The sequence below is a fragment of the Notamacropus eugenii genome, chromosome 2 (genome assembly GCF_028372415.1).
Source record: "Notamacropus eugenii isolate mMacEug1 chromosome 2, mMacEug1.pri_v2, whole genome shotgun sequence".
Taxonomy (NCBI): Eukaryota; Metazoa; Chordata; class Mammalia; order Diprotodontia; family Macropodidae; genus Notamacropus; species Notamacropus eugenii.
In genome coordinates this window covers 205,567,121-205,639,209 of record NC_092873.1, presented here as the reverse complement: position 1 = coordinate 205,639,209, position 72,089 = coordinate 205,567,121, and the positions used below count along the sequence as shown (strand labels likewise).

At 37.5% G+C, this 72,089-nt stretch overlaps 1 protein-coding gene across 1 annotated transcript; it reads right to left on the bottom strand.

Moving 5' to 3' along the window:
- Positions 1–40,854: 40,854 nt before the first annotated feature.
- Positions 40,855–70,039, bottom strand: SMPDL3A (sphingomyelin phosphodiesterase acid like 3A). The gene is made up of 8 exons (XM_072643190.1): positions 69,737–70,039; positions 61,820–62,033; positions 60,342–60,486; positions 56,030–56,126; positions 48,477–48,655; positions 47,164–47,344; positions 45,558–45,682; positions 40,855–42,697 (listed from the first exon to the last, which is right to left on the bottom strand). Exons 1-8 carry the CDS (start codon positions 69,858–69,860, stop codon positions 42,380–42,382), a joined length of 1,383 nt encoding a protein of 460 aa, XP_072499291.1. The 5' UTR covers positions 69,861–70,039; the 3' UTR covers positions 40,855–42,379.
- Between the last annotated feature and the right edge of the window lie 2,050 nt (positions 70,040–72,089).

The window sequence follows — 72,089 nt, the reverse complement described above, 5'->3', positions numbered from 1 at the left end:
AAAAACAAAACAAAACAAAACATATGTGTGTGTGTGTATTTAGACAAAGAGATAATATTTGTAAAACGCTTAGCACGATGCCTAGAACATAGTAGGTGCTTAATAAATGTTTGTTTTCTTCTTTTTCTCATTTGCTTTTATTTGTAATATATATAATTTTATATATTATATATAGAAATTTCCATATACCTTGTATCTATTTACTTTATATAAATGTAGTATTTTATTTCTATATAGGCATGTATGTGAGATATATATGGATACATATATGTATATATATATATGTATGCATGTATGTGAGATATATATGGATACATATATGTATATATATATATATATGTATGTATATACTTGTCTCCCCTTATGAGCTCCTTGTGAGTTGGGGTTGTTTCATTCTTTGTGCTTGTATCCCTAGCCTTTATCATAGGGTTTGGAACATAGTGGGCACTTAATAAATACTTGATTGATTGATTGTGTGAATGGTCCAAAGTTAAACACATAGTAAATGGTGAATCCAGGACTTAAAACCAAGTTTCCTAACAAGCGGTCTCATCATCCTTTATCTACACAGCACTGCCAAATTTCTTACAAAATGGGAGGTGGGAGGAGATCACTAGCAATGTAATCTTAAGACAGAGTTGGTCCCTAAGATGTATCTGGTCTACCATTATTTAATTTCTCTTTGCTGAAATTCAAATCTGCTGGACTGGATATGTAGGAAACTGGATCCATCACATTAGCATATAATGCAATTCTAAATCAGGTCAACCAGTCGGTCAGTCAACAAAATTTATTAAGTGTTTATTATGTGCCAGGCTCTGTGTTAAGTGCTAGGGATACAAAGAAAGGCAAAAGACAGTCATTGTCCTCAAGGAGCTCACAGTCTAATGGGAGAGACAAAATATAAAAAGAAGCCCAAAATGTGGTGTGTGTGGAAGGGAGCTGAGGGAAGGTTGGTAAGTGACTGAAATTCTGCAACCAGGTGGGAAATGATGGGGTGTCTGCCTGAGATCTCTACTTAAATAGAGGTTCTAAATGAAGTTCTACCATTTCCTGTCAGAGGAAGGGAAGAACCCAAGGAACAGTACAGGTAGGGGTGGCTGGGAAGGTATGAGTTTCAGAACTGATTTGATATTGCCAGAAGATAAGTTTCTGGAGACAATAGTGAAGTCCAGGTGAATAGCAAAAAGAGAAGCAGACAGAAAGAATTAAAAAAAAAATTAAACTCCACAAACCCATACCAAAGCAATTTCCATAACAACATATAAAATAGACTTTTCTAGTAGAATTGGTGTGGGTTTAGTTTGCTTTGTGATAGTCAAACACATTTTCAGAAGTATTAAATGTAGCTAGAAATGGAGATCCAAAAGAATCATAAGATAGACTTGTTGGAAATTGTTTGCATCATATTGATCAAGAACATATTTAAATGCTTCTGTGAATCTCTGATCTCATTGATGTGAGCACTATTTCCAATGGTGGAGACCATGATCATCCAATGCTTTTTCATCCTTTGTGACTCTTTTCTATATCCTTCCATAACCTCCCCCCCCCAACCCAAAGGGAATCTGATCAGTTTACTCAGGGTTTTCCTCTCTATCTCTTGAATGGCATGGAACCCAATAGAACCACATAAGAGCATGGAAGCATAGTGTTAGTGTTAGTGTTAGAGTCAAGAGGAACTTCACTCAATCAACCTAATGTTTATTAAGGTCTAAGTTTGTACATTGCTGCTATTCTAGATGCTGGGGTTACAAATCAATCAAGTTATAAAGATTTATTAAGTGCCTACTCTGTGCCAGGCACTGTGTTAAGCAGTGAGATACAAAGATTAAAAAAAAAAACCACTCTCTGACCTCAAGAGGCACAATACATAGATATAAAATATGCAACATAAATACTAGATCATTTGGGAGGGGAAAGTATCAGCCCTATAGAATCAGGAAAGTGTTCATGTAGGAGGTAGCAGTTAAGCTGAGCATCCAAGGAAACTTTTGAATCTATGCAGAAGCAGAAGAGAAGGAATTTCTCTTTCTCTTTCAGGTATAGGGGACAACCTTTGCAATGGCAGACAGGAGACAAAGTGTTGTATGTGAGGGACAGCAAGCTGCCCAGTTTGTTTCTGACCATTAACCTTCTCTGGAGATATCGTATGCTCATCTTCCCATGCAGTTAGTTCTTCATTGGTCATGTAATGAAGCCTACTCACATCCATAATCTACTTCACTACTGTCCTTTTGTCGTTGTTTAGTTGTTTCAGTTCTGTCTGACTCTTCAGGACCCCATTTGTGTTCTTCTGGCAGAGATACTAGAGTGTTTTGTCATTTCCTTCTCCAGCTCATTTTATGGATGAGTTAAGTAACTTGCCCAGGGTCACACAGTGAGGAAGTATCTGAGGCTGGATTTGAACTCATGAAGATAAGTCTTCCTGATTTTAAACCCAGTGCTCTATCTACTGTGCCATCTGCCTGCTCATTGTTCTTTTGGTGACACACAATTTTGATTCTTCAGAAATTGAGGTATTCCATGATTCTCAGCTGTATAGCTTCCCTGGAAAAATACTGATGTTAAAAAAAAATAGGTGTTTGTTTCAGAGAAAGGCTTGGGGTCTTTAACAGTACAGGCAAATTCCCAAAGGCAATCTCCTATTCAATTCTGGACTCAGTTCCTTCTGCATCTGCAATGTCTGTCAAGATATGTGTACCACTGAACCAGCTGCATATTTTTTGTCAACTACATATTCTGTAATAATCTATATGATACACATTGTTCAGCTGTGTGCCTTTGTTTCATTCCCCCCATGTGGATGGCTTGGCCAAATCTTTTTGAGTCATTAGCCTAAAGACCAGCAATCAGGATCTGGAATCTCCAGCCCAGGTATTTTTTGCCTCCCTTCCTACAACATATCCAAATTGAGATTGAGATCACTGACTAAGTTGCTAAGGTCACTCATATTTAAATTCCTGTCTTAAATTGAGAAGCATAACAAAGTACAGCCAATTTGACAAAGAGAAGTCAGTCTGTTACAGAACAATCAGTAAAATTAGATGCCTTTGTTGACTGAAAATACCATGTCTCCAAAATCCAAACTGATTTCAAAACATAGATAGATCCATGAGAATTTTAACTTCATAGACAGGGTTTGAAGTCCCCAAACCTAATTTAAGCATTGAAGATTTCAAAAAACCAGGAAAATAGATTTTAATTCAATTCAGCAAATATTTATTTAATGTCTATAATTCAAGACCACTTATGGTCTTTGTCCTCAAGCACTTGAGACTGTAGAAGGGATATGATGCTGTGCAGTTTTAACCCCAGAGAAAAGAGAGGGAACATGGTAACATAAATAGTTAGAATCACTAAGAGGCCTATTAAATGGAGGCACTGACACACAAAAAAAATTCTATCAGTTCTTGTGTCTATTCTGATAAGGCCTAGTATGTAATAATACACACAAAAGTTACCAGCATCTGCTTATGCTGATTTACTGTACTTGTTAAAGGCCCCAGATCCCTTCAGCTACCTCAGACCCAACTTCCTCAGGCCCAACTTCCTCAGGTCATTCAGAATTATTTTGTAGACTTCTGAACAATATGGACTGCTCCATATTCTGCTGTCTCCTAGAACCAACACTAACATTGAAATTCAGGAGAGTAGTTGGCAGGGAGCCATAGCTAATTTTTCTGGTGCCTGGGGCAAATATAGGGGAGTTGTGGTAGGAATGGAGAAGAGTTCTTGGGAAGAAATCCTGGAGGGAAACTTCTAAAGATACAAAGCTCCATGGGGGAGAGAAATTCTGGGACATTATCTCATGCAGAGAACAGAGATACTGAAACACCCCAAAGTTACCACAGGGAAGAACAGGGACAGGAAGTAAGTTGCAGCTGGATGGAAAAAGAGTTTTTGTGCAGTATGGGAAAGTCATGGATTCTGACCTCAGTCAGCATGTGGATCTGGCTTTTACTTTCATGTTGGTCCAGGCACAGAATTCCCATCTGGTGTTGTAGCATTAGAGGAGAGAGAACGTTACTGTAAGCATCACCCTCCTTGACCTTGGGATGTAAGATGATGCCTGAGATATGGTGGCCTGATCACTAGGCCCTAGGAGAAAGTAACAAAAGTGAGAGGATGGTCAGAGCTGAGGTTTGGCCTGGGGCCAATTGAGGATCATTTACTGGGAACCAGTTGGAGGAGTTGTCTGTGTCTCATCATAAAAGTGCTATCTACCTCCATAAAAAGTGCCCATCCGATAAAGATAGACACTCAGTGATCCTATCAAACTGATGTATGCCCACTACTTAATACACCCTGTCTTTGCAGATAAATGACCTGAGTGATCCATCTCTATACCTTGAAATCCAGGACCAGATTGGCGGAGAAGTAAACTACACACAAATAAGTGTGATGTGAGTTGGAATATAAGAAACGCACAGGAGAGATCAGAGTGGCCTGAGAGATTTGATGATCGAGGACACACTTCCAACGGGGCGATCTGAGGTACATCAGCCATCATAAAAAAGCAACACCTAAGCTGGGCCTTGAAGGATTTCAATGAGGCAGAGATGGGGAATCACACATGTCATATACAAAGACATTGAGGCTGGAGAAGGGAGGATAGAATATAGGACAAACAAGTAGTTGACTAGGCTTAATACAGTCAAATTTTTCTTTTAAAAAAATGTATTTCTCCTCATTGTTTAAATGGCTCAGTCATTTCCAAACAGGTAGTACTACCATCACTACTACTGTTATCACACCGATAGGCAGAATAAGGAAATGGACAGAGAGTTGGTTTCAGAGTGAGAAAGACATTGGATTAAAGTCCTACCTCTAACACATATTGGCTGCGTGACCCTAAGCAAGTTACTTAATCTTTCAGGGTTCTAAACAATTATCTGAGGGTATTAGTTGCAGAAAAGTGTCAACCTAACTATGCACATTCCCCTGGACTCTGTCCTAAACCCTCAATACACACTTTCTCTCAGTGATCTCATCAGTTCCCTTTGGTATAAAAATCATGTCTATAAAGATGATCCACAGGTCTATACATCCAAGCCATATTTCCACTGAACTTCAGCCTTACATCCCCAAATGTTTATTGAACATTTTAAATTGGATGTCCTAGAGACATACCAAGAGACTCAACCATATCCTAATCTGAACTCATCTTTCTTCCAAAACTTTCTTCCTTTTCAAACTTTCCTATTTCTGTCAAAAAATACCACCATCTTTCAAGTCTCCCATGGTTGTAACCTTGACATTATCCTTGACTACTCACTCTTTCTCACCCCACATATCTAGTTAATTGCCAAATCTCGATATTTCTTCCTCCACAATATCTCTTGCATCCTACTCCTTCTCTCTACCCACATTTGTTGTTGTTCAGTCATTTCAGTCATGTCCAACTTTTCATGATTCAATTTTGGGTTTTCTTGGCAAAATACTGGCGTGGATTGCCCTTTCCTTCTTTGGTTCATTTTGCAGATGGGAAACCAAGGCAAAAAGGGTTAGGTGACTTGGCCAGGATTACACAGGTAGTAATTGTCTGAGACTACATTTGAACTCAGGAAGATTAGCCTTCCTGACTCCTTGCCTGGCACTTTATCCATTGCACCATGTGTGCAGTGTAACTATGTGCATTGTAACTAGTCACCACCTTATTTTAGACTTTATCACTTCTCACCTAAGGTATTACATCAGTCTACTAATCAGTCTCCCTGCCCTAAGTCTCTCTCCACTTCAGCCTTTCCTCCACATAGCTGCCAAAGTAATTTTCCTTGTGTAGCTTTGACCATTTCACTCCCCTTCTCAATAAACTCTGCCAACTTCCTACTGCCTCTAAAATCAAATATAAATTGCCATGTTTAACTTTTAAAATCCTTCACTACCTTGCCCCAAATTATATTGCCCGATTTTTTGGATGTTACTTTTCCCTCCTGCATTCTGAAACCTAGTCAAACTTGTTTCTCTTTACCTTGTATACAGTGGAGGTTTCCCATCCCCATGTTTTTGTACTGTTTGTCCCCAGTGAATCCATTTTTTCCTTAAGATTCAGCTCAACCCTTTCTTATACTTTTAACTGCTAGTTTTCTCCCTCTCAAACTACCTTGCACTTAACTATTTTGTCCTTATTCTCTTTACATATATTTTTATATGTTTATGTTTGTTTCTCCCAATAAAATGTAAGCTTCTTGTGAGTAGGAATAGATTCATTCATTGTTTTTAGAAGTCCTAACACCTAGAATAGTGCCTGACACAAAATATTCACTTGGTAAATGCTTATTGATTAACTGTGCTGGTAGAAAGAGTTTTCCCAACCAGGAATTCCCTCTATCAATAAAACCATAGGTTCAATCCTTATCCTTGTCCTGTCACCATTGAATCTTTTATTATCACAAAGAAAAAACACTTAAGCAACACCAGTTGACCCAGCAACCCTGTCTGATAACATAGACAACATTTAATGTTGTCTTATTATAGTCAAATGAATCACAACTATCATTTTTGTGGGTAGGGCAGTTTGGCCTCACAACATGTAAAAGAAAAAGAGTCATTTAAGATCATGCTACAGCAGCTGTGTGCCTGCAGGCTAGAAGATCAAATGAGACCACAAAGGCAGATCTAGGCTAAAAATGTGAATTCCATATATGGGCTCTGAGAGAGGGAAAGGGCAAAGACGCCAGTGACCCCAATCCTGATTGACGCCAGAGATGATGGGCAGAAAAGGGAGCCAAATTAAATACAGCTTGATTGAATTTAATTTTTGTATTCTCATTCCTTCTCTTGTTCTCTCTCTCTCTCTCTCTCTCTCTCTCTCTCTCTCTCTCTCTCTCTCTCTCTCTCTCTCTCTCTCTCTCCCCACCCCCACCTCTGTGGATTCTTTTATAAAATTTTAATATCATTGCCATCAATAGGTATTGATGTCCTGCCTTCCAAATACAAAGCATTGGACTTGGCACTGTGGGGCACTTGCGTTAAATCCATACAAATTAGATTAACTGCTATTTTTGCCTTGTCCTCCCTTCTCCCTAATGCCTTTGTGTTACTGTCCCCCATCTTTGCCTTACTGAAATTACTTACTTCAAGGCCCAACTCAAGTTTTACCTTTTTCATAGATGTTTAATAAGGGAGCAGTGGGAGAAGGGAAAAGACAGTTATTAAGCACCTACTATGTGTCAGTTACTGTGTGCTAAGTACTGTACAGCAGTGGTGTAAAACTCAGATAGAAGCAGAAACCACTAACTCATAGAGAAGAATCCCTGTGGGCTGCATACTGGAACTTCATTTTAAAATGCGATATTATCTATGTTTAATTGTGCTTTTATTCATTTTATTAAATATTTCCCAATTAATTTTTAATCTGGGTTCAGACCATACTTGGGAGTGCTGTAGGCCAAGAATTTGATACTTCCATTTTACACATATAATCTTATTTAAGACATGGTTCCTCCCCACAGGAAACTTGTAATCTAGTAGGGAAGAAAATGATTCACTCTAGGTAATGAAAAGTGCCCTTAAAGATGTACTGTTATTTTTCATATCAAAACATACATTTTTTGCAACCAAGCTCATAATAATCTCTCAAAATACTAGATACTATGTCAATAATGCACACATACCATGGTGTCTAATGTGAGTCTAATTTTCGTATACAGAGCATATATTATAGACACCTTCAGAAGGCAAATGCATTACACAGTCTTTTGGCTAAGAGAGAATTTGTACTCATCCAAGAGTACTTTCTGGGCCAGTCTCCCTTGGGACAATTTTGTGTATTTACAGACAAATGACTTGACAAATGTTAAGTGTGTAACCTGTGATCAAGACACAAAGCAAGATTAACTATCCCACAAAGGGACTGAATTCAGGAACTTTGTCTCCTGTCACTGAATATTAATAAAGTAATCCTGACCAGTGATCTATGTGGAGGTGGTGTAAAAAATCATCTCATCACATACTGGTCAGTGTCAGAGCTGCTCATATTCACCAAAAGAAACTCAATGAAATTTCCTTATATTCTAATATCTCTGTTTGTATGTAAAACTAAAAAGATTACAAGATGCTTTATTTACTTCTTCATTCTCCCATTTGTATTGTCTCCCCCCTGCTATAATAGGACTTTCTACCTAAAGAGCAAGAAATGTCTTGTTTTTCTATTTATATTCACAACACTCAACACAGAGCTCTTCACATAGCAACAATTAACAAATATTTTGTTTTCATTCATTCAGTCATCCATTTAGATAAAGGATAGAAGAATTCAGTATAATAGAAAAAGCATTCGATTTGAAGTCAGAGGCTCTGGGTTCAAATCCTGCCTGGCACCTAAGAGATCATTGGTAATTTGAGGGACTAGTTTCAGTGGTGTGGCAAAGTCAGGAACAAGACTATAAAAGTCACGAAGAGTGAGAGGAGAGAAAGTGGAAATACCATCCGGAAAGGGCTCATTCTCCACGGCCTCTAACGAGAAGGGGATGTTTTCTTATTGTTCAGTGGTGTCCAACTTTTTGCGACCCAAACCATGGCAGCCCTTTTATCCTCCATTATCTCCCAAAGTCTATCCAAGTTTATATTTATTACTTCCATGACACTATCTATGCCGCCTTGTCTCCTTTTGCCTTCCTCTTTCCCAACATCAGGGCATATTCCAATGAGTCCTGTCTTCTTATTAGGTGGCCAAAGTATTTAAGGTTAAGTTTCAGTATTTGACATTCTAGTGAATAGCCTGAATTAATTTCTTTAAATATTGGCTGATTTGATCTCTTGTCCAAGGGACTCTCAAAAGTCTTCTCTAGCACAGTTCTTTGGCACCCTAAAAAGATCTGTAATAAATATCTCAGAATGTAAAGGTTATTTTTCTTTTTCCCTAATAATCTTTGAATGTAGACCTAGTAGTGGTATTACTGGGTCAAAGGGTATAGGCACTGATTTTGTAGTCCTCAACTTTCCTTATAGTTCAACTCTTAAAGCCACACATTGCTGCTGGAAAAAAAAAAAAACAGTTTTGACTATCTGGACCTTTGTTGGCAACGTGATGTCTCTACTTTTTAGTATGCTGTCTAGATTTGCCATAACTTTCCTTTCAGGGAGCAAGCATCTTTTAATTTCATGGCTACAGACACTGTCTATCATGATCTTTGGGCCCAAGAGTAAAGAATCTGATGCTGCTTCCATTTCTTCTCCCTGTATTTGCCAGGAAGTGATGAGACCAGTTGCCAAGAGCTTAGATATGCTGATGATACCACTCTGATGGCAGAAAGAGAAGAAGAATTAAGAAGTGGGGTACACTTCCCTTTCCCATACACCTTAGATCCTTATTCAGCACTCAGCACAGTGGGGACAAATTATTCTAACATTTGAGTAAATTTGCAGTTTCACGTACAATCATCTTTTTTTTACTGTACTATTGTATATCTACTATACTATACAATATGTAACTATTGTACTATATATGTTTATATGTACATATGCTATATGTAAATATTGTGCAGCTTTGGAAATGTTTGTTTTATTCCATAAATATGTATTACTTTATATATATATATATATCAATCTTGAATTATCTCTTTAGTCTTTGGAATCATAGAATTTGGCAGAGGTAAGGTTATAGGGAAGGAACATAGGGGATGACATTTTAATCCTTTTCACTCCCGGAAAAAAAGGACCACAACAAAATCTTTCCCAGATAAGTGCAAAGTTGGTAGACAATTTGTTAGACCCTGTGCCTTTCAAGGTTCATTTATTCTTCTTATGACGCAGAAAGGCAATCCTTAGGTCACTGAACCAACCATCCCCAGTTATCTTCTGTATTAAACAAGTATTTATTAATTATTAAGCTAAGGGAGGCAAAGTAAGGCAAGAGATAGTCCTTGCTCTCAAGAAGCTCACATTCAAACAATAAAAATAAAGAATAATTTGGAAAGAATTAATTTGCATTAAGGAGGATTTGAAAAACTGTTCTTATAGATGATAAGATTTTTAGCTAGGATTTGAAGGAGCCTGGGAAATCAGAAGGCTGAGATGAGAAGAGAGAAAATTCTAGGCATAAAAGGCAGGCACTGAAAATGAATGCAACCTGGACATGGAATGTCTTGTTCAAATAATAGCAAAGAAGAAGGAAGAGTCAAAGATAATTTGAAGTTGCAGACCTAGGCCTTCAAAGGAAATAAAGAAGTAGGGAAGCAAGGAGTCTGCAGGAGGAAGTTAATGAGTTCAGTTTGGATCATGCTGATTTTAATGTGCCTTTGGAACATTCAGTTTGAAATGTCCAACAGGAAATTGGGGGTGTGGGACTGAAGCTCAGGGGAGAGACTAGAACTAGGTATAAATGGATATGTAGTGCTGTAAGCCATTTGTAGGACTATGATAATTAAGCCCATGGGCACTGATAGGGTTACCAAAAGAGAAAGTACATTGTAGAGGGAAAAGGAAGGGAGCCTGGGACAGAACTTTAGGGAACACACATAGTTAAGGGGGATAATTGTTATGATACCAGCAAAGAAAACTGAGGAGTGGTCTTTATGTGCAAACTAAAAATAAGTTGTTGGTTCTTTTAAAACCTCTCTACTTGAAAATGTACCTGCATTCAGTAAAAGAAACTAATTAACTGCCATACCAAATGTATCAAAGAGAAATAGATCATAGAGAACCACGCTGGAACCTTGAAAGAGACACAGTGGGACCTGTAAGCCTGGCTTTTGACTTGGCATTAGAGAGCAGGTGTAACAATATTTCCTGTGGCTAAAGGACACATTTCTTTCAGTGATAATGACTTCACAGCAGTAGAAGTAGGGAGAAGATGAAAATGCTAGGTCCCTGATAATATGATGTAAACACTATTTGTGGTAATAGCATCAAACATTTTTCAATGAAACCTACAAATGTTGGGTAGGAAATTTGGAATCCATTCTACGGTGAACCTCCAAAGGGAAAGGCAAAGGAAGCTAGATCCTGCCCAGAAGTAGGAAAATGAGTGCTTGGTTTGATTTTATTTAAGAAGTTAAAGTCATTCCACTTACCCCCAACTCCTACCCTCATTTCCCTCCCCCATTTAAAAAATACTACTTTTGAACCTGCACATTTCATTTCTTCCCCTTCTCTAAGATTTCAAAACCAAGATCATTTATAGGAGTGACCAGAACCTCCTCTTCTGCAGTTAAATTCTTGTTTTCAAACTTCTTTCCGTGACACTCCTTTGCTAAATCAATGTGTGGAGGGAGGGAGAGCTTTTTTTTCTCCTGGGGAACAAAATGAGAAAGAAAGGATGGGAGGAAGTCAAGCATACTGAAGGTTATTTTAAAAAAAAAACTTGGGAAGAAATTGATCAAGACTGTGGGAAAGTATGAGGAACTATTCATACAAGTCTTACACTTGGCCTTTTTTTTTCCCAGGGTGGAGAGGTCCAACCTTGTGCTCTCAGCATCTAATCTCCCTTACCACACATACACACACACACACACACACACACACGCACGCATGCACACACGCACACACACACACCTCTAAAACAAATCCTGTAATGAAAGCCGATTACCTCATAATACACCATTAGAAAAAAAGGATCCATCTAATTCTCATTGTTTACCAAGTGACAGGGGGTTACCATAGTTCAGGCAGCCTCATTACCAGAAATGCTAAACATGAGAGGCCTGAATAGAGATTGCATAAAAGCACTGGGGATGGCTGCTCGGCTCAATCCAATTGTTAGTTTAAGCCATAGCGAAAAAGAAAAACTAATGTTGTTTCAAGATTTGAATCCATCAAGAGCAGAACAACGATGGCTTATACATGAAGATACATATTTTGGTAAAACAGATTTTTTTCAATAATTCATAAAGCAGTCTAAAACAAAAGAAATTATGAAATCAAAGGAAGATTATAGAAATTGAATTCTGCATTTTTGATGGAGCCTAAAAAAGTATGCTGTGGTGCCATGACCCTCTCCCTGGATCTTTGCCACTTGTTTCAGCTATTCTGTTATTTCCACAGTCGCTAACAAGATGCAAAACAACAGTTGTGTGAGAAACTGAGGGGAAAAACTTGATGAGAGAATTTAGAAAGACAAAGATGGGTCAGGAAATTATTTATCATGTTTATGATTTAAGGGATTAAAAGTTCCTATCTCATTTGATATAATATTCAATTGGATTTTTTTATCATCCTTAGCACATTCTTTTCCCACCCACATACTTTAAATAGAAAATTTTTCTATCTCCCTCTTTACTCTTATGTGACAGCCAGGAAGGCATTTTAGTCATATTTGCTATTTTTAAACATATTTGTTTGTGTAATAGTTATTATTCATTACTTTCCTTAAAATATACTATTTTTAAGGATATGATGTAGAGTTAGTAGGGAATTTTTCTCCGTCAGGAAAAAAGCATAATGACATGTTTAAATACCTTTAGAATAAGTTGTATAAGAAATGACAAATTCACCAAGAAGCCACATGGCATAATATTGAAATCTAGTGGGCTTTTCTGCTGTCATCCTTCTTAAACTAGAGGCAGTTTTTGATACTGTTTTTCATCCCCTCCTCTTAGATACTCTCTCTTTTCCTGACTTCTGGCTACTGTTTCCCTGAGATCTCCTCCTACCTATCTGACTATCCTTCCTTAACCTCTTTTATTGGATCATCTTGCACTTCCACCCACCAAGCACAGGTTTCTGTTCTGCATCCTCTTCTCCACATGCAAATTTTCCTTAATATTCTGTTCTGGGTGCTCTTCTCTTTTCTCTCTATACCTTCCTGCTGAGGTCATCAGCTCCTATGTATTTAATTACCATCTTTATGCAAATGATACAGCTCTAACCTTTCTCCTGAATTTTATTCACATATTACTAACTGTGTGCCAGATAGTTCTACCTAGCCTTCCAAAAAGCACCTCGAATTTAATACATATCAAATAGAACTTATATTTTCATACTTCCTCCAAATTTCCCCATTTCTTTTGTTGATGTTTCTGCAATTCTTCCATTTATTGAGGTTCATAAACCTGTAATCCTCACTGACTCTTCCTCAACCTCAATAAATATTATTGATCCTGCCTCATATCCTTCCACCTCAACATTTCTCATATCATCCCCTTCTCTTGATTATTGCACTCTACCCTGACTCAAGATCTCGTCCCCTCTTCCTGATCCACAGCAATAGTCTCTTAATTGGTCTCCCTGCCTCTAGTCTCTCTCCTCTGATGTAGAATCTCATCTTTAAAATTGTTTTTGTATAGACTCAAACATCAACAAATATGAATAAGTACTTCAATATACAATAAAGAGGATTATAGATGAAGTTGTGGACTTCTACTATGTGTCCTTTTTAAAATGTTTATTACATTTAACTTAGCTCTGCATTAACAAAATTGCCATTTGTTTCTACCTCCCTCTGAACTTTTTTCCTTTCTTCTGTGTATTTTAAAATTTTAATCCATCTACCATGCAGCTGTCAAATCGATACTCCTAAAACAGACATCATATCATTGTCCATTCAAAAATCTTCAGCAGCTCCTTATTTCTTCTCAGATAGAATACAAATTTTTAGCCTAGAATATAACATAATTCTCATGATAATCTTGTTTCCACTTGCACTTCCAGTCTGAATTAATGCCCTTCATGAAATTTCCATTCTAAACAAACTGGCCTGCTTGTACATGGCATTCCATCTCCTGTCTTCTTACTTTTGTATACATAGTCCATCCATGTCTGGAATGCACTCACTCCTTACCTGTAACTCATAGACTCTTTACATTCAGATTACAGCTCACCCTCCGCAAGAGGTCTTCGCTGATTCCAGTCTGCCTAGTTGCTAGTACTCTTTCCCTCTTGAAATTACTCAATTACTTTGCAGTTACTTTCTTGTGTGAATGTTTTATCCTCCTCTCTGCCCCCTATAGACTGTAAGTCTCTTGAAAGCAAATACAGTTTCAATTTTATGTTTTAATCAATCAAATAGGGAAGTGTGAAAAGGGACACTGGGGAAATAATAATGGGTTCAGTTTTAAAAGAGAAGTCCTAAAGATAATTTAGTTTGAAGTGTACTGTAGACACACAGATACATAGATAAACACATAGATACATAGACAGAGATAAATAGAACTGAGTCACCTAAATAGAGATGAGAGAGAAAGGGGGGGGGGGGGGCAGGACAGAGCCTTGAGGAATACCCACAGTTAGGGGTATAATATGTATAATAAGCCAGCAAAGGAGACTGAGAAGGAATAGTTAGACAAGTAGGATGCAAACTGGAAGAAATGAGTGTCTCTAAAACCAAGAAAAAAAGGTTAGCATCACACAAAAAAGCAAAACAAAACAAAAGCTCCCTTTCCAGGGGAAAGGGTGGTCAACAGGGCCAAATATACTTTAAAAAAAAAAAAGATCAAGAAGGCAGCAGACTAAAATAAAATTAAATGTGGTCATTAAGAGATCATTGGTAACTTTGAAAGAACAGTTTCAGATGAGTGATGTGGTTAGAAGTCAAATTGCAAAGGGCTATGCATAAATAAAGAGGAAGTAGAAGAAGCAAAAAATTTGACTAAGAAAAAAGAGAGATATCAGATGACAATTTGAAGAAAGGTAGGGTCTTGTGGTAAAACAGATAATAGGTGGTAGATAAGGATGAGGATGATGGTAGATAATAGACAGACAAACAGATGATAGATGGATAGATGGGTAGATGGATGGATGGATGGATGGATGGATGGATGGATGGATGGATGGATGGACAAACAGAACCTTTATTGGGTAATTATATAAGTGAGACTCTAGAATAAGCAATAAGAATAGAAACACAAATTTAAATAAAAAGATAGTCCTTGCCTTCATGGAGCTTACTTTTCAATGGGAAAAGAGAACACACATAAAAAGGAGCTGAAATCAAAAAGGGTTTGTACACACAAATCCAATGAACCTAAAATTAGGTGAAAGGTAGGTAAATGGAAAAAAATTTTTCCAGAGAGTTTCTCTGATAAGGGTCTCATCTCTAAGACATATAAGGAATTTATTCAAATGTATGAGAATAAGAATAATGTCTCAGTTGATGAATGGTCAAAGGATATGAACACGCAGTTTTCAGAAAAAGAAATCCAAGCTAACAATAGCAATATGATGGGAAATATTCTAATCCACTAATAATTAGAGAAACACAAATTAAAACAACTCTGTGGTTCCATCTCACCCAACAAATTGGAAAAAGAAAAAGAAAAATGATACATGTTAAACGGGCTGTGGAAAAACTGGTAAATTAATCCATCACTGGTGAAATTATGAACTGATCCATCCATTCAAGAAAGCAATTTGAACTATTCTCAAAAATCTACTAAGTGATACATACCTTTTTTTACCCTCTGAAACCAATACTAGGTCTATACCCCAAAGAGATCACAGAAAGGTAATAGGACTCATATGTACAAAAATATTTATAGCAGCTCTTTTTGCATTGGTAAAGAATTAGAAAGTAAGGGAAAGCCCATCAATTGAGTAATAGCTGAACAAGTTACAATATGTGAGTGCACTGGAATACTATTATGCTATAAGAAATAATGAAAGTGGTGAGAGAAACTTAGAAAGATTTGTATGAACTGATGCAAAGATCTGTGAACAGAATCAGGAAAACAATACCTACAATATTAACAATATTATAAAGCTGAATTTTGAAAGTCTAAGAAACTCTGATCAACATAATTATCAACCATGATTTCAGAGCATTCATCAGATAGGCTACTCACCTCCTGGTAAAGAAGTATGGATTCAAATTGAGTCATATTTTTGTTTATTTAGTCATGGCCAATGCAGGAATTTGTTTTGCTTGCTTGTAATAGGGAAATTTGGGGGGATTTATGTTATAAATTGGGAGAAAGCAATGGGAGGGCGGAAAGGTTGATATTTAAGAAAGATCTTTAAATTTAAAATACTTGATCTTTAAAAAACAGTTTTTAATTTTAAAAAAATATCTGGGAGGAGTAGGGGAAAAGTTGGAAAAATCTAAAGAGTAAGGAACAATATCTGAAGCAAAGAGAACGCGCGTGGCCTGGACACTTCCTGAAATAATGGTCTTGAGTAGAGAGTTGAAAGGTTTTTTATTTTTATTTTTAAGGAAGACGCAGACTTAGGAATGATTGAAGGCAATAAGAAAGGAAACAGTAGGTAGAGATTTAAGATGAGAGAGAGAAAGAATGGGATGATTGAAAATGGAATCTGCTGGGCAAGACAGCAAGGTATGGGATCAAGCACTTATGTGTACCCAGCATCTAACACTGTACCTGACACATAGTAAGTACTTACCAAATATTTGTTTAATTTAAATGAATTTACTTAGGGCCAATCCTGGAATAAGGAAAACCTATATTCAGTTCTTGTCTGTGACAGACACTAGCTGTGTGACCATGTTCAAGTCACTTTGCTCCTCAGTGACCTAAGAAAATAAGATCAACTAAGTTACTAGAAAGGAGTTGATCTTTTTTCAATGGGGAGAGTTTTCAATAACAACAATTCCCTATACTCCCGCAGCAAATGATCCAGACCCCAAATAAATAAACAAGCAAAAAACTGAATGAATGAACAAACACGTAGATTAGACAGATTGATGATAGACAGATAAAAGAATGAATGAACAAACAGAACAAGAAGAAGAAGAAATCAATTCCCCATAAGAATCTACCCACCCCACCCTAAAGGGATCAAAGACATAGTGATATGGAACCATTATATTTGCATGGAATCTATGTTCATTGTTTATCTCTTAGATGGTAATCACTCCAGAAGTGAAGATAACTTATATGACATTTGAAAGAATAAGGATCTCAGAAAAATCATGGCAGTCAGGTGTTTGACTTCTATTGGTCTTACAAATACCTGAATACATAGAAAACAAGCCTAGAATGGTTTCCTGAACTTCCTCTTCTTATATTTTACATACTCATCTACCAGCCAGAAGCCAAGACCCTACGTTTGTTGCTTCTAAATTTCTTCTTGGTCAGAAGAGAATAAAAGGATTTGAAATTTGAGGGAGAGAGACCAAAAAGTACATGGCCCAGCTTGAATATTTGTTCTTTTTGTAATTTTGCAAAAGTCCTAAGTAGAGTGACCTGAGAAGACACAAAGGATGTGTAGAGTTGGGTTAAGGAAAAGAGAGTCTTTTGAATTTCAGGGTATGAAAATTTTTGTAGGTTATGGGAAATAGCAAGATTTTTTGCTGTCCAACCATGCAGGAAATACTGAAAACAAAAATCTATTCTCAATATAGGAGGTCACACTAATGGCACATAGACTCAAGTAATATTACCTTAGGAAAAAAAGGTTGCCATCAGCCACCCTAAGGATTAGGGGAATTCACCTGTTCTGTCAAAGACATAATTCTTGATATATTGAAAATTCACATGGAAAAAAAAGAAAATTGGGGGGCGGAGACAAGATGGCGGAGTAGAAAGACGCACATACACATAGCTCCGAACCCACAACCCATAGAACATCTACAAATAAGTAACTCACGGCAAATTCTGTACCCAGAGGCCACAGAACATTGGAGCGAGGGAGGTTTCTGTTCGAGAGACCTGCAAACCTCTCGCAAAAGGTCCTTCACACCGCGGACTGGGCGCCGGGACTCGGAGCTGAGTACAGCCCTGCCACGGCCGCCGCACCAAGAGGAAAAGATCCAAGCGGGCTTCAGGGATGGGATCTCCAGCGGCCACGCGGGTCCCTCCACCCACAGGTGACAGGGGTCGGTGAGAGGGTCTCTTTGGCGGGTCGAGAGGGGAGCGGGGTGCCCCCATAACTCAGGCCCGCTCGGGAGGCAACAGCGGAGGCGGGAGCAGACAGGGGCTCCCCAAGCAGGCAGGAGCCTGGATCCATTGTTGAAGGTCTCTGCATAAACCCCCTGAGGGAACTGAGCCCGTGAGGCAGCCCTGCCCCAACCTGAGCACCTGAACTTAATCTCACACTGAATAGCAGCCCTGCCCCCGCCCAAAGCACTGAGGCTGGGAAGCAGTATTTGATTCTCAGACCCCAAGCATGGGCTGGGAGGATCCGGAGGCGAGGTGGCTGTAAGGAGAATATTCAGAGCTCAAGTCAGTGGCTGGGAAAATGCCCAGAAAAGGGAAAAAAACCAAGACTATTGAGGGTTACTTTCTTGGTGAGCAGGTTTCTCCTCCCCTCCCTTCTGATGAGGAAGAGTGGTGCTCACCATCAGGGGAAGACACAGAAGTCAGTGCTTCTACATCCCAGCCCACTCAGTGGGATCAGTTCTGGGAAAAGGTCTTAAAGAGCCCAAACAATTTTCAAAATCATGATAGAGAGGTGGAGGAAAAACTGGGAAGAGTAATAAAAGACTTGCAAGCAAAGTATGATCAACAAATCAGCACCCTGCTAAAGGTGACCCAAAAAAATACAGAAGAAAATAACACCCTGAAAAATAGGCTAACTCAATTGGCAAAGGAGGTTCAAGAAGCCAATGAGGAGAAGAATGCTTTCAAAAGCAGAATTAGCCAAATGGAAAAGGAGATTCAAAAGCTCACTGAAGAAAATAATTCTTTCGAAATTAGAATGGAACATATGGAGGCTAATGACTTTATGAGAAACCAAGAAATCACAAAACAAAACCAAAAGAATGAAAAAATGGAAGATAATGTGAAATATCTCATTGGAAAAACAACTGACCTGGAAAATAGATCCAGGAGAGACAATTTAAAAATTATGGGCCTACCTGAAAGCCAGGATCAAAAAAAGAGCCTAGACATCATCTTTCATGAAATTATCAAGGAAAACTGCCCTGAGATTCTAGAACCAGAGGGCAAAATAAGTATTCAAGGAATCCACAGATCACCGCCTGAAAGAGATCCAAAAAGAGAAACTCCTAGGAACATTGTGGCCAAATTCCAGAGTTCCCAGATCAAGGAGAAAATGTTGCAAGCAGCTAGAAAGAAACAATTCAAGTATTGTGGAAATACAATCAGGATAACACAAGATCTAGCAGCTTCCACATTAAGGGATCGAAGGGCATGGAATAGGATATTCCAGAAGTCAAAGGAACTAGGACTAAAACCAAGAATCACCTACCCAGCAAAACTGAATATAATACTTCAGGGGAAAAATTGGTCTTTCAATGAAATAGAGGACTTTCAAGCATTCTTGATGAAAAGACCAGAGCTGAAAAGAAAATTTGACTTTCAAACACAAGAATGAAGAGAAGCATGAAAAAGTAAATAGCAAAGAGAAGTCATAAGGGACTTTACTAAAGTTGAACTGTTTACATTCCTACATGGAAAGACAATATTTGTAACTCTTGAAACTTTTCAGCATCTGGGTACAGGGTGGGATAACACACACACACATGCACACGCACACACACACACACATAGAGACAGAGTGCACAGAGTGAACTGAAGAGGAGGGGATCATATCTTAAAAAATGAAATCAAGCAGTGAGAGAGAAATATATTGGGAGGAGAAAGGGAGAAATGGAATGGGGCAAATTATTGCTCATAAAAGAGGCAAGCAAAAGACTCATTAGTGGAGGGATAAAGAGGGGAGGTGAGAGAAAAACATGAAGTTTACTCTCATCACATTCCACTAAAGGAAGGAATAAAATGCACACTCATTTTGGTATCAAAACCTATCTTACAATACAGGAAAGTGGGGGATAAGCGGATAAGCAGGGTGGGGGGGATGATGGAAGGGAGGGCACGGGGAGGAGGGAGCAATTTGAGGTCAACACTCATGGGGAGGGACAGGATCAAAAGAGAGAACAGAAGTAATGGGGGACAGGATAGGATAGAGGAAAATATAATTAGTTCTTACACAACACTACTATTATGGAAGTCATCTGCAAAACTACACAGATCTGGCCTATATTGAATTGCTTGCCTTCCAAAGGGAAGGGGTGGGGAGGGAGGGAGGGCAGATTGGCAGACAGGGGCAATTAGAACGCTCGGTGTTTTGGGGTGGGGGGAGGGGACAAAAGGGGAGAAAATGTGGAACCCAAAATTTTGTGAAAATGAATGTTAAAAGTTAAATAAATTAATAAAAAAAAGAGAATATAAGAAAAAGAGAAAAAAGAAAAAAAGAAAATTGTTTTCATCAAGTGCTCAATACTTTCTCTTATTAAAAACACAAAATGGCATTTTATACTGTATAGAGAATTTAATGTTATGTAAAGCCCTTTATGTACATTATCTGATTTGAGCCTCTTGGGGTAGAAACATCTAGAACTTTACTTCTAAAGGGTGGTCTGGAAAATACTTTGAGTTCCCAAAATTCCCTTTAAGTGAACCCCATAGGCCAAAATTATTTTCACAAAAGTTTCACCATAATTTCCATGAGATACTTTAATTGCTCATATATTAATACATATACCTCTCCTAAACAAAAACAAAATATTCAACATAATTTTCATAACCTATTTTAAATTCTAATATATTGATAGATATAATCCAGAATTAACAAAAGCGTAAAAGCTCCTGAGATCAGAAAGATTGTGAACAAATGGTCTAAACAAAGTAAACCCATTTACTACATAGTAATGCAATCAAAATTAAGAGAAATATGTCTCCAATCAAATGGAGATGAACTATTCTCACTGCTAGAAGAAATATCCTTAATGTGGTCTCAGTAAAACAATAGTTCTTTAACTGGAGTACATGGACATCCCACTCCCAACCACCTGCATGTTCTGTAGATAGATTTCAGAGGGTCTCTGAAGTTGGATAGGGTAAGAAATTGCATCCTTATTTTCACTAACCTCTAATTAAAATTTAGCATTTTTTTCCTTTATGGAAGTAGACAATAAGTCAGAATAGCATTAACCTTTTCTAGACTGCCTAAAGGAGACACACACACACACACACACACACACACACACACACGTTAAGAACCTTTTCACTAAAGGGATTGTCCTTTACTGGTGTTCCTATCTCCAGAAAGACTTCACTTCCATTTGAAGAGAAATAAAGCATAAATCATAAATTCCTTAAGAATAAGTGGCATAAAAATGCTCTTGATTTATAGCATAACCTTCTTTCAAAGACTTCAAAGTTTTTTAATGTGTGATATGTTCTGTTAACAATTACGTCGATCTTTCCAAACAAAAAGACATATAATGAGAGCACACATGTTTAGTAGCAGATTCTGGCTAAGACACATGCTGGATTTCAGAGGAAAGGGTGATTAATGGAGCCTCAGCTGAACTGAAGCTGCACAGGTCTGTTGCTATGGCATTTTGACACCCCTTGACAGCAATTTGCTAGATTAACAAGAGAGAAGACAAATGAATACCAGAGAAAAGGCTTCTATGGAACACTAAGGATTGTTCCCAGAACAATTCTGGTGCAGTTTGGAATAAATTTTTTCAATGAATTTAACACATACAAAAGATTTCAAGGACAGAGCGCTACTTCAAACTTTATCTGGATAACAATGAAGGTATGGTAAGGAGACAGCATAGAGTAGTGACTAAGACAATGAACTTAGGTTCAGATTGTGTCTCTGCTATTTACTAAGCTTTGTGATCATGGGCAACTCATCTCTCTGAGTATAAGGTAATTCTCTAAGACTGTAAATCATCTATAGGTTATAATCCACGTGGCTAAAAGTATTTTCCACACTGATGAAATTACAAGTCCTTGATACATTTATGTTACTATGGCATCTGTTTCCATAGCTATGAAGCTTTATCTGATGTCAAGCTCTCAAATAGTCTTTCATCATTACTATCTCCACAGATCTTTAAGGCTCAGTGGTGTATGTCTGTAACACAGGAACAGCAATAAAAGATAATCACTTTAGTGAGACCACATTTCAATTATTTCTTCTAGCTGTGGACATTATTCACCTTAAGTCAGTTGGAGACACTAGCTTTTTTGAGCTTTGACTGGATTATAGAGCAGCAAAAATTAAGGTCCAAAATGTAGGCTTCTACGAGACTGTGGAAGACTTTATATGAAAAGCAAAAAATTAAAATGTGTTTATTTTACAATATATAGACACCGGTAATTTTTGTGCAAAAGAATGATAAATTCAAATGCATAAAGAAAATTATACTGGCATTAATATGAAAGATGGTCTGAAGAAAGGAGAAAGTATAGAAGAAAGATGACTGATCAGGAGTATGTTCCAATAATCATACAGATAATAATAAAAGTCCCTTAGAAAAGAGAGGAGGAAAGATTTAAAAGATATTGTATAGATTGAATTGGAAAGACTTGACCATTGATTATACATGAAAGCAAGAAAAATGGAAGAAAAGTACCCAAAAATTTTAAGCATGGGAAACCGATGTTGCCAAAAATATAAATGGTAAATTAAGCAACAGAATACAAAAGAAGACAAAGAAAGAAAATTAACTTAATTCTGTACTTTCAAGTGGCCTGTTTGACATCCAGATGAAGTCCTGTGTGTAGGTCTGGAGCTCAGAAAAAAAGTAAAGGTTGGATAAGTAGGTGTGGGAATTCTTACTGTAGAGATAACAATTGAAGCTATTAGGTCAAGGGACCAGAAATCTTGAAATGAGTGCACACTAGTCTGTTGGAGGGAGGGAGGGAGTGGGAGAGATGGAAGGATAAGCTGTTGTTGGAAAATAGCACTTCAAAGTTCCAGATAATTGGACATGAATAATTCTGAGATGGTGAGGGCGCCAGTTTGAACATGCCAGTGTGTGACTGAACTAAAGAACATCCTTGAAAGTGAGATGGTGGAGGAATTGTAACTGTGTGGTCAGAATGTTAGAGGGGTCAATGAAATGAATACAGTGAAGTCCCTAAGAACCATGACAGCAGATATGTTGGAGAAGAAATCATGGGCTAAGTATTAGTTATTTAGTAATTGGAAGACAAATGTGAAGGTCAGGCGATTCCAAGAGGCAAAAATAAAAAGGATTATATAATCAGATGGCAGGAACTCCAAAATTGAAAAGATTATGTGATCTGTACATACAAATTCCCTACTACTTATTGAATTAAGTTTAATTGGATAATAGGGACATGGTGGTAGAGAAACTGAAATTGGCATTGAAAAGCAGGTAATATGCAATATTTCTTGGCTCTGTAAGGCAGAGAAATTGGAAGAATGGCCTCTAATAGAACAAGATGTGGGATCCTCCAGGGAGATCAAGGTTTCAATTGAAGTGAATAGGTGGTTATAACTGAATTTTACTGATTCAATATTAGCCCAAAAGGAAAAACTTTAATGGTGTCATCATATTTATAGATGAATGTATGAGGTGGAACTTGAATTCGAATCTTCCTGATTCCAGATCTAGAACTCTATCCATTACTTCACCGGTTTCCTTCTATCATTTACCTCCCAGGGTTCTTGTGAGGATCAAATCAGATATATGAATTATGTTTATGATCACATTTATGAAGTGTTTATGTTAGTGCCTGAAACATAGAAGACACTTGATAAATGCTTCTTTCTTGCCCTCCTTCCTTCTCTCTTTCTTTCTTTCCTTCCTTCTTTCACAATACATCTCACAAAACACTTTTTTGCTGTTGTCTTTACATTTCTTTTGCAGTCTTAGTTCATTCAGAGCTTCAGCCCCCTTGAAACTAGTATTACAGATCAAAACATGCTATTTGTATTCCTTCTCCATTAACCACCCTTTCTTCTTTCACAACTTGTGTATATCTTTTAAAAATCTAAGTTAGTCACTTTTTTATATTCAGCAAGCAATAAACATGGTGGGACCTTACATTGTCTGTAATTTTCATTCAGCTATAAAGATAAGATTTTCCTTAGAAAGACATTTATGAAAGTCTAATTATTCCTTGCTCATACCTTCATCAAGGATGCACTGAATACAAGTGTGCATTATTCTCATGGATAATTTATAAAGATAGCAAAATAGGCATATCAGTTGGTGGTTATTGATATTTTCTAGATCTCTTTTTGTGTTTAGCAATAATTAGGTCTGTGATCATTACCCAACTTTTTGACATCCTTTCCTCTTTCAGATGTTTTTAAAACCAATACCTCAACACCCTTAAAATTATATTCTCTCTAAGAATGGGCTTGCTCCATGCACATCTTTGGTCTAGGGACTCTTCCAAATTTTGTTTCCTTCAATGTCATTTCTATTTAGAATTCAAACATAGTGTCTTCACTCTCATTGACAGAAAAATTTGTTACATTAAACTTGACAGATCAATTCCATTTTTCATGTTCACTATCTTCATACTAACTTCATATTAAAATGCAATTGAGGTGATCTACCTAAGTCGGATCTTTCCTAGCTTTCCTTCCATGTTTTCCCATCTTATATTTCTCACTATTTTATATTACCATTTATAACATTCCAATCATTTTGTACTATAAAATTTTTACCAAGGAGTTCATTTTCTAAACTAGACTATCCTTGGATGTCCTACATCTTTGCTTGGCATGGAGACTAAGAGTTTTCTGGTTGAGGTGGTTTCTTGTCTCTTTATCAGATCAATTTCTTCAGTTACATTTCCTTAGTAAATTGTAATCAAATGCATTGATATCTGTACTTTGAATAATTTCCCATTCCCCCTTCAAAAAGATAAAAAACCTTCTCCCTTTCCAAGTTTACTATTACTACCAAGGATACCACCATCTTTCCAGTCACCACACTGGTAACCAAAATGTCATTCAAAACTCCTCACTTTCTCTCACCCCCATATAACCAATTATTTGCCAAGACCTGTCGTTTTTACCTCTGCAATCTTTCTCCTATATGCCCCCTTTCTCTTCTCTGACTCTGCTACCATCCTGATAATCATCATGACCTCATTCCTGAACTACTGCAGAAGTCTGCTGGTTGGTCTCCGCACTTCAAGTTTCTCCCCACTCCCATTGGTTCTCACCTGTTAAATTGTTCCTACAGCATAGATTTGACCATGTTGCCCCCACTATATTATAGACTCCAGTGGCTCCCTAATATGTTTTGGATCAAGGATAAAATCCTCTGTTTAGCCTTTAAAGCACTTCACAAAATAGTCTTTTCCTAAGCCTTTCCAAACCTCTTACACCTTACCTCATTGCCAAAATACTCTGTGACTCAGTTAAACTTTATAGACACTCTGTAGTCTCTATACTTTAAGACACTCTATATCCTGATTCTAGACATTTTCACTGGCTATTCTCCATGCCTAGAACTATCTCCCCCCTCATGCCCATTCTCCTGTCTTCCCTGGCTACCTTTAGTATTCAACTATAGTCTCACCTGGGCAGCTAGGTGGTATAATGGATAGAGCACCAGTGCAGGAGTCAGGAGGACCTGAGTTCAAATCTCACCTCAGACACTTGACACTCACTACCTGTGTGACCTTGGGCAAGTCACTTAACCCCAATTGCCTCATCCTGGGTCATCTCCAGTCATCCTGAGGTATATCTGGTCACTGGATTCAGAGGGCTCTGGAGGAGAAGTGAGGCTAGTGACCTGCACAGCCCTCCCTCACTCAAAATAAAGTCAAGTGCAAGTCATGTCATTATTTCTCTGATGGCATGGTCTTCTTTGGCAATGACGGATGAACACACATAGTCTCACCTGCCAGAAGCCTTTCGTGGTCTGTATCAGTAAGCACTCCAAAATACAGAGGAGGTCCTGCTATCACAGGTTCTTAGATCTGCATTCATAAAAGGAAAGGCAGCTTTTGAGGGGTTAACAATCACTTTAATCAAGCACAGGTATTGGAGAAAATCAAAGTCAAAATTTCAGAGAAATCAAAAATCAAGACAGCGCTTCCGAATTGCCTGACTACTAACTTACACTCATCTTTACCAGAGAGGGAAGCACCAATATCTGGGTTTTCAAAAAGCCATGAGGGAGGGGGAGAGGTTGGGGAGGGCTGCTTAGTGGCTTCCCATAGTCTCATCTGGCATACAGACCTGCTTCCAAAAACTAAGACTCCAAAGTAAAACCTCACCCTCAGAGTATTTATACACATAACCCTCTGACCCAGTGACCCAACAGAAAAAAAACAAATGGTACTTGGGACCCTCCTACAAAACTACTCCCCTAATCAAGCTTCCCACTATGGGCAGGCCCATCAATGGTGGAAAAGATCTTCTTTAATCACATTATTCAATCAGAGACACTTTTAGTAAAAACAAAAACAACAAAAGATCCTAATTTGATTGTTATTACATGGTCCTCCTTAGTATTTTCCTTCTGAGTGTCATCTCACCAAGATCTCCAATCTATCCAGAATTGAGAATATCTCCAATTTATCTTTTGGGTATCTAGTTCATAAAAAGTTGTTTACATGTTTTCTCCCCCATTAGACTATGAACTCCTTGAGGGAAAAGACTTTTTTACCTTCCTCCACACAGTGGGGAAAACGGTGCTTGGCACATAATAGGTGCTTAATGAAATATTTGTTGATTTGACCTGATTTTACATGTAAATAGCCTTCTTAAACAGACCATTTTGGAATTGTTTGTTGCATGCTATGCTTCATTTTTACTCTTTATTTTTCTGATTCAATAATGATTTTTATCTTTGATCCAACAGAGTAATAATCAGACTACACAGACATAAAATTGATATGGAAATGACTTCAATACCATTTAAGAGTCATTTCCTATTTGTAAAATATAATCAATTTTATTTTCCTGAAGTTTTATCAGTATTTGGCTTGTCCAGTGCCTCCCAATTTTCTTTGTGAATATATTTCTGATAAATAGGCAGAAGTTCTCTGTACAGTCTTTGATCTCTTCTCTTTCTTATTCCTGAGACTTATTGTCCAAAATATTTTTCTTACAATTCTTCCTATAGCCAACTTCATATTAAAGTTCCTGAGTATTGAATTTGGAGGATCGAGTTCTTCATATCATTTCCTCCTCTCTTTATCCTCTGTAATAGAGGTTGGCAATTAAGCTGCAATGACATACATGGCAACATTTTTGATACTCACTCTGAGCATTGCAATGCAAAATGGTTGTGTTCCATGAACTGTTATCACAGTACTTTGGACACTTGATTAAATTGGCTCTTCTGGGTTTTGTTTTTTGGGTTTTTGGGGGGGAGGAATGTTGCAGTTAGGGGTGCTGGGGACCCCAAAATACCAACACGTCGGGTCCTGCTTGAATAAATTCAATACAAGCCTTCTTAAAGACAAAGAAAAACAAAGTTTATTAAAGATTCGCCATATTGGGTTGACTCTTATGGAGCCTAAACATTTGTAATGCTTGTATTTACAAGCAGGTCAAATAGAATCTCAGCTAGACAGAGTCTGAGGTGGATTGAATCTGAGCGCCTTTATGGAGGCAAGATGGAACTTAAATACAGAAAAGACTGTTGGAGGGATCTGGGGGTGGTCTGGTAGTCTAGGGTGATGGGAGAAGGGATTTCAGGAGGGTCTTGAGGAGAAGTACAGGGAGGATCTTAATGGGAGTGGTCAGCAGCCTGGAGAATGGGGTTTTGATAGGATCAAGGGTGGGGAGTGCCACAAAGACTTGGGCACAGCAATAAGGAAAAGCCCATGGGCTTCAGGAGACTGCTGGATCCAATGGGAAGATTAGATTTGAGTAAGAAAGGCCAGATCAAATGGGAAGATTCACGGAGGATCCAAGAGTCTGTACCTCATCAGGAAGACTTGGTTTTTCCTCTCCGAGATTAACCTGCCAGCCATCTTTCTACTTATTTGCAATTTTCTCTTTTTTTCTGATTTTATTTAAACTTGACTGTCAATATCAATATAATGAAGTAACTCTAGTACTCAATCACTGGCCAGGATCTCATAGGTAATTAATATAATTTTTAAGTCAACATTTAGGAAAAATCTAAGAATAGTATGACTCTTGCCTCTCTTTTTGCCCCTCTTCCAGGCAATGTGGTGCTGTGTGAATAGAGCACTGGACTTGGAGTCAGGAAGACCAGAGTTCATATTCTGCCTACAGTAGATGCTGAGTAACCTTAACACTAATCACTTATCCTATATAACCTCTGCTTCTTCATCTGTAAAATGAGAAAGCTGTGATCACTGTAGAAAGAGGAAAAGGCCACACAGGTCTCCAAAGGCCATTTTGTATTTTTCTCTGTTTTGTGTGTTGCCAGGGCCACATAGTATATCACCTAGTTGCCATCATCCTGATGGTGAGTTTCCCTTAGCTGGAATGAAGAAGGCAGATGCATTTTTTTATTAGCACCATACTAGGAATAAAAAACAATTTCAGACAGAATAAAATCAGTTAGAGCTTACCCTTCATTGGCTTGGGCTTCAAGAATTCAGGGTCACCTCTATGGAATGATGAATCATTAGAGTAAGAAACTATTGAAGCACAATTTCCATTAAGATAATTAAGAAGGAAAAAACAAGTTAAAAGAATAATAGATGTTATAAATCATTTATATACAAATATTTTACACTTGAGAATTTGAACTTTCACTTGAAATATGGTTCTGTCAGCTACAGACTTTTTTACTCAGGGACAATATTTGTTAATTTTTCTCTGCTGTTGACTACAAAATATCTTCTCCTTAAAATAAATGTTATGGGAATTCAAGATAAACAGAGGGTAACAACACTGACAACCAATTAAAGTTTTGTCTGGAAAGCTAGGCTACTTGTTGGTGGCTTATACTGAATGTTTTATATGAGAAATCTCCTTGAGTACATCAGAAATAAAGGTCTAAAAATATTTTAGGACAAGTGCTAACATTCCACCACCTTGGAGAACCTGAGTAGAAAAGTACCTTGGAGAGTATTTAGAACTCATCTTCTTCCTTCCCCATCCTATTCAAAAAAGGTCCCTTCTCTTATCCTATATGCCTGATATAATGTGTTCTCAGGAGTTAAGCAGCATCAGACCTTGTTAGTTTTTAGATTATAGATCATCTGAGAATACTAGGTGATAAATGTTTGAAATAGTATTCTACAGTGAAAAGAGCATAGAACATAACGTCATGGGACCTACATTCCAGCCATTGTCTCTGTGACTGTGTGGACACCCTTGATCTCATTTTCTCCATATATAAAATCAGAGGATTGAACAAGATAGTGTCTAAAGTCCCTTTGAGAACAAGTTCTATGATTCTATTTGATGTGATGACAGTCATGCACTCCCTCACCTAGATACAAAACCATGTCTCTTTGTTGTCCCTCACCCCCAATGCCCAGTTAATTCCCAAATCCCAGTGATTCTGCCTTAGTAATATTTTTTTTATCTGCCCCCTCTTTTCATCTCCTCTGCAACCACTGGAGCCTACATTCCTTCACTCATTCTCATATAATCTGTGGAATATTTCCTAATGGATCTTTCTGCTTCTAGTCTACTCCTTTGCCAATAAATCTTTCAAGTCTCTCCTTAAATAACCACTTCTATTTCAGCAAAGAGCAATGACTTCTTCTTTACTGAAAAGGACAAACTACAACAACCTTCATCTTATCTCAAAATCCCTTTATATCATATTCCATTCTTTCTTCTTTTACTCCATTCTCTGCTGAAGAAGTTACTTTTCTCTTTGCCAAGAAAAACATATCCATGTACCCTTGATGACATACCCCTTGCAATCTCTAGGCACTGCCAACTTTATTCATTCTCTCTCTTTCTCATTTTCTTTCTTTTTATTTTTTTAATTAAATTATTTTATTTGTTTTCAGTGTTTGACAATCAATTCCATATTTCTTAGATTTTTTTTTCCCTCTCTCCCTCTCATTCCTCCCTTCCTCCCCACTTCCTCCCTCAGATGGCATACAAGCTTATGTAGGTTCCACACATACTTTCCTATTAAACACATGTTACATAGAAGAATTAAAATGAAGGGGAGAAACCATAAAATAAAACAAAACAAAACATAATACAAAAGAAAATAGTCTGTTTCTGTCTGCACTCCAATTCCACAGTTCTTTCTCTGGATGTGGAAGGCATTTTGCCTCAAGAATTCATTGGAAATTATTTAAGCCCATGCATTTCAATGAAGTACTACGTCTGCCAGAAAAATTCCTCACACACTGTGGTTATTGCTGTGTACAAAGTTCTCCTGGTTCTGCTCCTTTCACTCAGCATTAGTTCATGTAAGTCTTTCCAGGCCTCTCTGAAGTCTTCCTGTTCATCATTTCTTATAGTACAATAGTATTCCACTACATTCATATACCACAACTTGTTCAGCCATTCTCCAATTGATGGGTATTCCCTTGATTTCTATGTTTTGGCCACCACAAAGAGAGCTGCTATAAATATTTGTGTACATGTGGGACCCTTTCCCATTTCTGTGATCTCTTTGGGATAGAGTCCCAGAAGCAATATTGTTGGGTCAAAAGGTATGCACATTTTTGTAGCCCTTTGGGCATAGTTCCAAATTACTCTCCAGAATGGTTGGATCAGCTCACAGCTCCACCAACAATGAATTATTGTTGCATCTTTCCCATACCTTCTCCAACATTTATCATCTTTTCTCTTTCTCATTTTCAATCTTTCTTTAGCCACTGGTTCTTTCCTCACTGACTATAAATATCACCCCATCTTTCCATAATTAAAACTTTTTCATTTGATCCTGTCATCTCTTCAAGTTATCATTCAATACTTCTTTTGCTTTTCACAGCCAAGCTCCTTTATATACTTGTCTATAGTCAGACCCCATGGTTTTATCTCTCATTCTTGTGCATATCTCATCTTCACCTCTTGGAATTCCAGTCTAAGGTTAAGGTACAGTTCAAGTACAACTTTCTAGAGTAGCTCCTTCCTAATTATCCCCTTTCCTTCAGTAAAAAAGTGGCACAGTCAGAGGCAGCAAGGTGGTGCAGTGGATAGAGCACCAGTGCAGGAGTCAGGAGGACCTGAGTTCAAATCTCACCTCAATCACTTCACACTCACTAGCTGTGTGACCTTGGGCAAGTCATTTAACCCCAACTGCCTCATCCTGGTTCATCTCCAGCCATCCTGATGAATATCTGGTCACTGGATTCAGATGACTCTGTAGGAAAAGTGAGCTGGTGACCTGCACAGCCCTCCCTCACTCAAAACAAAGTCAAGTGCAAGTCATGTCATTACTTCTCTGATGGCATGGTCCTCTTTGACAACAAAGGATGAACACACACATCTGGCACAGACAGATCTATGCCTTAAGATTATTTTGTCAGCTATGTGAAGGGTAGATTGGGTAGAAAACAGTAGAGGAAAGAAGGTAAACTTTTAGGTATAGTTCAGATCAAAGGAAATAGAATCCTCTACTAGCAATATAGCCACAAGAGTGAAGACAATAAGATGAATGTAAAACTCTTGTCAATGTATAATTATGGGACTTTTGAACTGATTGGATATGAAATGTCAAGATTATGAGGAAAGAAGGATCAAGGATGATTCTGAGGCTGTTATCCTTGGTGACACAGGGCTAGTGGGGAAGATAGTGGTAGCCTCAATAGAAATAAGAAAAGTTTTAAGTGTAGAGAGTTTGGATTCTTAAGGTTGAAGTGAAGATGTTGTCCAGCAGACAGTTCACAATGTGAGACTAAAGATCAGGATAGAAATTTGGGCTAGAAAATTGACTTGTGTGATATTTTCATAGAATGGGAGTAGTTAAGTTTTCTACAGAATGTAGGGAGGGAAGAGAGCTTTGAATTGACAACTTAAAGTTACCCACACTTAAGAGATGAGACCAATGAATATGTATTTATTAAGTTTCTAACATGTACTTGGCTCTGTGCTTGACAATGGGCATCCAGTGACAAAGACATGAATGATGATCTAGCAAAGGAGACTGAGAAGTAGTTATACTGCAAATAAAAGCAGGAGAAGGTAGTGCCAGGAAAGAATATCTTGAAAGGTAGTGTACTGATAATATCAAAGCTACAGAGAGATCAAGAAGCATGAACATGAATAAATTAGCACTTATTAAGTATTCACTATGTACCAGGCAGTGTACTAAATCCTAGGGACAGAAACATAAAAAACAAGACATTCTCCAAGAATTTGCAGTCTGATAAGAGAGGATGACTTATATAGGGTTTGGCCAGTAGATTGCATTTATGTTAGGAAGTCATAGAAATAGTAAGTGTAACAATAGAGCAATATATTGATACATCTTTTCTATGAATGGTAGTGTTTATTTTATTACCACTCCAAGACTAAAAGTAGGAAGAGTAGGAAGGTTAGGACCTCAGAACAGGAGATAGAGTGCTACATGTCACACTAAGAGTAAAATGAGGTGGCATAGCATGCAGAATCAAGTGTGGATCAGGCTAGATGCAGAAACTCTCAGCTATCAGAACCTGAAGGCTGAGAGGGGAGCAAGGGAGCATGGTAGGAAGACAGAGAAAGGGTAAATGGATTTAACAGCTAAGAAATGACTAGAAACTATAAAGTGGTAACTCTATAGAACCAGACAAAATAGTAAAATTAGCTTGGAAGAATAAAAATCCATGTTATCAAGGAAAATGTCATAATTTTGTATTGCTGTCACTTCTCGCTGATTCCCCATCACCACCAATAGCACTTTGTTTTTTATAAAAAGTTACTGTTTCACAAAACATGGTGTGTGTGTGTGTGTGTGTGTGTGTGTGTGTGTGTGTGTGTGTGTTGGGTGACAAAGAATAAGTTTGTTTTTGCAAGCAATTCTTCTTTATTGCAAAAGAAGATTTTATTGGTGGTAGGGAGAATCACTGGAAACTAACAGCAATGTAAAATAAAAAGTATTGGATTGTTTTGGTTTTTTAGGAGGTAATTGTTAACTTTTAAGAAGCAAATTTCAGTAGAATGGTAGGAATTTGCCAAACTGCAAAAATGTTGAGAAGTATGTGAGTGGTGATTAAGTGAAATATTTGTGGATGGATAATTAATTGTTGTTTTCCAATGAAAGGAAGGAGAGACAAAACATATTACTTTGAAGAAATGCCAAGGTCAAATGAAAGTTTTCTTTAGGAATCTAGAAGACTTGGGCAGGTTTATATGAAGTGAGAAACAACACAATACGTAGTCTGCCAAATACTTAAATAGTTCATAGAATAAATCACAAAACTCCCACAAAGAAAAGAAATCTTTCTCAGAAAATGTCCCCACAGGTAATAAGTACACCAGGGTAAATTAGAAGTGTGGTTCTCTAAGAGCAATCAGGACCACGGACAGAGGGGCCTGTAAATAAGCCAAAATCCTGCCAAAAGCTGCCACATCACCCCTTATTTATCTAGGAGGATGATTCATACTATTTAGAGCTCATACCCCCATACTACTGCGATGTCTCTTTATTCCTTTCCCAGCATGCTGCTTCAATCAAATCTCTACAAAGTTTCATTATCTTAGCAAACAGTTTAATTAGATTCAATAAAACTAATAGAATGCAAAGGTGCAGATGATGTATTATGGAGCTCAATATTCCATACTTATCCCAGGTCCAATACTTCCAAGGCAGTAAAAAGTCCCAGTCACTAGTTTTGCAACCACTCATAATTCTCTACCTCTTCCCCAACCCCGTCTAAGTCTGTTTTACAAGACAATTAAAAATTTGTTACGACATAACAAACTTTATACTTCCCTATGCAATAAAAACTAGATACAAGCAGTTAGTTTAGAGCCTGGGTTAGACAACACCATAGAAACTTAGATGATCCTCATAGTCACAGATGCATGTGTGATCAACAACACAGCATAGCTTTTCCAGGGGTATAAGTAAAGGTGTCCTATTACTTCATTTCAGAAGTTGCCAGTGTCTATTTTCCCATAAAATTTTAGTATTGAAACAGAATTCTGCCAAATACCTAAAGCCCATGTGGTGGCATCTGTAGCAAATCTGCCATTGGCAGGTAGATAGACAAGCCTCAGCCACCAGTCTTACTCCCAGTCCATTTCACCTTCAAAGTCTCTATACAATCCTTCATTTGTTGTTCAGGTCCCTCTGCCCCTAGTCCATGTTGGATTAGAAAGCCAAAAGGGTAAATGAAACTACCTCAGAAAGTGACAAGGAGTGAAATATACTCTACCTCCATTCTGTTTAATGTGTGTCTACATCAGAACACTTTTAGAGCTCTCTGAGAATCCACTAGATGGAGTAATTTATCTCTCTTCTTTTATTGGTTTTGGTCACAGAGTCATCTTAGATTTCCATATCCAAATTAGATTGCAAAATAAATTGTGTTGCTGAGAGTCTTACCTATTGTATATTTGACTTATAATAATTGAAAAATATTGTATTATCTATATTTAAGCCACAAGTTTTCTGTTTTAAGAATATATGTAGGGATATTAAGGTGAAACTCTTTAGTGCTCCATGAATGGGAGGTAAGTACTTCTGGTAGCTAGTAACTGCAAGTCACCCGTTGTTCATACTTATTCCCTAAATTAATACTCACTTGCCCCTGGATTATATGTACTTGATGCCCTTGTGGCAACATATCACAGATTTTTTTTTGGTGTGGGGGGAATGTTTAATACAAAATACTGCAAATGTGTCACTTTACTCTTTTTCTAAATGCCTGTGTGTATACATATATACATATAGGTAAGTATGTAGACAGACAGACAGAAAGACAGGCAGACAGACAGATGGTAGATAAATAGATAGATAGATAGATAGATAGATAGATAGATAGATAGATAGATAGATAGATAAAGCAGATATGCAACAATATATGTATAGCCTATTGTACTTTTATTATCTTAAGGCTGACCTTTCCCAGACCTCAACATACCTCATTATCCATTTGAAAAGTCTCCTCTCAAATAGGTGAGACCATGTCAAAATTTCTCCCACCTTCCTTAACGACTTTAGCATATGAGTCACAATCTTCCTTTCTACCCCAAGAAATTATCTTGGGTAACTTTGATATTCACAGTGATGACCCTTCTAATACCCTGATTTCCAGTTCATCAGCCTCTACAATTTCTGTGACCTCAGCGTTTTACTCTACCTCAAACAAGCATAAGTGGGTCACACTTTGGTGAAAAAAAATTCTGAACTCTGACTGATCACGATCTTTGCCTTTCTACCTCTTACACTGTCTCACTTCTCCTAAACTTGTTCTTTGTACTTAATCTTTAACTTGTAATCATTTTAAAAAGATACTTTCCATTCTTCTTGAATTTGTTGGGCCACTTTTCATGCCAACTGGTTGCCAGATGGGTAACACACTCACCATCTGTCTTCTAAGGTACTGCTCAAGTATCTGAAGAATCAGAAGAAATTTCAATAATCCTGCTGACTGGGTCCTCTAAAAATTCATCATCTCATTGTTGCACTATAATTCTTTTACTCATTTAACTATCACAGTCCCCATACTAGTTATTACAAGCCCCCCAACTTTACTCTATCCTATCAACTGATGATCCTAGTTTGATGAGTTTAAAGCATCCATGGTGAGTTCCACTATCTACCCCTCAAAAACTCTTTCTGTCCTTAACTCTTCTCTCCTTTCTTTCTAGTACCAGAGAATAAAGGAATGATCAGGCTTTCTAAGTTTCTCTGATAAAGGTTTCACATCCAATATATATACATATATATATATATATGTGTCTATATATAATATGTATTGTATGTATGTATGTGTGTATGTATGTATGTATGTATGTATGTATGTATGTATGTATGTGAAACTGACCCAGACTTGGCCTGGCTCTCTCCGCAACACCACTTGAATACTGTGAATTTCTCTCCTCTTATGTCACAAGCTATCCCGATGGCTTCTCCTATTTGTCTCCCTCTCTCTATAATAATTAGCAGCCATTTAAAAGAAAAATGTCCCCTTTCTCCTTCTCATGTCTGTCATCTCTGTCTCTCTCAGCCCAACCTCACCCATTCCCCAATCCAACTACATTCACCCCTTTCACTGTGCTCCCTGGAATTCCTATTGCATACAGAACAGACTCCCTTTATCCTGAAACTCTTCTCTCTCTGACAATCTTTCCAGAGCTCTCACCAAGACCTGATTGAATTCTGCTGACAATGTATACCTGGTTATTCTCTCCAACCCTAACTGTACCTTTTTTCCTCCCTCCCTCCATCCTTTCCTCTCTCTCTCTCTCTCTCTCTCTCTCTCTCTCTCTCTCTCTCTCTCTCTCACTCTCTCTCTCTCTCTCTCTCTCTCTCTCTCTCTCTCTCTCTCTCTCTCTCTCACACACACACACACACACACACACACACACACACACACACACTCACACACACACATACTCTCACATTGGTCCTCAAGTGGGAGTCAGAATACTGCTTGTTCTCTTTGGATTCTTTCTACCTGTTTTACTCAGTACCTTTTCTCTTTTGAAGTCCACACAATTCAAATTATCTATTCAATCAAAACCAGGGTGACTGTAATGTACCAACCCTCAGTTTATTCTCCCCCTTTCTCAAGCACTTCAGTAGTTGGATTACCATCTTCCTTGCCTACCCAGTTTCCAGCCTTATAATATGGTACCCACATAAGCCATGCTCATTTTTAAGTTAGCTCAGCTCCAGACACCCAAGACTACTTCTCAACCTCTGTCCTCTGCCTGGAACCTCAGTTTCAACAAATAGCTATACCTTTCATGTTCACTTCATACCAGTATCAATCCATAATTATTATTCTATCTTATAGTACTCCCCTTTCCTGATATTCAGCTCTTATGTTTCCATGTTTGTTGCCTCTTCCCTTCCTCCTCTTTTTCTCCCCCTCCTCTCCCTTCTACTCTTCTGCCTCAGCATTCCTGGACACTCTTTCCTGGGGGCGGGGGGGGGGAGGGGGGGGCGGCGGTTGAGACATTATTCTCTTCTGGTTTATCTCCTATTCATCTGAACGTTCCTTGTTTCTTTTGCTGGCTTGCAACCTCACACCTGTTACCTGTGTTCCCTAAGGTTTTGTCCTGCATCCTCTTCTCTACTTCCTCCCCTCTCTTAGTAACCTCATCTGAGTTTAGCTATCACCTCTATACAGATGACTTCCAGATCAACATATCCAGCCCATCTCTCCACTAAACTTCAACCCCAGATCAGTAATTGCCTATTAGACATTACAAACTCGGTAGACCAGAGACATTTGAAAATCATCATTTCTAAAACTGAACTCATTACTGTTATCCCTACCACATCACTACTTTACCTATTGTGGTTTCAATATATCATGAGTAGACATAAGAAATTAAATGGAAATTTGGGGGGAATTTTGTTGAAGCCACAGATGAAATATGAAGGCCAGCAGATGACACAGAAAAAGTTTAGAAACTAAAAAATGCATAAAATATATGTAAAATATTATTGATATAAATATCAACACATTTTGTCTTGTAACACTGTAATAATTCAGACTTCTGTGATATGAAGGAAGGACCAAAAATTTTATGCAAATGTTCCATATTTCCTGGTATTGTGCCCCTAAGCCTTGTGATGTGGAAGGGATAACAGTATATTTCCCTATAAACTGTCTCTTTTTTCCAAGTTTCCCTATATCTCATGAAGGTACCACAATCTTCCCAGTGTCTTAGGTTTATAACCTTGGAATTATTTTTGTCTCTTTGCTTTCTCTCACCCCCACATATCCACATATCCAATCCCTGTCTTTCCATTTCTACTTTCACATCACTTGAATTCCCTTCTTCCACTCATACAACTACCATTTTTTGTTCAACCTTTCACATTTCTCCTAGATTATGACAATAACGTCCTCATTCACTTTCTCAAGTTTCTCCCCAATCCAGTCCATCCTACATATTGTTGACAAAAATAGTTTTTCTTAAGTATAGATCTGACCATGTTACTCTTCTGCTCAACCTACTCTAGTTTCTTCCTTGTACCCCTAGGTTAAACTATAAACCCTTCTATTTATTTAGCTTTTATAACCTTACACAACTGACCTCAGCCTACTTTTCTAGTCTCACTGGACATTACCCTTTTTCCCCAATTCTGATATCTCCAAACTGGTCTTCTCTCTATTACTCTCACAATACTCTAGTCTTGGTGCCTTTATATTGGCCATCTGTCTCCTCTGCCAGGAATATACTCCTTATTTCTGCCTCAGAGACAGTCTCTTCCTTTAAGAAGCAACTTGCGTACTATCTCATGCATGAATCCTTTCTTGATATTCACCACCACCACCTCCATCATTAATGCCTTGCCTCCCCAAACTATCTTGTATTTAATTACTTTGTGTATATTTGCATTTGCTAATTTTATATTTCATACATATTTTATATGTACTTGTCTCCTCCATTAGAAAGTTCATTGAGAATAGAGATTGTTTCATTATTTGTACCTATATACTCAGAAACTCACAGTGCCTGATTCATAGAAAGCCTTTAATAAATGTCTGTTGGTTATTGATAAATGGGTCAAAATTTAGAAGAAGCATTTCTAAATTGATGTCATTAAAGGATATGAACAGTTTTCAAAGCAATCTAAGCTATCAATATCCTTATTTTTTTTTTTAAATGTTCCAGTTACTAATAATTAGGGAAATGCAGATGAAAGAACCCCTGAGGACCTACTTCACACTCATCAGATTGGCAAAATTAATAGTAAAGAAAAATGGTAAATGTAGCCATGGGAAAGTCACATTAATTCTCTGTTAGTTCAACTGTGAATTGATCTAGCCATTCTGGAAGGCAGTATTATAAAAAAAAAAAAATCACTAAACTGTGCATATATTTTGACTCTAGTATACCATTACAAAGTCTATACCCCGCAAATCAACAGAATCAAAGGATATTGAAGTAAGAGGTCCATAGACACAGAATATTTCATTATTTTCAGAGTTTTTTTTCAATGCCTTCATCAGTTTTGCTGACTTTTTCTTTTTTAAAAAAATTATTTCCTATATAGGATGTCTCTTAGAGGGCAATTTGGGGAGAAATAGAGAGCATAATAACAAAATATAATAACATTAAACAAATTAAAATTTTTTTACAAAAAAGGGAGAGAACCTTTATATACAAAAATATAGCCACTTTTTTTTAGTAATAAATAACTAAGAATTAAGACAATGCCCATTTATTGTTAAATAACTAAAAAAACTTATTATATGGATATAATGGAATTTTATTGCACCTTAACAAATGACAAAATAGATAGTTTCAGTCAAATGTAGGAAGGCCTATATAAACTGACATAGTACAAAGTAAACAGAACCAGTGAACAGTGTTAACAAAGAAAAACAACTTTAAAAGACTTAACTTTGATTGGTGCAGTGACCACTATAATTCCAGAGGACTGGTGATAAAATAAGCTACCCATCTCTTTAAGAGAGATGAGGGATTTAAGATGGGAAATAAGACATACATTTTCAGACAGAGTCAGTGGGAATCTCTTTTGTTTTTTTCAACACATTTGTCATTTTTTACAAGGGTTTTTTTTCCCTTTTTTCCAATATGAAAGTAGAGAAGGGGAAGAAAGAAAAAAAGGAATGAACAACCAATGGAAGGAAGGTTGTTCTTTGTCCTTCTCTCTTGAAGAGGACCAATGACATCAGGAAGGTGATGACTTGATTTGCAAATGAATTGCATATTAAGTGAGGTAAGACTGTGCAAAGTCACCAGTCTTACTCTCTCCTCCAGGGCCATCTGGGTCCAGTGACAAGACACAGATCAGGACAACTGGAGATAGTCCCAGATATAATGAGAAACCTTGGCCTTTTTAAACTAAGATCTTTTCCAGGTCTGAGGCAACACCCATTCAGTGATTAAGGCTAGGTAAGAAATGAGGCAAAGAAAGACCTCTTTTATCTACTCAAAAAAATCAGTCTGGGAGGGGAAGACCCTCAGTTTCTGGCTAGAACAGAAACAATTGCTATTTATATTTACTCTCAGCCATCAAAAACCAAACAATGATCAAATGAGGCTTGGGCTGGGATTTGTTGTTGGCCAAGAAGTGAGAGCCAGACTGATTTGGGTTTAAGGCATGGTCAGGTAGCTCCATTTGAATTCCAATGGGCTTTATCAAAGCCTAGTTTTCCAGTGCTGTATTTCAAGAAATCATAAATGAAACTACATGGGGAAAAAGAGTTTACTGCCACTTTAAAAAAAAATAATAGAATAAATAAGGAAGAGAGGAAAAAAAAAATCTAGCCTGTAAACTCCAAAATATCTTGTGCGGTTTCAGAGATCAAAATTTATATTCTTTGGGCAGAGCACCCACAAATAAGGGTATAATTCTCCAAGTGAATAGAAGGAGAGGAATAAGAAAGAGGAGAAAAGGAAGAAAGGAAGGAAAAAAGGAAGGAAAGAAGGGTGGGTCTTTGAGACATTTGTTTTAATGCATAGAAGAGAACAGAAGGAAAACCATAAAAAAACACAAACAAGCAGGATAATTTTGAATCTATTTTATATTTAAAAACAAAAGCAGTCTCTACATAAGAAATATACATTTTTCATATATAGTTCACTTTTTCTGTTCTATTATGTATATGAAAATGTCTGTTTTATTTAGTGTTTAAGTTCAGAATAAAAATAAATTATTATTTTTAAAACTTAGGCTGGTCCTCAGACAATGTACATATAGTTCATTACTTTGCCCCATAACTGAAGTTATGTGACAGTTTGATTAGTCCTTTTGCTCTACTGCTTCAACTTTCAAGAAACATGGGTCGTCCCTATGCTATGATGCAGCATCACTGTGGTACTTTAGAAGAGTAACTAACAACCCTATCAAAATGAAATCTCCATTGTACCCCCCTGGGCTCAACATTTATGCAAGTGAGTGATTGTACTCACTGAATACTTACATCTATAACATGTCAAAATAGCTTTAATCAATTTTTTTTTAAATTGCACAATGACATTAGTATTGTATATTTATAGCCAGCGATACTATGACAAGGATACTTATCTCTACAACCACCTAGTCAAGTCAATTCAAGCAAATGGTTAATCAGTGAAAATAAATATCTTTCAAACTAGGCGTTAAATTGAATTGAGGCCTATGAAGCTGAATGTGACTTTAAACTCAAACAAGAAATTAAGCTAATAAATCTGAAATATCTATAAATGAATAGGACAACGTTAAGACACAGGCACTATTGCAGACATATTATGATTTATTGCATATTTGGATACAACCTGAAATGGATGATAAAAACAGGCACTATAATTGCAAAATGCTTTTTAAGAATGCAAAAATCGTCTCAATAATAATCAAAATTGTTCTAGATCTTCTACAACAATTTATTTAAATTACATATGCCAATTTTCCTAGTGGAAATAAAAAGAATTTATAAAGCAGTTGATACATTCATAACATCAGAATACCATCATTCAGTAATAAAAGCAATACTGCACATCTGAATGACATTTTTTATAGTTGGAATGATTTACCCATGGCATTTATTCAGATTATTAGAATGAAATATTTAAAACAATAAATTTTACTTTAAAAAAAAACAGAAAAATAAAAACATGTTACTTAGTAAGTGGCAAGTGCACCGTTTCTATATTCATTGTATCCAGCTTAGGACCTTTATTTACTCAGTCTTATAGAAATCATGGTAACTGTTTTACTATAAGAACATCTCATATTTATAGAACTTCTTAACTCATCAAGTCAAGACTTTAAAGATGCTTGAACATAATTCTTCTCTTTGGTTGTTATTAAGATACTGGCTTGGCTTTCTCATGTCCCTGCAAAGAAATTAGACCAGTCTTCTCTACCCTCGTTCCCTATTGGATACAACTATACCCAACAGGAGAAGAAAATATTAAATGAGGCAGTAATTTGTGGTCTAATTAAGAGAACACAGACCAAAAAACGGTACATATACCCTTATCCACAATAAGAACACATTTTTTTTTCTTTTCTCATATGAGATCTCATTTATGTTCCTAACACAATACCTTTGAGAGCCTTTCTTTCCCCAAAATTATAACAGAGAGTTGGTACACTAGGGATATGGCGAGGATGGAAGAAGTACAGATAAAATTCTTTCCTCCAGTCCCCAAACACAAAAATGCTACATATGGCTCTACTTCTCATCTAGGATAAGGTGAATTGGGTTACATATCAAATTATCATAGGATACAGTTGCAGATGGAGAAACTGGCACAAAAAGATTCAGTGGCTTTATCTAAGACCAATCACATGTAAAGATGAAACTGGATTTCACATTTCCATTTTGAAGGCTAGTGCTCTAGAATCTGACTTATGCAACTTTACCAAATCCTGCACTATCGAGTTTTTCAGATTTTTTGTATAAGATTATTTATAATACCTGAATTGAAAGTCACTAAGTCATGTGGCTTCACTCAAGAAGTGGTCATTTGCTTTGCTGTGTAAATGATAAGTTCCTCTAGTTTGGAAATAATTACACAGCCAAGAAAATGAGAATTCATATCCAATTGTCACTGAATAAAGGCATGTATGAACATTGTTCAGCAATATTGAAAAATCAGAATTAAACAAATATGGAAAATTGGACATAATTAAAGAGGAAAAGTCTTCCTTTAACTGACACAGTAATTCACAAAACAATTTACATAAATTCCTATAAATAGATTGGGGAGAAATTCAACACTTCCTATTTCTTAAAAAATTTTAATGGGGAAATAACTACTGCCTGTGATGGAGGTCAAATTGCTTGAGGCAGTCTGTATAGGATGCCTGGTCAAGATTCATAATTGCACAAATCTGATTGGTCTTACATTCTCTATCACAAATTATATTGCTGTCATAACTCACAAAGAAATACTTGTAGTATGTTAAGAACTGTTTACTATCTAAGACTGTAAATTGTTTAGCTAAGTCATACAAATTTTTTGGCTGCAAGTCCTCAATGCCATAAGCTTTTGTCAGGATGTACTCCAATTTCCAGGTAGATTCCTCTTTCATGTTAGCTTCAGTGAGGTTTAAATAATACTGCCAAGTATCCTACAATGTAAAAAAATAAACAAATCCATAATCATATCACAACTTTTACTATGGGTTAGGGGGAAAATACAGTTATGAAATGAAAGGAAAACCAGACTTGGTTTCAAAAGACCTGGATTTGAGTTCCTACTCTAGAGTCCCTACTCTATTAACTCCAAATAACCATGGGCAAGACACAACCTTTCTGATCTCCACTTTCCTCATCTGTTAAATGGCGATAATAATATTGATGCCAACTACCTTACAGAATTTGGAAGAAAGCACTTTGCAAACTATAAGATGTTACTTGAATGTGAGCTATTATTATTATACAATGAGAACACCAGTTAAGGGTTGTATGAGTTATTGCTAGCTGGTAAAATGAAATTAGAAGTTTGCAGCTCACATCTGTACAAAGAAAGAGGAAATGAGAAGAACTTTTTTTATTTTGGAAGAGTCGCACCACTAAAAACCCTTTTCTTTTCCCCTACCAAAGATTTAAGAATCATCAAGCAAATAATAAAAAAAGCATTATTTAGAGCCTAAGATGCGCCAGGAACTCTGTGCTAGTTGCTGGAGATGCATATAGAAATAATGACAACTAGCATTTATATAGCACTTTAAGATACAATAACAAAGTTTAATAAATATGTCAGCTCATTGAAAAGAAATAAAATCATCCTTACAATGAGCTTTTATTCTGATGGAGGAGAAACTATGTATTTATAAAGTAGCCTAACTCCAAAAATTCTCTATATATTTTCCTCCTTAGTTACTGGTCTGTTTCATCCTGAGAAGTCACATTCTTAGTTTTCCATTCACAGACACTGAATCTGTATGGGAAAAGTGAGCTATAGGGTTGACAAAACTTTACTGGATGATTTGGGCAAAAAAAAAATACATTAGAAAAAGCCAGACAATTGTGGCCAAAAAAGGTTATACTGGTCCAGGTTGTGAACTAGTTATTTTAATTCTCTACTTCATTTTGTCAGACAGATACAGATACAGTCTTATACTTCAGGCTTTCCTGCATGAAAATATATTTTATCAATAGGAATATCAGAAGAAAGCTCTTCAGCTCACTCAATCTCATGAAGGAGAAGGAAATTGCTACCAAATATAGCATTCAGATTCCTTGAACTCTCTATAGACATCTCCCAAGATCATTTCTCAAACACTGTTGAAAATACACTTTCTCCATATAAAATCTTTATTTCAGATTCTGTTTAAGTATGTTTTAAAATCTTTTGGTTGAGTGAATTTAGAATTTGTAAACTGTAGCTTTTTTTAAATTAGGTTACCTCAGAAAATAAACGTATCTAAGGCTGTCTATAACGGTTTTTAAGAGAAGAATGAATGTGCATGCTAGGTCATACCATGATACCCAGCTAAGTGACTGATTGGGAAAATCTTGGAACAAATTAATAAAGTGGCTATGAAATTCCTTTCTGTTTATTGGTAAAGGAAGTTCTAAAGATACAGAGGCTAAAATTTATGGGGGAATTATATCAACTTCAGGCTGAGCAAGAGGAATGATTCTCCTGAAACACCCCTAGCTGTGGCTACAAGGAGTTAAACTAAGCTAAAGGCCATAGCTCAGTACATATATTCTCATGTTGCTTCTGATTCCAATAGAATATTATGAGTTATAAGAAAGTATCTAATTTGGTCTCAGGAGACACTGAGTGAAAGGAGAACATTTTAATAAGGCAATCTGCTTCTTTTACTACCTATATGATCTTGGGTGAATCACTTAACCTGAATAAATATTTGCAAAATTATAAAGTTGGACTAAATAAAAGGTGCCAAACTCGAATAGAAATTGACTCCTGCAGGTGTATATTGACTTAGAAACCCTCAAATTAACATTATCTCCGTGTTATATTTTTATTCATTTTGCTAAATATTTCCCAGTTACATTTTAGTCTGGTTTCAGCATCCAGAGTATTGTGAGCCCCTTATACCAGCTCATAGGAATGTTTGATATCTCTGGACTAAATGGCCTCTAAGGTTCCATCCAGTTCAAAATCCGTAATTGTAAGATCCTAATTTGTCTCCTGGTCCTCCTCCAATCTACACTTCAAAATAATAGCTTCCAAAATACTCTTTCTTAAGCACAGGCGTGTTCCCTAGAGTCAACATACCACTTCCCACCTCCATGCCTTTGCTCAGGCTGGAAACATTCCCTCTTCTTCCATCTCTTAGAATCTTTAGTTTCCTCAAAAGCTCAGATCAGGTGCCACTTCTTAGGGGAAACCTTTCCTGATTACTCTAGTTATTAGTGCTCTTGTCCTCTTCAAATTACATTGTACTTATTTATCTTTTTAGATATGAGATCCCTCAGTAGAATATGATTCTTGAGGGCAAAAACTGTTTTCCATTTTGTCTTTGAATCCTTAATGCATAGCACAAGGTCTTGCCCAAAAAAGTGTTTAATAAATGTTTGCTGAATTGAATTGGAGGAATAAGTAGACTCCCATGACCTAGCTTTTGTAAACTAAAAATTATAAATATCACACACATAAGCAGAACACCAAAGAGAGAGAGATGCTTTAATTCTGGAATATCCACACCATATTATTGTTATAGGGATATGCTAAAGAGACAATATGGTAGAGTCAGTAAGGGGGCTGCCTTGGAATTAGGAAGAAGTGAGTTGAGACCCTGCCTCTGACTTAGACCAGTGGTCTGATCCTAGGCAAGTCACTTAATCTCTCAGTGCCCCTGGCAACTAACACTATAAATTACAGATAATTGTTGAATGAGATTCACCAACAATAGTTCCTGACACCAATGAAACCACAAGTTCGGAATTTTTTTAAACCATAAGAAACTTACCAAAACATATATTCATGTCCCTATTTGAACAATGTCAACTTACCAGCAATCGATAATCATGAAGATCATACTGAAAGAGTCTGACTCCAGGATTGTTGGTTTGTTTTTCTAGAACATTCTTCACTGGTGTCACAGCAGGAGCCACAAACAAGGAACTGACTGGATTTCCTAGTTAAAACACACATATACAATGCAAACTATATTAAACAAATATTTTGAAAGTGCATGTAGTTTATCCTACCTCTCTTCCTTAATCTAATCCCAATAGATAAACATTAAGAATTTTATTCAAATGTCATAGAGTAGTAAGCATTTTTTATTATTTTAATCTCTTCTTGAGGAAAAACAAATCACAATATCCTAGAGAGACATCATTTTCCTCAAGTTTCTTAATTAGCAGGAAAATACAACAGATAGAGTTGATACAAATTAAATAAAGGACTTGTTGAAAAGGAGAGAATAATACTTTATTTTTCTACAAGAGAAATATCTTCCAATTTCTATGAAAATATATATGCATGTATATATATAGGCTGTTTTGTTAATTGCTAATACATGTTTATATTATATCTATACATATATACCTATATAATTTTGTACATATGTATGTGTATGTGTGCGTATATGACAAATTATTATGAGACTGGAAACCAATGCACATGTTGATTCAGTTATCACATCCTCAAAATGGAGGGAAGCAGATATACTCATAATTAAAATGTAAAGAATTTATATCATAATTGCATTAAGAGTAGATTTTTGTTTTTATACATAATATGGATATGTCAGCTGTTCTGGGAATTCCCAGTACTTTAGAATGTGATTGGTCATGCAGTCTGATGATATGATTCAAAAAGACCTACAAAGTTGCCATATTTTCCTTTCCTACCCCTCTTCAAAGTTCTTCATGCCACTGCCAAGGAGAACAGCATCACCCCTTGGACTAATACAAAGCAGTAGCTGGGTGCAGAGTTGGCTTCTCAAAACAAAATTGTGGGTATAGTACATCTTCCCTTGAGTAGGTATAAAGTATTTGCCATAATATGTTTTTATTTCCTGCTCCTCCTAGGCTAGATTAAGCAAGATCTTATTTTGTATCAAGAAAGGTTTGATTGAAGTGAAACAGGTAACAATATCAGGAACTACTTAAGTGAAAAATTGTAGATTAACCATTGATAATCGAAAGCTAAATATATTAAATCATAAACAACCGATAAAATAAGTTTTGCCCTCTAAGTTCCTTGAGCTTTAAAATTAGTCAAGCAAGGAACAATGGAAATAACTACCAGCAGATTATCTCTAAATTCAAGGATAATATTTATTCTAAAACAAGATTAACAACTGGAGTTTAAGAGGTTCTCTCACTGAGGCCAATCAAGGAAGGTTGCACCTATACTGCCAAGGAAAAGTACTGTGTACAAGCTTAAAATCACACTCTCACAGCATGTTAGAGTGGATAGGATAATTTCTAGTTCTAGGGTAAAACTCAAAATGTAGAAGAAGAATGTGGATTTTGGGGATCTGAATCATTGTACCTTCTGTATGTATAGCCTTTAATTAATTAATTTTGTAATCTTCTGTATCAAGCTAGCTGTTTATGCAGACACTATGTTGAAGCATCAAATTGCAAACACACCAACCAACATTACCTTTTCTATCGGAAAGGACCATAATGCTATCCCTGTGAGTGTGTCCATAAAATTGTCCTACAATAATATCACTGTACTTGTGGAAAATATCAATCAGTTTCTCATTGTAATATTCTCTCATAGCAGTTGTATTTCTTGAGCATGGTAGATATCCCACTGGTACATGTGCTATCACATACACCTGAAAAAAACAAATACACTAAGGCATATTAACACATTTCTGAGTTATAATCTAGATCTGTCTTATCAATCTTATGTGTTAAGACCACCAACCAATGGTATTGTGTTTTGTATTTGAGACATACTGAAAAAGTTGCATTCATTGTAAACCATCTAATTAGAAAGTCATTTAAAATATCTCAGATCCCATTTACTATAACCACATTTTAGGAAGGAAAAAGGGAATGAGATAATAAGCCATTTCCATGAACTTATCCTTGAATAATTACATAAATACTATTTTAAGCTTTTTTCCCATTTGAATTACATAGATGTCTAAGCATGTAGTACTGTGAATTCTTCATAGGATCACAGAATCATAAAGCTAAAATTGGGAGGGACCTCAGAGGCAATCTGGTTCAGTCCATTCATTTTAGACTAGAGGAAACTTGTGCACAGAATGACCTGCCCAAGGTTTCTCGAAGGTGGTAAGCACCAGAGGCAAGCTTGAAACTTAGACTGTCTTACTCTAGAGACAGCTTTCTTTCCTCTCTAACATTCAGTTTGTGTGAAAGCTCTCAACGAAAATAATTTTTAAAATCAGTCTGGTGTCTATGATCCAAAATAAGTTAAAAGTTCTTATTATATATAATAGGATTGTCAGAGCTACACATGCTGTCTAAAGTAGTTACTGCCAATATAATGAAAAATTCTAGTACTTCATGTTAGATTTCATTCTATCCTTTAGCTATGGCTCCTAGGAATACAGAGACACTGTGATACTTTGTAACCTTTTCCCTTCCATGCTACCTCCTTGTTATAGCTATTCTTTCAAAAAATCCTCTCCTGAACATGCTTAATTAATCATTATCATTAGCACCTGCCATTTGAGAAGGGAAAATCCCACAACGGGAGGTAGTAAAACTTTTCCTCCACCCTGTATAGGCTCTCCTTTCTTTCCCTTTTATTGTTTCTGCCCCAGTTATTCAGACCCATTTCTCTATGTTGTGTCCTTAAGGTGTGCCCAGCAGATCTGGGATCCAAATCCTATCCCCAAGCTTCCCTTTCTTTTCTACCTAACTCTTCACCCAACAGCCCAGTTGCTTAAGTCCCTTGATAACTCCTGAGGGCTTTAAGACAACATGGTCTCTAACCTTTTCTTTATTTTGCCGAGAGCTATTTAGCGTGTTCTCCAGCCACTCAAACTGATTTGCTGGGTCAGTCTTGTTAAGAGTGACAGCGTTGGGGCCATAGTACAAGTTTGTGTTTAGACTGATAATCCTGAGGGACTGACGGCTCAGATGCGATGGAACAGTCTGTGAATAAAAGCCACCTGTGAAGACAAATTCAATACACATTATAGGAAAATACATGCACACACAAGTACACAAAGGCAAATCCTTAACTGAGATTCAGCATCTCCAGTCAGAAAGGGAGACTTGATCCCTCTATTTGTCCATCAAGCACAATCATGGATTGCCATTAGGAGGATACAAGATAGGGATACTTACATATCATACTGGTATTCCAAATTAGACTCATTTTTGTAATCTCTAAAATGAATTAAATAGAACTCTCAAGACTAAAAGGAGCAGGTCAGGTGCTGACCTGCATTGGTAGATGGTATCTCCTCACTGGGAGTTCACCAGGCCAATAAAATCACAAATCTAGTTCAAGATTTGAAATTACTGAATTCTGGTTGGGGCTCTAGATTTAACAATAAAAGCTTGCATTTATATGGTGCTTTAAGGTTTACAAAATGGTTTACAATATTTTCTCATGTTATTCTCACAACCCTGGGAGATGGTCATTATTTTAAACACATTTTACAGTTGTTAAAACTGTGTTTGAGTTTGACACCACCAGTCTCAGAGATAGGTGATGAGGGCCTAAACTAAAATGGTAGCTGGGGAATAGACAGAAGGAATTGGAATTGAGATGCTGTAAAGGTAAAAACAGCAAGATTTGACAAATGATTAGATATGTTGGTGATGATGAGTAAAGAGTCCAGGATAAAACTAAAATAAAACCAGGATAATTAAAAAGATGATAACTTCAAAAAATATAAAAGTATGAAAGTAGAGTTAGTTTGAGAGGAAAGATAAGGAGTTTTATTTGGGGCCTGTTGAATTTGATCTGGTTAATCAATACCCAATTTGAAATGTCCACTAAGCAGTTGGTAATGAGGAACAGAAGTTTAAGAGACAGACTGGGGAAAGATAGAAGTTTTGAGGCATCTGCATAAAAATAACAAAATTCAAAAAGCTTCTGAGGTAACTAAGAGAGAACAGAGCAAAAAGGACTCAGAGCACAGCCTAAGGGAATACTCACAGTTAGGAAATGGATGATCAGCCTGCAAAGAAGACTGAAAAAGAGTAATCAGATAAGTAAAAAATGACAATAGGGTCACAAAAACCCAGAAAGGAAAGGATGGAGAAGAATTAGGCATGTTTGAAGACAACAGAAAAGGAATCAATTAGTATGAAGGATTTGAAAAGTAGAGAGAAGGCAATTAAAGGGGCAATCATCTTGACAAAGAGAAAGACCACCTATTCATCAGAGATAGGAAGGACAGATTAGAGGATGTCAAGGGATCTTAGAGTAAAGAGGGATATAATGTGAAATAAGGATACAAAACAGAAGATATCATAAAATAGGAGAAGTAGAATATTAAAAAAGAAACTCTCCAATGGTGAAAATTGTGGAAATACAGAGAATATTTATCCCTGACCTCCTCTTTCTCTTCCTCTCCTCCCCCTCCTTTTTTTTATCTTATAGCATTACAGGATTTAGAGCTGAAACAGACTATTGAGTCAATCTATTTCAACCTCTTCATTGTATAGATGAAGAAACAGTCTCCAAGAGATTGTGACTAGACAAAATTCACACAAAGAGCCCAGATGAGATCCAAACTCGGTTTTCTAACTACAAATTCAGCACTCTTTCCACTACATTAATGGATACAATTAGTGTGACCACAGGATTTCTTTTTTTGCTACAGGGGTAATTGAAGTGAAGAAGAATGAGTGTGAACACTCTACTGAAATGTATTTTTGAAAAGTTGACTTCCATGACCTCATAGGACTATAACTACTTTCACCGAGGAGTGTGGGATGGAAGATATTGAGCACACCTATATCTAAGCAAATAACACAGAAATGTGACTCTACCCTCATCATGGGCAGCTAGGTGACATGGTGGATAAGTGGCAGTCCTGGAGTCAAGAAGACTCATTTCTGAGTTCAAACTTAGCCTAAAAATGGACATGCTAAAAGACAAAAAAATGGTAGAGATTTAACAGAGATTAAGAAGAGGGAGCAAGACTATACAAAAGAACTATACAAGAATGAGCTTAATATCATCGATAACCAGAATGGTAGGGTTACTGAACTAAAGCCAGACGTCCTGAAAAATGAAGTCAAGTGGGCCTTAGGAAGTGCTGCTAACAATAAGGCTAATGGAAGTAATGGAATCCCAGGTGAGCTATTTAAAATCCTAAAACTCATGCTGTTAAAGTGCTTCACTCAATATGCCAGCAAATTTGAAAAACACAATGGTGGTAACTAAATCAGAAAATATAAGTTTATATTCCAATGTGAAAGAAGTAAACTGCTAAGGAATGTTCAAATTACCAAACAATGGTGCTCATTTCACACATAAGCAAGATTATGCTTAAGATTCTGCAAGCTAGGCTTCAGCAATATGTGAACCAAGTATTATGAAAAGAACAAGTTAGCTTTCTGAAAGGCAGAGGAATTAGAGACCAAACTGTTAACATTTGCTGAATTATGGAGAAAGTAAGGGAGTTTCACACTGCATGGGTCACAATGTGGCAAGTCGTCAAAGTGATTGGTACACCAGATCATCTTACTTGTCTCTTAAAGAACCTGTATGAGGACTAAGAAGTAACAGTTAGAACTGAAGATGGAACAACTCATTGATTTAAGATTGGAAAAGGAGTATAGTATGGCTGTATATTGTCACCTTATTTATTTAATTTATATGCAGAACACATCATGCAAAATGTCAAACTGGATAAATCAAAAGTTGTAATTAAGGATGCTAAGAGAAATATCAACAATCTCAGATATGCAGACAGTACCACTCTGATGGCAGAAAGTGAAGAGGAATTAAGAAGCCTCTTGATGAGGGTAAATGAGGAGAGTCTAAAAGCTGGCCTTAAGTTAAACATTAAAAAAACTAAGATTGGGCAACTAGTCCCATCACTTCCTGGCAAAAAGAGAGCAAAGAAAGGGAAGCAATGTCAAATTTTGTATTTTTGTACTCAAAGATCCCTGCAGATGGTGACTGCAGCCTTGAAACTAAAAGATGCTTGCTCCTTGGAAGGAAGGTGATGGTAAATTTGGATAGCACACTAAAAAACAGAAACACCACCTTGCAAACAAAGGCTATCTAGTCAAAGCTATGATTTTTTTCCAGTAGCAATGTATAGATGTCAGACTAAAGGAGACCTGAGCATTACAGAATCAACATTTTTAAACTGAGAAGCAGGAGAAGACTTTTGAGAGTCCCTTTAATAGCAAGGAGATCAAATAAGTCAACATTTAAAGAAATTAATTCAGGCCATTCATTGGAAGGTCAAATATTGAAGTTGAAACTTAAATACTTTGGTCACATGAGAAGTCAGGACTCACTAGAAAATACTCTGATATTAAAAAAGATTGAAGGCAAAAGAAAAAGAGGGACAGCAGAGGAGGAGAAAAACAGAAGCAAGGAACTTGAACTTAGACTTTGAGAGACAGTGGAGGACAGAAGAGCATGATGTGCCATGGCTAACTGGATCGTGAAGAGTCAAACATAACTGAACCACAGCAACCACAAACCATTGTTATAAATGTTGGAGGCATGGCTCTAAGGCCAGAACCCTCAGTTCAGGTTCAATGTTGAGATAAAGTGAGGCACTTGGAAGCCACCGAACATTTAAAAAAGGAAGTTTACTCTTCCCTAAAACAGCAAGATTATGCAACAAGGATACTGTAATACTGTAGTACACAACCCCTTCTCATCTCCATCTGAAAATGTTTGTGGTAGTAGGGAGTCAGGGCATAGTGATTCTTATGGCCTTAGGCACCCACCATGTCTGAGAGGATCAGCTTACATGTGGCTGTTATTTTCATATTCCACGATAACCAGAAAGCTGAGTCAAGGAACTAAGATCAATCAGATCCTGAAGCAGCTTTGTTTTCTTTCAGGTAAGGCCTCCCAAAATGTTGTAGGTGGGAGGAAAGATATATCAGAGAAATTCTGATCCTATTTGTTTGTTTAGTCACTTTTCAGTTGTGTCTGACTTTTCATGTCCCTTTTTGGGCTTTTCTCAGCAATGGAGTAATTTGTCATTTCCTCCTCCAGCTTATGTTACAGATGAGGAAACTGAGGTAAACAGAGTTAAGTGACCTGCCCAGGGTCACACAGCTAGTAAGTCTGAGGCTGGATTTGAATTCAGGTCTTCCTGACTTCAGATCCAGTGCTCTATCCACTGTACCACCTAGTTGCCCACTGGTCCTATTACACCATACCACGTAACTCAAAAGCTGGCTATATAACACTTGTCTGGAAACGGTTAATTACTTTGTTTAACAGCTGGATAAAAAGAACCCAAACTTAGCCATTGTAGGTTTTGTTTTTTTTAAAACTCAGCCACATAGTGAACAGAGAATGACAAGGTACTGAGGAGTGGAAGGGTGGGAGGAGTCACACTGAAATAGGTATGTAGGTAGCATGGTACAGAGCAAAGAACACCAACTCTGGAGTCAGAGGACCTGGACTCTTGTCCTTTGTTGTTTACTGACTGTGTGAGACCTTGGGCAAGTCAATTCATTTTCCTGGGTCATAGTTTCCTCTAAGTTCACTTCCTGATCTAAAGCTTATGAACCTATAAATGTAAAGAATAATCAAGCAACATTGGTCTAGAAGGATTTCTGGGCTACCTTTGGGGCTGTTTTTGGCAGACTTGAGCCTATGTGCAGAGAACAGTATTAATATTATGTGTGTATGTATGTATGTTTTTATGTATACGCATAATGCATATATTCACACATATATGTATATTATAGCATGTATATGCATATATATACACATACATGCATCTGTGTATGCATATATATAGAATTTCTCACTTTATTTTCACAACAATTCTCTGATGTAGGTGTTCTTGCCACTTATGATTTTGAAATAAAGAAATTCTGACTGAGAGAATAAGTGGCTTCTCTAGGGTCACTCAACTAGTAGGTGTTAGAAGAAAAAGTTTAAATTCATTTGTGCCTCACTCAAGTCCTGCTATATGCCCTATGCCAAGCTGCTTCTTCATTCACACCCCCCCCCACAATCTGTTGTCAAAGCTGCAGTCTTTACCTTTGCAGTGCTCCTATCTCCCTTTTCTCTACTCATACAACCACCACTTTTATAGACACCCCCCCCCCCCAACACATCTGCACTGGCAAGTAAAACAGACTCTTGTTGTTTTTGTTTTAGTATAATCAAGAAGTATAATGCCTCATTTGAATGTGATTAAGGATGATCTTTCCCACCCATTGTTGGTCTCGGGAAGATGTGAAGACTGGTAGGCAGGTCTATGCCTTTTGTTAATGAGGCACTGGTTCTCTAGGGATGTGATGCCCTCTGGCTCTAAAAGACTCTGAGGTGTGGATTTGATCTGGGGGCTTACTAACTGGAAGTGTTTATTTGGCCAGATGAGGACCCTTTAAGGAGCCCCCGGCTTTGAAAACCCAGATGTCAGTGCTTCCCTCTCTGGCCACTACGGTCAGACAGTGGTCCAACTCTCTATTGAATTCAGGCAGAGGAAGCCATGTCTGTTGACTTTTAATTTCTCTGTATTTGAACTAGGTAAATGATATATGTGCTTGATTAAAGGAATGATAGATGTGCTTGATTAAAGTGATTGTTAACCCGGCAAACGTTGTCTTTCCTTTTATGAATGCAGATCTAAGAACCTGTGATAGCAGCCCCCTTGTGTATGTTGGGGTGCTTACTGATACAATAGTCTGACCTAGACCATTGCAATAGTTTTCTAATTGGTTCCCCTTCATAAGATCTCTCCCTACTCCAATCAACCTCCACTCAGCTGCCAGAGTGGTTTTCTTAAAACATAGGTCTGACAATGTCCCCCCTCTACTCAGTCAAGGTCAGTGGCTCCCTATAACCTCCAGGACCAAACATAAACTCATGTTTTACATTTAAAACCCTTCACAAGCTGACCTCTTTCTATCTTTCTAGTTTTGTTTTTATACTTTCCTCCCCCCCACACACACTCCATGATCCACCTACGGTGGCTTTTTTTGTTGCTGATGAGTCATTTCAGCTGTGTCCAACTCTTTGTGATCCCATGTGGAGTTTTCCTCTCAAAGACACCGGAGTGTTTTCCTTCTTCAGCTCATTTTACAGATGGGGAAACTGAGGCAAACAGGGGTAAGTGACTTGCTTAACATCACACAGCTAATATCTAGGATCATATATGAACTAACAAAAATGAATTTTTGTGACTCTATGCCAGAACTCTAACCTCTATGCCACCTACCTGCTACTCCTCAAATAGAGCATTCCATCTCTCAACTCCCTGGACAAGTCCTGATGGCTCCTCATTCACGTTTAAAAGGCTTGCCCTCCTTGTCTCAGATTCCTAGCTTCCCTAAATTCTTTTAAGATACAAGTCTTTATATGCTGCCTTCTGCAGGAGACTTTTCTTGACTCTCCATCGACAATCTCTTCCCTCGAAGACTACCCTTCCTTTTACACTTTATATATCTTGAATGTACACAGTTACTTGCATGTTGTCTCCCCTGTTAGAATGTGAGCTCTTATAGAAAAGGGACCTTGTTTATTTTCTCCTCATTTTATCCCCTTAATTTAGCACAGCGTCTGACACAAAGTACTTTGAAATGTATGCTTGTTGACTGACCAGACCATATCCATTAGTTCTCAATTTAAGGTTTTCTTAAGGACATTATTTAGTTATCAGTTTGTCTGGATTTGAAATTTCTGCAAGTTTTTCTCTCTCCAGGAGTTGTTGTTAGGTTAAAGAGTTCATCTATTGTTTTTCAGTGTTTAGTCAGTAGGCCATTTAAATAGACTCTAACTGACCAGATTAAACAAAAGTTTCTACCTAATCACCTACTTTTTAGGGCATCTATCAGATTGAGCATGATGGTATACCATCTATGTGTTTATATTCTTCCTTACAGACATAGTAATATATTTCCTGTATGCCATTTTAAAAAATGTAACATCTCACCATTCCATTCTACATTGGAAAAGCTCAGTCATTTAAATTTTACATGGTGGTTAGTCTTGCAAAGTAGTGGCTAATTGGTTAGAGTTGGCACTTGCACATGTTCACACTTTTTAATTAACTTGGCTACTGCAATGGTTTCAGAGCTATTTTTTATTCATATTCAAATCCATATGTCAATTTTTGTTTCAGGTGTCACATGCTAATTTTTCTCCAGACAGTCATTCAGGAAGGGAGGGAAGAAGGCAAGGGACAGAACTGCCTACAACATAAACTGGTTCATAGCAGCAGTACTAAAGCCAGGTTAACAACTCACAGATTCCAGTAAAACAGGGTGCTAGAGCTCTCTGGGACTGGTATGGCATGCCCAATCAAATGCAAATCTAAACCCCATGTTTTCAAAGTATGGCAAAGAAGGCATCTATAACTCCTGAAATTTACCTATTCTCAAAGTATGGATGGCTTCCTCAGTTAACCATGGTTTCCAGAAGTTCGCTACAGCTTCATATACTTTGCTGGTGGATACAGGCAGTTGGTCCTGACCAAATAGAACATAAGACACAATTTAAATTTTGAGTAAGGTACATGAATGAAAAAGAATGATGATAGAACTATTTTAAAAATAAATAGCCTAAACATAATGATCATATTCTTATGACCATAAGAACACGAAATCTTCTGAAAATTTAATATAATTACAGATGCCAATTTGATTCCCTTAGTTCCTGTGATTTCCCCACAACATATCCCCTTTCATGGTCTTTATCCGAAGTAGTATGGATAGAGTGAATAGAGTGCTAGACTTGAAGTCAGAAAGATCTGGGTTTAATTATTAATCCTTGATGCATATTAACTATGTGATGCAGAGCAAGTCACATATCTTTCATGTGCCCCAAGATCAAAAGATCTAAAGCTATAAGGGACCTCAGAGGCAACCTAGTCCAAACCTCTCATTTTTCCAAATGAGGAAGCTGAGACTCAGGGAAACTAAATTACCTGCCCAATATCATACAAGTAGCAAGCATTAGGTAAAAGGTTTGAACTGAGGTGGGTCTTCTGACCCTATAGTCAGTGCTCCTTCCACTGTCACATTGCCACAGATGAACACTGTAGAATACATTTTTCTAGGACTTGTCTACACAGTTTCGGACAGATTGTGAAGGATATCTATTGGGAAAGAAAATTCCCATACTTGGAATTCCCTATGTTGAAGAAATCACAGACTCTTGTGTAAATCATCTGTAAAATGGGGATAATAGCATCTACTCCTCAGGGTGACCGTGAGGACCAAATGAAACACCTGCAAAGTGCGAAGCACAGTGACTGACATACAGCAAGCACTACTTAAACGTTAGTTACTGTTATTAGAATTCCAACCTTGTCTCTTAATCTGAAGACTCTTTACATCTGCTTTCATTTTATCTTTCAACATGGTTTGAGCTTCTCAAAGAATTCTTGATAAATGCAAGTTATTACTTTTATATTTATGGAGAAAATACAGCTGTTGTTACAGCAGCATAAATAATTTAAAAATGCAACACCTTAATTTTAGAGAATGGAGATGTAAATTAAAACTCTACAGACACTTTCAGAATCAGAAAATCATTGTAACAGATTAACATTTTGTGACATTATGCTTAAAAATCAAAAATTTTCCCCATGACTGCCCACCCATATATTAGTGATGGAAACTCCTCCAAGATATAGATCCGCATGCCAAAACCAATACAACATCCTAGTCATTGCTCAATGTGACCCAAGACATTAGTTCAAGATGATTTTTCCTGATTGCCAAATATATGATGGCAACTTGTGTACATTCAGGTTAAGTAATAAGGAAGCAGCTTGTTCTAACCGGAACTAGTTACTACATTTTGTTTTGTTCTACGTCAGAGGTCAGAGTCACTTGATAAAATATTATACAATGACATGTCAAACAGGACTTCAATAACAATCCACTGCGTAAGAACCCCAAACCATCCTTGGTCAGGTCTTATTTACTGCAATTAAATGGAGATTCCAAGACTCTAGGTTGAAAAATATTATAGTATTTAGAATTATTGAATCATAGAAATTTTTAGAGATGAATGGGAACTTAGATATCATATAATCAACCCTCTCATTTTATAAATAAGGGAATAAAGACTTGCTGCAATAAATAAGGCTGTAACCAGAATGAAGATCTCTTCATTCCCTCCAGTCCACCACATTACCTTCTGGGTGTGTAACATCCCCAGCCAAGAAAAAAGGAAAGGAACTAGGTTCATCCAGCTTTACTAGTACAGGGGTGTGAGAAAAGCCTAAAGATTAATCAGGGACCCTAACACAGAGTGCTTGCTTGGGTGGGAGCAAAAAGGAATCTCAAAGGCTGCCAAGAAAATACCTACCTCTTCTATTATAATGGGTGGAGATATGAATATGTGCATGTGTATTTGTGTATCTATGGTAAATATTTATATGCCTTCATTAGACATTATGCTTTTAATTCAATAACATCTTTCTTAGTCATCATTGCCTAATATCCACTATTATTATTTACAGATAACTCTGGAAAAAGTTGTCTCTGTGCTCATCATGGAAAAATTTCCATTTCTGCTAATTATGGGAAGACAAAAGTCATTTTAATAATATTGCCAAATGAGGCAGGGCTCTATGAATACAAAGTATTGCACATATCATCATCAAAAAAGTGATATGTTGGTTATTTTTATTGTTTTTTCTTGTCTTTTCTATTTTCTGCTATATGGGAAGAGAGGTATATTCAGAAACAAAGGTAACATAAAAACATAAAATAAATAAAAATTGAATGCTTTTTTAAAATAAACCAATGTTCACAATTTAGAAAATATACAAAAACTTCTAAGAATTGGTGCAGAGGGTAAAAAGAAACAAGAAAACAAGAAACATACAATGACTACAACAACGTGAATTGAGAGAAATACAACCTCATACCCACAAACACAGATATTCTGCGTACACTGACAGACATGGTTGATATATTGATCAGTTTTGAACTGGTTCTTCCTTTTCTTTTTTTTCAATTCTTTGTTATGAGGGCTAGCTTATAAAGAAGGAAAATTTGTCTGTTTGCTGATTAAGACAATGTAAAAAGAAAAGAAAACAATATTTTTAATATAACTTTTCTGAGTTCTCAAACTGAGGAATTAAAGCTCTTTTACCAAAAAAGATTCATGAGCTGAGAGAATACATGGGATCTTAAATGGTAAAGTAAATGAAGCTTATGTGATTTAGAATGGTTATATTCACTCTATCCAAGCTTTATTGAACATTGGTAGGCCCTATTCCTCAAAATCCTATCTCCTCCTTGAGTTCCAAAGACACAATATAATGCTGCTTCTCTTCCTACTAAGTGTTATGTCTCAGTCTGTTTCAGTGGCTCCCTATCCAATCCTGAGTCTTTATGTTGTGTGCTTCTTACGGTTTTGCTTGTGGATCTTCTTTGATTTCCTTGGTAAAATCACTTGTTCCTGTAGCTTTAGCTGCTACCTCTATGCTTATGACTACCAAATTTTTATCTCTAGCATTCACTTCTCTTCTGAGCTTTAGACTCATGAGCTCCAGATGCTTTAGAACATCTCTACCTACATATTGACCATCTGTGTCCCACACTAGGAACTCTGTCTCTCCTCAAATTTTCCTCCTTACTTCCTTCAAGTCCCAGCTAAAGTCCCACCTTCTACAAGAACCCTTTGCCAGATCTCCATAACTTAGTACCTTCCCTCTGAAATTCTCTGCAAGTGATCCTGTCTATTTCTTACTCATACAGTCATTTCACACATCATTTCCCCCATTAGGCTGTGAGCTTAAAGGCAGGGACCAATTTTGCCTTTCCTTGTATTCTCTGGTATTTAATAAGTGCTTGGTGATTTAACTTAACTATTAGGTAGCATGCAATATGCACTACTTTGAACAAAATGTTATAAGAAGTTAGCATTATTAATAAGAAGTTGGTGGTATTGACTCAAATCAGAAGAGACAAAGATGCCTTATATAAATAAATACATATTTTCAAAGGAATTGGCCAAAATGTGGCCTTTGACACTGATTAATGCCCATATCACATTCAATCACAAACTAAAAAATATACGGGAGATAACATGCATCTTTGGACATTGTGTATTGCTTTATCTTGAACAATCATCTACTTTTGCTGACCCATAGTTCCCCCAACCTTCTTCATAACACTAAATCTTAGTATCTACAGATCATCCAAAACTTAATTTCATTCTAGAATTCAGAAATAATTCTAAACATATGTTACAACAGCCTATTCAGTCACACATATCAATCTGTAGCAATAGGGAGCTATATTTGATAGAAGAACTGGAACCCTTGGATAATTCCCAAACCTAACTTTGGCCAAAAGTTCAAATTCACTGCCATCCTTAATGACAAAGTGAAAACTTAAAAGTTTAAATTTATCCCCTTTCCTTCCTCCCCCTTCCCCCCATAGAAACAATAAAAAATAAATAAAATTACTCAAAAGAGGAAAATTAGGTGATAAGAGTAAAAGTAACAAAAGAAGCTTTGGTAATACCCAAAATGGATCATCAATCCCTGAAGAACCAAGAAATTGACTCTACATTTTCATACAAAAACAACAGTTCATTTATTTTAGTTTACCCCATCCCTATTCCCTTTCTCATCAAATAATCAATAATAGATCCTAACAACACTACCTTTATCCCCTAAAAATGACAATTATTTTAAGGCTTCTGAAAGAAAAAGTTACCTGAGGCCAGTAGTCATGATTGCCCAAAGCAGGGAAAACCTGGAAATTGGGAAAGAGGCTTTGGATGGTGGTCGTCATATTTCCAATGACATTTATTACTACATCCGTGGAGAGTTCCTTTACTGGAACATGAGGAGGGCTATCCCTGAAGAGAAGATCATGTTCATTAATTAACAAAACAGATGGCAATTAAGGGGAAATGAAGTTTTCTAAGAAGTTTTGCTGATCACCTTAGATAAACAATGTTTACAAATCATGACAAGTAAAATTGCTGCAAATAATATTCCAAAAATAATAAACTGATATCAACCATATTTTTCACTACTTCATTACCACACTCAAGAGTTGTTTTTGCCCTTCTTTCTCCTCCACATTAAGTTTCCTCACCTATAAAATGGAAATAATACCATCTACTTCACAAGGTTTTTGTAAAGATTAAATCAAATAAAATAATAATTAAATGAAATAATCTTAAAGCAGTATAGAAAATGATTAGTTGTTGTTAATGATTCTTTCAGAGGATCAAAAAAGGAAGTGAATCCAGAGGGACCTGGGAAACAGGAACCAAGGAAAACCATTTAAATGTGAAAAACAAACAAGTATATGGGAAAGGCATAAGATAAAAGATGTAACTTCGTGGACTTAAAAGGATCAGTTGAAGAAGAAAGAGAAAAGACCTAGGGGAGAAATAACTGCTTTCTTCAAGTACTTGAAAAGAGGGATTGGCTTTGTTTTGATTAATCACAAAGGGCATAACTAAGCAATCAAAAGGGATAAGTGGCAAATAAGAAGATAAGGACTTGTTTTTTAAAAAAGATCCTTAAAAACTAGAGCTATTCAAAAGCGATATGAATCACTTTAGCAGCCAATGGAACCCTTTTCTGAAGATCTTTGAGCAAACAATGGATGATCACTTTGGGGGTATATTGTAGAGGGCAATCCTATTCAGTTCCAGATTAGTCTAGGTAACCTCTGAGGTCCTTTTCATCTCTGAGATCCTAAAACTTCTGATTTCTGATTTTTTTTAGGTACTAGATATATAGGCAGTACGTTCATGACAAGAGTGATATAGAAAGACCATAAAAGGAAATTTTTTTAAAATTCCTAAAACATATATTCCATGACTTCTCATAAGAACTTCTATCAACACAATGATAAAGTACATTCAGTACTTTCTATAAGAAACATTTTTTCAAAAGCATTCCAGTTGTAAAATCTTTAGTGTTTCACAATGAATTATTTTAATTATATGAAAGTCTATAGTAAATAAACTCCTCTTATACATGAGTAGCTTCTTCAATATCTTATAATTTTTAAAAAATCTCAATTTTACCTAGTGTTAAGTAATCAAATAAATGTAAAGCACTTGAGGAAATATCTTCTATAATACATCTTCATAAGTCATTTGCTATTCTATTGAGGTTTTTCATAAAGTAGACACTACATAAATTCTAACTGCTATTGGCTTGATCACTTACCCAGTCCATATCATGAAAGATGCTTGTTGTCCAGAACTCTTAATGAAATTAAATGCTGATAAAATGAGCTGATATGGAGAATCGCATAGAAAATCTCCAAAAGGACCAGGGTTGGAAGCATTTTCCCCCTTGGATGATGAGCATACTTTTGTACGGTCCTCAGTGATATGATATGTAGGGTCTAGATGTAAGTCAGTCACATGCCAAAACTGTCCTATGGATTGAAAGGAAATATTGTTGAAACATCTTCCTCTAAGCTCAAACTTATGCAATTTTCCAAGAAACTGGAAGCAGTTCTCCACATGATGGCAGGGAAAATTTTGAGTCAATAATGTGCTCACGTGCCCTACAGTTTAATGCAATTTTTCCCATGTGAGTAGATGAGGAAACAAATGACAGCTGGAAGAAATGACTTGACTCACTGGATTCATCAACTTGAGACACATTTCATTGGCTCAGAGATAGCGTGAACATGTAAGAGCTAGTTTGCATAATGAAATACATAGGGACACCCTTGTGGGAGGATATTAATGCTACTTTGTGCCTTAATATCATGTTTCCTTGAAAGATTTATGACTTTAGAATTATTCTCTAGGCACGACTATTTGCATTTTTCCAGAGAGAAAAACTCATATAGAAAGAAAAACTCATATGCCCAGTGTTATGTGCTGAGTTAATGGTAGAGCCTGGACTGAATACTCTTTCTCCTCCTTTCTCATCTGAAACTGCACTTGAGATTAACAAAGAGTGAATACAATTTTTAAAGCAGAAGCTTTTAAGCCAAATGTAGGAATTTCCATTTAGATTTTTTGAAAGCTATCTAATGGTTGCTCATTATCTAGGTTTTGCTTCTTTTTGACTTAGGAAGGGAAACAGTTGTAGGAAAGGATAGTTCAATGCTGCTTCAACAGAATAAAGAATGCTTTTTGCTTATAATCACTATTAACTGAGAAAGAGAGACACGGGGCAGGGGGAGAGATCTGAGTCATCTGCTTATAGATGATAACTAAATGCACAGACTTCAAGTTACTAAGAGAAAGAATGGGGGGAGGGGAGAAGAGGGATTAAAATGGAACCTTGGAATACACCCACAATTTGGAGTTAAATACATGGATGATCATACAGCAAAGAAGTCTGAAAAGTGACTAGACAAATAAGAGAAAAACTAAGAGAAAACAGTAACAGTGACATTCAGACTGGTGAAAGTATTCAGATGAAGAGGCTGTCAAAAGCAGCAGAGGTCAAGAAGGAAGGATATGGACTGCAGAAAGGTCTACAGAATTAGCAATTAATAGGCCAGTGGTAAATTTGGAGAAAGTAGTTTCAGTTGAGAAATGAGGCTGGAAACAAGATTGTAATAAGCTGAAAAGAGGCCAGAAGTATGAGCATCTTTTCCTAGGAGTTTGACTGTGAAAAGGAGAGATAAAGGATGATAGTTTGAGTGAATGGTAGAATCAAGTGAGAGTTCTTTTTTATTTGGTTTTGTTTTAAAGATAAAAGAGACCTGGTATGCTTGTAGGTAGCACAGAAGAATACTCTGTCAGTGGAGAGAGTGAGATCAAGGAATAAGCAGAAAGTTGGCCTTGATGAGCAGTGCATCAGGAACTGGAGTAAAAAAAGAGAAAATGGGGGATGAGGCCAAAGAGATTGTTAGAGAGGAACTCAGAGAATGGTGGCTTATTTTCTCAGTAAACTATGAAAACCTACTCAGAGGTAGGTTTTTCCTACCTCTGCTGAAAGGGAGGTAGGAAAGGTGTGATGGGAGATTAGAAGACAGAAGAGAGGGTTTGGAACAATCTCTATAGGAAATGAAATAGAAATTGCATTGGGGGAGGAAAAAAAGGATTGCCATGCAACAGTGAGCACACAAAAACTGAGATTAGACAGGGTCAATGAGTAGTGGATCTAGTCAACAAGGTTTTGGTAACTTCCTCCAGGTCCTTTTAACAGCCAAAATACAAACAGTGGAGACTGATGCAGATAATTCAGGGTTGGGGTTAGGAATGGCATGCCCGGTAATAAGAAAAATATGCAAGGGATTCAAGAGCAGAGGAAACTGTCAAACTGAACTGGTAAACTATAAAATTAAGATTAGGGTAGGAAGAAAGATCTTGGGAGAATACAAAGTTTAGGTGGCAACCAAACTAACCCTGACAGAAATACACCACATGCTTCAAAAACACAAAATAATGCTTGACAACATGAAAAGTAGTACTGCAAAGCAGAGATGGACTACTACAGACTGCGGAGATGAAATAAGGAGGGCTTTGGGAGGACATCCGAACTGGGCTTGAAAGATTTATAGTAAGTTAACAGAGTAGGGATGTGAAAATGGAGGGAGAAGAAAAGTGTGAAGAGAGAGATGGGGGAATGGGAGAGGAGCAGGGAGAAAGGGAGAAAAAAAGAGAGAGAGACAGATAAAAGGAGAGGGATAGCCTTCAGCGAGGAATTTCCTCCAGCAGTTTACTAATTCAAATTTGAAGATATGTAATTTAGTTTTAGAGAGTTGCCTGGGCTGATTCCTAAAAAGACTTATCCAAGGTCAGTCAACAAATATTTTAAGTAGAATCAGAGCTAAGTGCTGGTTACACAGTAAACATGTTATCAGAAACCAATAAGGAAGCAGCTTTGAAAACAATGTGTGGTATTTATTGCATAGGTTTTCTTGAAATTAAAATTTATTGTTTTATATTGAATCCTCTCCTATGGTCTTCTATGTACATGGTAATGTTTTTTTTTCTTTTCTTATTTTGTATTTAAATTTAAAACAAACAAAAAAAATTACCAAAAGAAAAATGTTATTAGAGTCAAGCTTTGCATACTGGTCTACTTGACTCCAAGGTCTCTATTTCCTACACTCCTACTACATCCATTAAGTTTATGGAGAGGATTAATATAAGATAAGGCTCCAACAGCAAGATAGTATCAAGACTATTTTAGCAAGCAAAAGTGAGTCAGCAAAAATTTCTGAAGGCGAAACACAAGAGCTTATCCAAGTCTTTCCCTATTAATCCCCTCAAATTCCAAAGCCTTATGGTCTAGAGTCAGGAGCTGTTATTATTATTGTCCTGTCCAATTCTTTGAAAACCCCACTGGGGTTTCCTTGGCAAAGATACTGCAGTGGTTTGCCATTTTACAGATGAGGAAACTGAAGGAAACAGGGTTAAGTGACTTACCGAGGGTCACACAGCTAGAAAGTGTCTGAGGCCAGATTTGAATTCACAAAGATGAGTCTTCTTGACTCCAGGCCCACTTTATTCACTGTGCCACCCAATTGCCTGCATAGTCAGGAGACTTGGTTCTGAAATTTAATTTTTATGACAGAAAAAGTACTGGATTTCAAGTCAGAGAACTAGAACTCAAATCCTGTGCGACTTTGGGAAAGCCATAATATCACCTAAACTCTGCATTCTCCCAAGATCTTTCTTCCTACCCTAATTGTAATAAGTTGAGAAAAAGAAGCAATAAATATAAGCATAAACATTGACTGTGAAAAACCTAAGTAAAGGATGATAGTTTGAGTGGATGTAGAATCAAGTGAGAGTTATTTTTTAATTTGGATTTGTTTTAAAGATAAGAGAGGCCAGGCATGTTTGTAGGCAGCACCAAAGGAATAATCTGTCAGTGGAGGGAGTGAGATCACTGAGTAAGCAGAAAATTTGGCCTTGGTGAGCAGTGCATCAGGAACTGGAGCAAAAGAAGAGAGTTTCCTCATCTGTAAAATGAAGGAGTTCCACTAGAAAGACTTCTCAGTTTACTTCTGATTCTAACTTATGAACCTATGAATCCTTGGTCCTGACACTTTTTGGCTTTTATGACTATGGACAAGCATAGATCTAACCCAGTGCTCCTCTAGCTTCAGTTGCCCCTCATTACTTTTTGCATAAAACATAAACTTTAATTTGACCTTTCACAATCTGGCCCTAGCCTCCCTTTCCAGGCTTGATTATATGTTGCTTCCCCTCATAAACTGGTGGCTTGCTAGCCAAACTAGTTTTCTTGCCATTTATTAAACATGATATTTCAGCTCCCATCCCCATACCCCCGTAGAGGCTGTCCCCTATATCTAGAATGTTCTCCCTCCTCTCCAGTAAATAGTGGGACTCCTGGTTGCCTTCAAAGCTCAGTGTACCTGCCACCTCCTTCAAAAGACCTTTTATTTTTTTTCCCTATTTAGTATGCACTGAATCACTATGTATTTTACAAATATCCTAAATTTACTTACTTTTGAATTCTTGGTCTCCCTAGGGGAATAAATTCCAAGAGGTCAAGTTTTTGTTTACCTCTAACCTAGAACAGTGATTGACACATATGGTGGTGATGGTGGTGGGGTGGTGGTGGTTAGTTTTCATCCTTCATCTTCGAAGAGGACCTAAATGACTTTACCATGATAAAGTGAAATTTCAGTGTGTCCAACTGTGGCTGATCAGACCAATAAGAGTTTGGAATGCTCTACCACAGATTGGACACAGAGAGGCCATGTGAATATTTGGGGAGGATATTCCAAATTTCCACATCCTGCATTTACTTTGTGCTGTCTCAGTTCTGCTTTGCCCTTTCTGATGTGGGCATGCCATACTGAGCAGTCCTGTGCCAGTGTCTCCCATGTTGCACAGTCAAATTCAAAGTTCTTAAGAGACACTGTGAGAATATTCTTGTATCACTTCCTCTGGCCACCACGTGATCACCTGCCCCATGCAAGTTCTCCATAAAATAGTCTTTTTGGCAAGCATACATTTTGCATTCAAATAACCAGCCCTTCAGAGTTGCAATCTCTGAAGCATAGTTTGAATACGTGGCTGTTCAACTTGAACAAGGACTTCATTGTCTATTACCTTATCCTGCCAGGTGATCCTCAGAATCTTTCTAAGTTCAAATGGAAGCAATTCAGTTTCCTGGCATGGCACTGGTAGACTGTCCATGTTTCACAAGCATATAACAATGAGGTCAGCACAACAGCTCTGTAGACCTTCAGTTTGGTAGTCAATCTAACACCTCTTCTCTCCCAAACTTTTCTTCGTAGTCTCCCAAACATAGAGCTAGCTCTGGCAATACATGCATCAAATTCATTGTCAATGTGTACATTCCTGGAAAGTATACTACCAAGGTAAGTGAACTTATCCACAGCATTCAAAACTTCTCCATTTGTTGTAACCAATGGTTCCAGGTATGGATGGTGTTGTGGTGGCTGATGAACACCTGTGTGTTCTTGGTGTTAATTATCAGGCCAAAATTACAACAGTCAGCAGAGGATTGATCCATACTTTGTTGCATCTCAGCTTCAGAGGCTGCATTGAGTGCACAATCATCGGCAAACAGAAAATCATGCACCAACATTCCCTCCACTTTGGTCTTGGCTTGTAGACTTTTCAAATTGAAGAACTCACCATCAGTATGGTAGTTGACCTTGATGCCTCATTGAAAGCATTTGTCAACATGGCTGAAAACATCATGCTAAAAAAACATGGGAGCAAGCACACAGCCCTATTTCACTCCACTGGTGACTGGGAAGGCACGAGAGCATTGTCCATCATCTAGAGCCTGGGTAAACATGCCATCATGAAATTGACATAAAATATTGATGAACTTTTCCAGGCAACCGAATTTTGACATGATTTTCCATAAGCCCTCATGACTACCGGTGTCAAAGGCCTTGGTCAGATCTACAAACGTTGTGTACAGACTTCTGTTCTGCTCCTGGCATTTCTCCTGGAGTTGTCGGGCAGCAAACACCATATCAACTGTTCCTCGTCCCTTTCTGAAGCCACACTGGCTCTCAGGTATATGCCCATCTTCCAGGTGAAGAATCAGCCTATTAAGGAGGAATCTAGCAAGAATTTTGCTAGCAATGACTAAGAGAGAGATCCCCCTGGACAATGGAGGCATCCTTGAACTCCTGGGGGATAACCTCTTCTTGCCATATAACCTGGAAAATTTCAGTCAGCTTTTGTATAAGCATTGGTCCCCCTACCTTGTAAATCTCAGCTGGAATAGAATCAGCACCAGGTGCTTTGTCACATGAAAAAAGCCTAATGGCCCTCAAAATCTCTTCTTCTGTTGGAAGTTCAGCTAAGGAGGGATTGACTTCAACCTGAGCTAAACAGTCAATGGCCTCAGCATTGATTGATGATGGTCTGTTGAGAACACTATGGAAGTGTTCAGCCCATTTCTCTAGGATCATGTCCTTATCACTAATCAATGTGGCTCCATCAGCACTGAGTAGTTGTGATGCACCATAGGTTTTTGATCCATAAATAGCTTTCAGGGAATCACACATAATATAGGTACTGAATATATGATAGTGATATGTATTGTAATTAATTAAGCACATCTACATAAAGTCTGGCAGCATTTCTCCAGATTTACCAGAAATAAAAATAAAAACTTGAGAGACTAGAACTAGGGAGTAAGGAAATGAACTTGGGGTGGCAGAGTTAGAAATAAGAAATACTGAAGCCCTAGTTTTTTCTGTAAATATTCACCTTCAATAATAATCATACACAATAGTATGGAAATCTTCAACTGCTGCATTAGCACTTTAGGCTTTCAAACACCTTGCAGCTATATTTTCCCCTTTGCCCTTCACTTTCTATGAACCTAAGTAAACTTTATTTTTCCTTTCCCCAAAAGAGGAACCGTTGACTTTGAGTACAGTTCACTAGAAGTCATGGTTCAACTAAATCCCTAAAATCAACGAGTCATTAGCTCTTTTATACTGTGAATTTGCGGCTTTAAATTCCAAAGAGGAGTGTCACCTCAACAACCTCTAAGAAAAGAAACATCAGAGGGCAGGGAAACCCATTTATCTGAACTGTGTTCTCTCCCCCATTATCTAGTACCATGGTTGGCAGTCAACAGTTGCTCAATACACTTTTATAGGACAGTGTACCCCCGAAACCAAAGGAGCAGCTAACACCTGGGAAATCGTCAGAGACAACTTTCTTGTTATGTCTGTCACTCACTGAAGTTGGAAAACAGACTTGTTTTCACTACAGAGTAGCTGAGTCACAGGAGCTTGGCAGCCAGGGACAGGTATATGCCCCAACACATTACAGAAGAATAATCACTTGCTCAGAGACAGAAGTGTTTGCTTCCATTTTAACTGTTGCATGCGCTTAAGAGACAGCTACTTCCATAAAAAAGCCAAGTCCTTCCGGGGAACTTTCATTTTTGGAAGAGCTCCGGAATTCGGTGGGTGAGTAGGGTGGAGAAACCCCTCGATCTTGCAGTCACTAGCCTAAGATAGCAAAATAAACCGCAGCATTCAAAGCAATCCAGAGTAGGAGGCAAAGAAAGCAGGCCCACGTAGTGGCCAGCCCAAAGTAAGATCACAGGGAGGTGTTCATTTTCACCAATTTTTTCCTCCTTCCCGGTGGAACTTTAGAATAAAATGAAGAAAGACCTCTAGCTTTCGTTTTCCGGTAAGGTTAGTGTGACCACCTCCGATTCCAAGCAGTCAAAGGTAACAAAGAAGGTGGTTGTCCAAGTAAAAACAAAGGATTGGAGTTGACTGCTCACTCTTACCAGAGGCAGTTCTGTTTGACACATTCCCTTGGGCTGGACTTTGGAGAATGGATCCCAAAGCAGACGCAGCCCCCCTCACTGTCTCACCCTCGGCCCTTAGGGTAAGCAGGCAGGCAGGCAGGGGCACCCTCTCTTCCCTTTACTTCCCCCCACCCTCCCCATATGTTTTTATCCTTCCCCCTCCTTTAGGCTTTCCTTCCTGCCTTCTCTCTCCGCCCAAGCTTTAGACAACTCAGAAGTGCTTCCCCCCACCCTCTTCAGCTAAACTGAAGAAAGAGAGATGAAGGCTTTTTTTATAAATGTAGTAATGTATCTAGAGACTGCAGCACCTCCGCTCCCATTCCCTACAGCTCCCCATAGCCCACCACTAGGGTGGTATGGCCGAGCACTTACCCACCGCAGGGTCCTGAATTCGGGCGGCAGGGGCAGAGTTCCCGACTGGGAGGACAAAGGCAGAACAGAAATACAAGCTGCTCGCTAGGCAGCACGCCCAGGAGATCGCGCCCCTCAGCTCCATAGCACAGGCCAGGCCCTCCGGAGCCTACCCAGAAAGCTCCAGCCGTCTCGGGCAGTTAAGCTGGGGCCCTAGGTCAGGCCCCAGGGGGTGGGGTGGGAAAAGGAAGCGTTTGCGGGAGGCTCTGGGTGAGCCCGTCACGTGTGGCCAAAGTGGTATTGTTAAGAGCTGAGCAGCTTAGCGCTGAGAGCTACCCTCTGCCTGGGGTGTTCCAGCTCCAGCTCCTTAGCGCCGAGGTCCTGTTCTCCTTAACTAATATCCCCGCTCCAACTTCTAGGAGTTGGGGCCGTGAGAATCTCTTCATATTCATTATCATGGTTTGTCCACACAAGCATTCGATTTTACTATGCGCCGGGCACTGTGTTAAATTCTGAGGACACCACGAAACACGTCCCTTGCTCACAAAGAGCTCACATTCTAATAGACGACGTGCAAAAACAAACGACCAAGAGACACCTTACAAACTCTTGAGCACCTCCCGTCCTTTGAAATCCACCAAAATACGAAGTTGGGATGGAAAGTGTCCTGGATCTTTGCTGTTCTGCACTTAAGAGTTTTAAGGAAATTGATAACGGGGGTAGTATGTTTTCTTTTTCCCTAAAAACTCTTTGAGACAGGTTAGCTACCTAGTCCAAGTGGGATGAGAATTTCCCATTGCTTAGTCTTGTGCGTTTAGTGATTGTTTCATGGTGAGGCTGAAAAGTCCTAAAGAAAGCAAACCCCTACATTAATTATCAGAACGTGGAAATGTGTTAGGGGAAGAAAACATCTTCTTCTTTTCTTACCCTCAGAAAACTGTCCCGGGAAAGTGCATTTATTTCCCATTAAGGGAGACGATCTTTTTCCCCCGTGTAATCTAATGGGTGTTGTGACCAGTGAATGGGACTTTGAATGGAAAACCAAAACTGCTCAGTCCTGTGTTTCAAGTCCAGCTAGGGACATGCTGAAACAACATTCAAAACTGTAAAAAGTACCAAACTGCTGTCTCATCGTAGGACGAAAATGGTACTTGGAAACTTTCAGCTCACAAAAGAACCTTTGGAGTTAAAGGTATGTGGGGGAAAACATCAGAGCAATAAATGCTCTGAGAGAAAAGAAATAAATGACAATTTTCTGGACAGCAAAATAAGAAGGTACATACTGATTGATAACTAGAATTCTAGACCAAAGAATAAATAAACAAATAAGGAAGAAAATGATGAATTGGGTTACATGGCTTTTGAACCATCATTAATGTCATTTATAAATAACCTGGTAATGTTGTTCCATGCGAAATTCTCCAGTTTGTTCCTTTGTGAAATAGATTGGGCACTATAACACTGTCTACAATCTGTGGGACACAGTATAGATGTACAAAATGAATATTCATCCATAAAAGGCATAATTAAAATAGTGTAGAATATCCTGTGGCTTCTTTCCTACCTATCTCTTTCATATCCACCAATCAATAACCCTCTTGTCTATCTAACCTAATTGAGACCATGGTACACACATTTATAAATTGTAGATCTATATTTCTCCCCAGGAGAGTTGGAGAGACTAGTGGCTGTATTGTTGGTGAGAACAGATATGAGATGGTATTCTGCCTTCCAGTAGCCTGTAACTGAGGTGTAACTGCTCTGTGTTGCAACACATCTTCTTGATAGTCTTTATCTTTTAGACACTGGTGTCTTAGAAATGACTTCTAACTCAATTGCCTTTGGTACTTGGAGTTTGTCACTGCTGATCTTACAGTAAATACCTATATCAATAACATACAAAGAAATTAGTTTCTTGACAGCACTTAGCGGCAGTGTGGTATGGTCAGTAACAGTGAAATACCTAGATTAAAGTCCTGAGTCTCTTTCCTTACCTCTGCCCCTTTTACTGGGTTTGTGACCGTAGGTAAGGCATGATTTCTGAGAATCAGTTTTCTCATGTCTAAAAATGGGGTAATAATATTGTTATTATTCATCCTTCATTTTCAAAGGGGACCAATGACATCACAAGGGTGATGTCTTGATTTGCAATTGGATTTAAGCTATCAGCCTCACTCTCCTCCACAGACATCCAAGTCCAATGGCAAGACAGAAGTCAAGATAACTAGCACGCCCAAGATGCAGTGAGTGACTTGACTTTAAGGATTCATGTTAGGGAAAAGGGGATACACATAGCTTACCCTGATCCTCAATATTTGGATAAAAGAAACAAGTACTAAAAGAAAAACATTACTTTTGCATAAAATGGATGCAT

Excerpts from the sequence above, each read along its gene's own strand:
- SMPDL3A (XM_072643190.1), bottom strand. The coding sequence starts at position 69,860 with ATGGAGCTGAGGGGCGCGATCTCCTGGGCGTGCTGCCTAGCGAGCAGC. Across the intron at positions 45,683-47,163 it reads GGTCCTTTCCGATAGAAAAG|GAAATCCAGTCAGTTCCTTG; the intron begins GTAATGTTGGTT and ends TGTTTTAACTAG. Across the intron at positions 42,698-45,557 it reads TTCATGATTATCGATTGCTG|GATACTTGGCAGTATTATTT; the intron begins GTAAGTTGACAT and ends TTTACATTGTAG.